The sequence below is a fragment of the Rhinolophus sinicus genome, linkage group LG06, assembly GCF_036562045.2.
Source record: "Rhinolophus sinicus isolate RSC01 linkage group LG06, ASM3656204v1, whole genome shotgun sequence".
NCBI classification, from domain to species: Eukaryota; Metazoa; Chordata; class Mammalia; order Chiroptera; family Rhinolophidae; genus Rhinolophus; species Rhinolophus sinicus.
The window spans coordinates 136,634,587-136,706,675 of NC_133756.1; positions in this window are offsets into that span (position 1 = coordinate 136,634,587).

The window sequence follows — 72,089 nt, forward strand, 5'->3', positions numbered from 1 at the left end:
GAGGAAATTTTTCTTAGTGCATTTGATTGCATTTCCATGTATTTTAATTTGCTTGTTTATCATTCTCCTTTCATGTGTCTAGGTATTAAGCCTGACATATTTCTTGACTTTATCTTTATTTCTTTCTTTCAATTCCTCTGAGAATGTTCTGTAACAATTTTTTTCAGAGAATGAAAGTATCTTTTTGATAAAACTAAACATATTTTTAAAAACCCCACAAAACTTTTAAATGTAAAAGAGCTGGGATTTGTTTTGAATTATCTTTTATTTCATCATCATGTTGATTTCATTAAATCTATTTTGTTTGTGTAATTATGCAAAAATTTCAAGAAGTACTCCTAGCACCATTTCCCAGCCCCACTGTTTAGAGAAAAATCAGGACTGCTTAAACTCCCATTCAAAAGTCTCTATAATCTACAAACTACGTGCATTTTGTTTTTTGCTTCTATTATGCTTTTTATTTCTTGAGGTTTCAGTCAAGCGTATGTACAACCTATTGCCAGATTATATGTTTGCTGTGTTTTAAGCCACAAGAATGCAATTCCAGAAAATCACTGTTGAAAAAATACAGTACCAGATTCCCCACGACAATGCCCTATGACCTGAGTCAGTACTTTCCATTTTCAGAAAATTCTGGCCATTAGAAAATCCTTTTATTAAGTTAATATAAATTTTTTTTAAAGAATTCACTTCCTAATCACCTCATTACTACTAAAGGCCCAACAAAGGGAGGTAAAGTCATTTTCCAAAGTTTGCATGTATTATCTTTGGTCTTTCTGAGTTTTGTGTCAATATGTATATAAATTCCCCATTCTTTCAATCATGTAAAATTATTTTGAATCCCTCTTCATTATTGATCCTTCTTTTACGAAATCCTGTTAACGGTGATAGCTGAGAACAAGCCTACAAACTCTTCTCAGAAAGTTACAGAAATGACCAAAACCAGCAAATTTTAAATCAATACAGTATATTGCTTTCCTAGGGAGTTAATCATAAACACGCTAGCTTAAAACAACAGGCATTTATTCTCTGACGACTTTGGTTGCCAGAAGTCTAAACTCAGTGTGTCAGTAATCATGTTCCCACCAAAGGCAAGAGGGGAACATCCTTCCTCGCCTCTTCCAGCTTCTGATGCCTCCTTGCCTGGGACTCCAATCCGTGCTTCAGTCTTCGTATGGATTTTCACGTGGCATTCTCCCCTGTTTCTCTGCTTGTCGTTTTCTGTCTCTTATAAGAATAAGCTCATTGGATTTAGGGCTCATGCTAATCCAGTATGATCTCCTACAGATCCTTACTTTATTGTATCAGAATGTGACCTATTTCTGAACAACGTCATATTCTTAAGTTCCAGGTGGATATTAATTTGGGGGGAGACCCTATTCAACCCACTACAGGTATAGTACCAATCATCTCTTACAGGCTTTAAGAGATGCCTAATAAATACAGCACACTTGGAAAATACCAGAAGCTGACACACATATTTCCTTCCACTTAGGATAATTTAGAGTAAGTGGGGAAGCACTTTGAAAACACTACTATTCTATTTTTGGGACAAAGGCTAGAGATCTTGGTACTCCATGAGATCGATGTAGACCGCTATGAGCACTTTTTTCTGCCTCAAATAAACACCATTAAAAGCCTGGACTTCCTGAGTAAGAAAGGAAATTAGTTGATCATTCAATATCATTATTAAATCCATTTCACAGTAGTTACAATATTATCCTACTATAGAAAGAGTCCCCCTAATAGGGAATGGTAAGTATTGGAAGTTAGGGAAGCTGGTAGGTGAGATGGAAGCTCAAGTATTTATCTTATCACAAAATGTCATGAAAAACTTTGACTTGGCTTGACAAATACAAAAAGCTTTGTGTGGGTAATGGGTCTTTAAACTGATTGTTCTTCAATCGGTCTGATTTATTATGGATCAGTTTAAACAGAGTAAACCATAGCCCCAATTCAGTTCTCTCCTTGAATTCAGGAGAGCCAGACGGATCTCAGGTTACTGTTATAAAACAATTACACAAAGAAAACAAGAGAGATACGAAACAAACACTTCAGGAGTAAAGTTGTCTCACTGTAAATGCTAAGAATCCCAACAGTCTTTCTCATATCCCATCAGATTGCTATTGCCAAAAAAATTACAAAGAAAGAAAAGAAAATTATAGATGTTTATATATCAATGATTATCTCAATGTAAATTCTGATGGGAGAATTTTTGCACACATAAATAGGAAATGGTAAAACACCCATATTTTTTCACACCAATAGAAGACTTAGGTAGATGTGCCGCCTACAATAATGTGAAAACACAAAGAACAAACATATAGTTAAGGTGTGGCATGAGTGTCACTGAAGCTATGCACAGCAGTGTGAATGTAAGTCTGCTTTAAACAAACTTCCCCTGCCTAGTAAGTGGCTCATTAATTATAAGTGGCTCATAAAAAAAAAAAAAAAAAAAAAAAACTATTTAGAAAATGATCTTCCATTTCATTAGTGCTAGATGTCTTCTTTTGCCTGCATTTCCCTGAGGTGATAGTGCCTGGTGTTAATCACTCAGTCAAGTTCAGGTTTTACCTGCAACACCAGATGGAAAGTCACTGAGGAGTTCACCCTCATTCCACCTCACCTCTCGACAGTCTCACTCTCTGCTTAATAGTCAATTACTTTCAGAAATGTTTCTGCTCTGAGTTTTTTGTTCTCACTTGACTTAATTTGAACATGGCCTTGTTTTCCCTTTTATCTACTCAGCCAAATCATGGTAAATGAAGCATCCCTCATTGGTGTGTTGTAGGACTTCTGATGGCCATATTTAAAGACAGTACCTAGGGTGGGAAAACACCACATTTGGAACCTCAAAGACAGAATTCAGTTTTTCTTTCCCCTATCTCTGTGTGTATACTCTGTAGATATTTACATAAATTATATCTAGACGTTAGCAGTAAGAAGTAGCAATTTTTCTATATGTGCAGAAGCTAATGAAGTCTTCCATGCCCCTTTACAATATGTTGTCCTTCATATCAATAGTAGCTCTATGAGGTAGGTAGTAGCATTCTAATTTTTCAAAATACAATAAACAAACAAACAACAAAAAAAACAAAAACAGGGATCTGTGATCTGAAGTAACTTTTTCAAGGTCTCAGAGCTAGTGAACAGCAAACTTGGCTTTGAAACCTAGTCTTTTTGCCTCTAAAACCTATTTTATTTCTTATTACACCTTTTTTTTTTTTTTTGTCTTAAATCCAACAAGGTTGAAAACCAAATGCCAGCTCTTCTTTCAAATTTTTGCTCATAGCAGATTGCACTGAGAAAATCTTTCATAAATGCTGATTTTTACCATCACAAGAGGTGAATGCTACCTGCCAGGCAGAATGTGAATGGTTTGAGTCAGCTGTTGTGTGTTTTTTCTTTTGTTTTTCGACTTTTGTTTGTTTGTTTTTAAATTTTGTTATCGTGGACTCCAAAGCTCTGAAGTTAGAACACTTACGCCCTAATAATCCTGATTCTACATGGATGGATTTGATGACAGTAACACTACTTGCTTCTCTTTCCACCCCTTGCTTTTTCCTATGTTGGAAGCAGTGGCTTATCTGATTGATGAATTTTCAAGCAAATACTCTTCCTCTTTTCCCTTCTTCCTACTGAGATCTACCTGTCTGAAGGTAATAAGCATTTTAGGCAGTTCTCTGCTATGTGGTAAAAAAAACCCTTACCAGTTGAGCTACAAACTGGTTAGTACTAATTTGGCGTTAACAAGATTTAGATGCTTCCACCTATCTACCATTTATTGATACAAAAGTTCTGACTTTCTCCCAACCCCCCGCCTTATCTGTATGACTCCTATGTCTAACTCTTATTTCATTTTTTCAGTTTTGTTTTTTGCTTTTTTGTTTTTTATAATCAGCTGGGGAAATTATTGATTGAATCCTTTCACGATTCATGCCAACTCCCTGACCTCATTTCTTACCCTTCTTACCTTGGCACTGATCCTGCCATACTTGTTTCCTGTTTTTCCTGGAAGAAGCCAATCTTCCTCAGAATTTAACACTTGATACTCCCTCTGTCTCCTCCCTTTGCATGATTATCTAATTTCATTTAGGTCTCTCCTCAAATGTCGCTGCTGCATGGTATACCCATATACACCATGTCTGAAAATTTTTACATGTATATAAGAACAGAAAACCTTCAGTAATTATTGCTATACTTTATTGTCTTTCATGTTTGACACAATTGGAATTGCATTATATATTTATTTGTTTACCTGTTCATCTCTCTCTCCGACTAGAATAAAAGCTTAATGAAGGCAGAAACGTAGGCTTTCTTCTTTCTTTCCAGACCCTCTAATGGTTTTATAGGTATATGTAGTTGGCACTCCATAACTATTTGTTGAATAAATTAACATATGAAACTTATCCAAAGGTGGCACTTGCCACATAAAAGATGCTCAATAAGTTGCAAATCAACTTGTTTGAGGGAAGTAATGGGGGAGTTGGAGTCAGACAAACTAGGGTTGTGGCATTCAATGCAAACCTCTATTCACAACACTCCGCAGTACTTTCCCTGCTTTTTTATTTCCATAAATAGATGACAACCTCTAAACACTTACTAGTAGTCTTGATTTAGGCATGTACTTTGGGATATGCTGGCACAGAGTGAGGGTTGGAGGAGAGGAGTATAGGACCCAGACGCCAATGATGCTACCAGCTTTAGAAAACCAGAGCAATTCAGCATAAGAAGAGACTTACAGATCAGTAGATGAGACAGATCATTTGTGTTCTAGTTGCAGTTCTACTAGTTGTGTGACTTTATGTTAAGTTCACATTGATAAGTTTAAGGTTTTCCTTTACCTCCAAAATGGAAGAATTTGGGTATATTCTATCCATCTTTTATGTATTCTGAGTATACAGTATGTAATCTCTCAATGTCTAATACAGGCACAAAATTGTATAAAATATTATTTTTCATTCCTTTACTATAATTTAGTATATAACTAAAGGTCAAAGTCAGACTCTATCAGCCATTAAAGACATCAGAGTGGTTGTTTCTTCCTCTCTTTAAATTAAATACTGAATTCCTTAAGATACTGTAGGATTAATATAGTAATCTGTGAAAACATAGGGGGAAAAAGGACCTTCTACGTGCTAAATAACATGCTATAAACTCTATATACATTATCTCCTTTACTATTTGCAAGTATCAAATGATATAAGAAATGTCATGAGAAAATTTAGGATCAGACTGATTAAATATCTTTCCTGAATTTAAAAAAAAATTTTTTCTAGAATTCAAACTGAGAATTAAATAATGATCTCAATCACAAAAGTAGTAAATAAATATCACCACCTATCATTTATTGAATACTTAATATGTTCCAGGTAGTAGTTTACAACATTTTATAAGCATTATACTTTTAGTATGAAAATATCACAAGTAAGCATCAGTATTCCCATACTAGTTAGAATTGCTTTTGGCTGCCAATTATGGGGGGGGGGGGGAATATATATGGACATTAATTGGCTGAAATAAATAAGGGTTTATAATTTGGTGGACTGTTGCAGTGGCCCCACAATGTTATCATGAATGGTAGTATTTTCTACCTTTCTACTCCAGTGTTTTATCTTCATGCTTGCCCCCTCACTATCTGTAGGTTTAGCAGGCAAGAAGAATAAAGACCAAAGGAAGGCTTTGTCTTTTCAGTATGGAAGGGAAGTTTTTCCCAGTAAATATGATTAATCAGAACTTGGTTACATCTCCACCTTTAGAAAATCAGTAGCCTTGAGCAATGAGATAACCATCATAGGCCAATCGTGGAGCTAACCTACACATCAGGGTTTTGTGAGAAGGTGAAGATGGGGAGTGGAAGTTCATTAGGCAGTTGGGTCTGTCACAATTCCCGAATGTGGAAACTTAAAGAGATTACTAAATACTTTGCGTAAGGTTGTAGGTTTAGTGAGTGCCACAGATATATATATAAATATATGTACATATATATATATATATATATATATATATATATATATATATATATATGCCAGATATACATATATATATTTGTACATATATAAATATGTATATATATTTAATTAAAGTTTATTGGGGTGACAATTGCTAGTAAAGCTACATAGATTTCAGGTGTACAATTCTGTAATATATCGTCTATATATCACATTCTGTGTTTACCACCCAGAGTCAGTTCTCTTTCCATCACCATATATTAGATCCCCTTTACCCTCATCTACCAGCCCCCTCCCCCTTATCCTCTGGTAACCACTAAACTATTGTCTGTGTCTATGAATTTTTGTTTCTTTGTTTGCTTGTCTTGCTCTTTTGTTGTTTCCAGTTTTATATATCACATATCAGTGAAATCATACGGTTCTTGACTTTTTCTGTCTAACTTATTTCACTTAGCATTATAATCTCAAGATTCATCCATGTTGTCACAAATGGTATTATTTCATCTTTCCTTACGGCGGAATAGAATTCCATTGTGTATATATACCACAACTTCTTTACCCATTCATCTGTCAAAGGGCACTTTGGTAGTTTCCATGTCTTGGCCACCGTAAATAAAGCTGCAATGAACATTGGAGCACATATGTCTTTATGAATAAATGTTTCCAGATTTTTTGGGTAGATGCCCGGGAAAGGGATTGCTGGGTCACATGGTAATGTATTCTTAATTTTTTTAGGAACCTCCACGCTGCCTTCCATAGCAGCTGCACCAATCTGCATTCCCACCAACAGTGTTTGAGGGTTCCTTTTTCTCCACAGCCTCTCCAACACTTGTTACTATTTGTCTTGTTGATGATAGCCATTCTAACTGGGGTGAAGTGATATCTCATTGTGGTTATTATTTGCATTTCTCTGATGATTAGTGATGTTGAGCATTTTTTCATATTTATATTGGCCATTTGTATTTCCTATTTGGAGAAATATCTCTTCAGGTCCTCTGCCCATATTTTAATTGGCTTGCTTGTTTTGTTGTTGTTGAGTTGTTGAGTCCCTTACATACTTTGGATATTAGCCCCTTCTCAGTGGCATTGTTTGCAAATATCTTCTCCCCTTAAGTAAGTTGCCTCTTTGTTTTTTCCATAGTTTCTTTTGCTGTGGAGAAGATTTTTAGTTTGATATAGTCCCATTCATTTATTTTGGCTTTTACTTCCCTTGCCTTTGGAGTCAAATTTATAAATGCTCTCTGAATCCAAGGTCCATAAGTTTAGTTCCTATTTTTCTTCTATGCAGTTTATTGTTTCAAGTCTTATATTTAGTTCTTTGATCCATCTTGAGTTAATTTCCGTGCATAGTGACAGATGTACGGCAGTCTACTTTCATACTTTTGCACATGGCTTTCCAATTCTGCCAGCACCATTTATTGAAGAGGCTGTCTTTTCTCCATTGTATGTTCTTGGCTTCTTTGCCAAAAATTATCTGTCCATGTATATGTGGGTTTATTTCTGGGTTCAATTCTATTCCATTGGTCTGTGTGTCTGTTTTTCTGCCAATATCATTCTATTTTGATTATTGTTGCCCTGTAGTACAAGTTAAAATCAGGAAGTGTGATACCTCCAGCATTGATCTTTTTTCTTAAGATTGTTTTGGCTATTCGGGGTCTTTTGTGGTTCCAAACAAATCTGATGATTTTTTTGGTTCTATTTCTTTAAAAAATGCCATTGGGATTTTGATGGGGATTGCATTAAATCTGTATATTGCTTTGGGTAATATGGCCATTTTAACTATGTTGATTCTTCCAATCCATGAGCACGGGATGTCTTTCCATTTCTTTGTGTCTTCTTCAATTTCTTTTAAAAAATGTTCTATAGTTTTCAGTATATAGGTCTTTCATATCCTTAGTTAAGTTTATTCCTAGGTATTTTATTCATTTGTTGCAATTATTAAATGAATTGTTTGTTTTTATTTCTTTTTCTGAGATTTCATTGTTAGTATATAGGACTGCAATGGCACAGCTTAAATTAAACTCAAGTTTTCTTACTCTAAAGCCCATGCTCTAATCACTTTTTTGCCTTCAAGGTCCTAACATTGCCAAAATATCATGCTACCTTTCTTGCATTTTTATGCTGTATATTTCTTTACATAAAAACAATAATATATTTATGTTAAATACAGATGACACAAATTGGAAAGCAATATTAATTTTTATATTAATTTTTATGTTGCACACAAATTTCCCAGTTTCATGGTGGCCAACAGCTTCATATTAGCAATGCCTGCTTTAATGGATGAAATGTAACACCCTGACCGCAGCAAAACTATTTTAGAAATTTAAAACATTGCTTGCATCTTAGACAAATGATCTTAATCAATTTTTTCTTTTGTCATTAACCGAAATTCTGTTTTCCGTATAATTTCAGTAAATAGGGTTTTTATGTCATTTCTATTTTTTCCCTAGTCCTAGTTTTTTTTTTTTTTTTTTTTCTTTTTCTTTTTTATTTCTTTAAAGGATCATTTTTAATAGGAATGGAATAAGTTGGTTTTAGTGCTGGGTTTAGGTGTATAGATGAATTGTATTTATAACTCTAAGAATGTATGAAAATGTAATGTATTTTATTTTCCATACTTTTTTATAAATTAAGTATTATATAGATGGGGCAATTTCTTTCTCATTCAAATAGCTGCATTTACTTATGTGTTGAATAATACATGCATCAGTGATCTTTGTTTTTTCTGTTGAGGGAAAGGCAAATGTGAGACACTCTGTTACTTTATATGACCATACTATTATTTATCTAAATAGTTCCCTAATAGTGACTATTTGGGATATATCTGTCTGTATGTATATATTTTGCAGTCACAAATATGCTACAATAAATATATTCTGTGTGAATATATGTTTGTCCATATCTCTGATTATTTTCTTGGAAGAATTACTGAGTAAAGGACTCAAATATCTGACAGTTCTTTAACTGCCAACTTCATTGTGTAACAATTTACATATCTTTTGTCGGGAATATGCTTTTATTTCCTCATTTTATAATTTTACATTACAGTTTATTTAGTCTGTTAACTCCAGAGATGAAAAATGATATTTCAATATGATTATATTGTTATCATTGATGAGGTGAAATTGTGTGTATGTGTTTGTCACTTTCATTTGTTCCCTGGAAAATTGCCTGTCTGTGTCACATTTAGAAACAGTCGACATACCAGATAGGAAAATGCCTAAGTATATGTGATTATAGCTAGGAGCTCTTCCATTTATTAAAATATTTACTTCAATTGCTTTGTGCCTCATGAATTGTTACTACTTTCAAAAGACATTTTCACAGTTAGATTTGTATAAATATTTTCAGATATATACCTCCATGGACAAAAATTCTTCCCACCAATCATTTTCATCCTGATGAAACCTCATTCATTGATATGCTTGGGAATATGAGATCAAAGGCTACAAATTTTCTTATTCTTGTTGCAACATACTCTTGACTGCATTTTCTTAATTTGTTAGAGTACTTAAGATTAATGTGTCCTCCTTATAATGTCTGTATCAGTGGTCCTCATAAATTTACATGCTTAAAAAGAAAAACAAAATAATAATTTAAAAAACAACTATTTTATTCTTAATGGTTAAGACTAGTTCTATTTATTAATACTTGCTTATGAAAGTAATCTAAGGTGGATGTGGGTTACATTCTTGGAAATTTAGGATATGTTCCTATCTTGTTATTTTATAATTGTGTTGCTTTGGTTTTTTGCACTCAACTTTAAGTTAGGCTTATGGCTACTCCAGCCTTGATCTTCTGATTCCAGCTCTGATACCCAGGTTCCTTTAACTACTTTCTTGCCAGGGGCACATCTTACCAAACTTGCTATTGTACCTGGTTTCCTAGAACCTGTAATGTTTTCCAGTCCTGACAATACTATGCTTCTTATACCTACCCCTGGAATTTTATTCCTTCCCCTTATCCCCAGATCATTCTCTTCCTGTTTACTGCCTGCTGAGAATCACCTATGATTCCACTCTTTATGTTCCTTTTTCAAGATTGAGGGTGATTGGATCTGCCTGATGTCTAGTCCTCTCTCTGTCATGCTATCAAGGGTCGCTTTCAATACTCCACTTCATGTGTTCCTCTAGGGCACACTGCACCCATGACTGGGATTCCAGTACAAATTGTGGCCTTCAAATTCAGCCCTATCCTACTTCAGTTAAGCAGCATTTTTGAGAAGTAAAAGCAGCATGCTGAATCTGCCAGGGCTAAGTTAAATCTTTATCAGAGATGTATTTATTTCTATTTTAAGCAACTTTTGTTATATGTGTTGTATTTTTTAAGTCATCTCATCTCCTGTTGGTAAATCCAATATTATCAAAAACTGTTCATCCTTTTACTAATTAAGAAAAAAAGTTGATGCCAGAATTGCATGGTCACTGAAATGAAATACATGCCAGCCCTGCAGAGCCATCAGCCCACTGAGTAATGATAATTATATGTCTATAGAACGTAGATGGATCCAAAATCATTTAGCATAGTTTTTTCTCCTGTGTTTTGTGGTTTCTAAGCTTTTATTATAATGTCAGTCACAAATAACCTGGAAATTCAGCCAAGCTTAGCTGCCATTAAGTAAAAACTAGCTTGATTTAGAGGGAACTGAGTTATGCATGGGGCTTGAAGGATCTGGACATGATCCACTGGTCTATTAAAACACAGGAGTGTCAATTAATTCTACTTAGAGCAACCAATGAAAGTTTCTAGAAAATCACTAGGTTTAAGAGAACGTTTTAAATTTTATGTTATATTCTATATAAATATTATACATTTATTTTATTTATTACATTGTATTAAAAATGCATAGTGCAAACACAGATTCTATTTCTATCTTTTAATAATTCTGCTGCCCATTGATGACCACTGAATTTGAGAATTTGAAGTGGCTTATGACATTTCAACTTGAGGACTAACATTTGTCAATAATACCAGAGATGTTTTAAAATGTGTGAGGGCTGAGATTGGGGTTGAGGAAAAGAAAGTTAATGAGAAGGATCAGAACTCCTCCTTGTGGAATAAATCTTGAAGTGATTTCTCTCTTGTAAATAATGGAGCTAGGCTTCCAAAATGAATTTATAGATAGATAGACAGACAGACAGACAGACATAGATATAGAGATTTAGAGATATAGAGATACAGAGATATAGATAGATAGATAGATAGATAGATAGATAGATAGATAGATAGATAGATATAGATCTACCATACTCAGAATTCAGAGTTGCTTTTTTTCCAAGTAAATCAATCTTTTTTTGAATTTTATGTCCTTTAAGTAATTTTTTTCTATTTGAGGTAAATTAATCACAGTCATTTTTCACAGACCCCTAGAAATCTCTTTAATCAAAGGAATTATAAGTTTATTTCCAGTGCTTAAAATGTAATAATTTTACAAATTAATAACTATAACTATTAGACATCATCTGTGAATAAAATGCAGTAGTATTTTGTTCTGTTGTTTAAAAATATCATTTTCTTTTAGATTAATTTTTGCAGGAGCCATTTTTTCCATAGAGTGTTCTGGATAATTGTTGAGAATTATACATGCATCCTCTTTATTTGCAGAGAATTTGTTAGCAGCATAACTATGCTAAAGGAAATTTTGTAGTATTTATTTTAGGAAAAAAATCATGGAAAAAGGAATAAGAAAACAGAAAAGCCAAATATGTAGAATAAAGTAAAAAATACATGCTGACTGAATTAATAATGTATGGTGGGGAGTAGAAATAGAATGAAAATATATGATAATCAATTTGGAAGCAGCACAATAATTTACTTGGATAAATCCATTCACTGAGAACAACTAGACAAGCTGGAAAAAATTAAGACTAAAATTATATTTGAGAGCATAAGAGAACAACAAAGACATAAGGTTATAATTCCAAGACAGAAAGGAAGCTAAGCGAAATGAGCCAGATATTTGGAAACACTTTTCTATTTGAATTAGTTTTCCAATTTTTTTTTTTTTGGGGGGGGGGTTATTCTTAGGCTGAGAATCTAAGCAGAAATCTGAAGCTGAGCACCTGAGCGTCCAAACTGTACTTTTATCAGAGCATAAGACTGATAGAATAAAAACTAGAGTTGAGTTCTTGTCATGTTCGAGAGCCTCTGGAAAAACCCAATTTTCTACTAAAATCCAAAAGTTTATATGCAAGAAGTAAAACTAAACTGGAGATAAATCAGTTGTCACTAAAGATAAATGTGAAGCACCTAATTTCTGAGAGGATTGGGGTAGTCTGATCCTAACCTAGCTGCTTGCTAGAAGAAAATTAAATACTATCTGTAAGATATCTACACAGATACCAATCAGCTATATAATTGTTATATACAATTCAATCAAAAAACTCAACAGGACCATTTCCAGGTATGATGCAGTAGTTTATGGCAGAGTGATGCTCCTGTTACAAAAACTAGTAAAGCCATATAAATTACAAAGTCATATTTTTAAAGCCATCAAGGACTTTGGAGGTAACAAAGCCTATATGAGGTAAAATTCACAGAAGAGATAACTCTTTTGAGATGATTTGAAGATGGCCATGTGATTTGTGTTCCCTTTGATATTTGCTGGTTCTGTATGTGGGCTGAGAATTAAGTTTGTTCCAGACAGATGCCTTCCAAGACAGAAAGACAATTCAGCAATGCATTTTGCAGAAGCTCAGGGTTAGAGTGAAATGTGAATCTTTCAGTGGCCTCAAGTTCAAAACTAATTCTGACTCTGGGGTTGCATACAGAGTAGGGAAACTAAGCCAAAAGCATAAAAATAAGCAAGTTCACTACCCTGCAGTCTCCACATGTTTAGGAGAAAAAAATATATACACATGGGGAGAGGTCCTGCTTCAATAACAAATACAATCTCCCCTAGAGATATTTATAACATTTAAAATTGCATGGGCTGGGAAGCTGGAGAGCTAACTCGAGAACCTAAGAATGGCTGAGACATATTATTATAAGAACACCCTAGGCCTGAAAGAACCATGCAGAGAAAATAGGAATAAAATTAATATAGATTGAATCTTTCTAAAAATTAATAGATATAGAAAGAAATAAAATATGACTAGAGAAAAATAGACAATAAGAGCAGACCTACAAATAAACTAGGTATTGAAATTCAGAGGTAAATACTCAACTTAGAACATAAAGACAAAATGAATAAATGTATAATAGTGTACAAGACATGTAGAACAGAGTCAAATTTGTTAATATACATGCAATTCAAGTTTTGTAGGGAGAAGAGTAAGAGAGTGGAGAAAAAATAATATTTGAAAATACAATGGTTGACGGTTTTGTAAAACAGATGAAACACACAAATACACAGATTCAAAAAGCTCAGCAAACTCAAAACAGTATAAACACACATACACTCACACACGTACATAGCACTTCTACATATAATAGCAAACTGCTGAAAATCAACACAGGGAAATTCTTGAAAGTATACAGGGAAGAAAAAAAATACTAAAATAGGAAATATTTGCTGATGCTGACTTCTCAATAGAAACAGTGGAAACCAGAAGGCAATGTTATGACATATTTAATGTGCTAAACACAAATAACAGCCAACCTAGTAATCTATACTCATAAAAATGTCTTCAAAAATAAAGATAATGAAATAAACATAGAATAGAGAAGATCTACAAGACACTTTTTTTTCAGAATTGTATTTGTTTCAAAAATGGGCATTTTTTGGTAAAATAGGATTATTTTGGAATAATTTCAAATATATTTTAATCAAATTAGTTTGATACAGAGAAAGATCCTTACCCTGAATTCTATCAATTCCACTCGAAGAAGTGACTGTTAATAAACATTCCTTGTGTTTTCTTGCAGATAAATGTATACATAGTTAAAATAATATATTATATTATATTATTATATTATAGTATATTATATTCAAGAATGGGATTACTTTATATTATTCCACAACTTGCTTTCATGCATTGTATATAACATACTTCCCTCATCAATATGAACAATCTATCTATATATCTATAAATATAGATATACATAAATATATTGATATATACATTTATTAGGTTAGTGCAAAAGTAATTGCGCTTTTTGCAGTTTTTTTTTTGTTTCGTTTTGTTTTTGCTTCTGTTTTTTTGTTGTTTTTCTTTTTTAATTCAAGTTTATGGGGGTGACAATTGTTAGTAAAGTTACATAGATTTCAGGTGTACAATTCGGTTTTACATCATCTATATATTAAATTGTGTGTTCACCATCCAGAGTCAGTTCTCCTTCCATCACCATATATTTGATCCCCTTTACCCTCATCTACCACCTCCCTCCCCCTTTACCCTCTGGTAACCACTAAACTATTGTCTGTGTCTATGAGTTTTTGTTTCTCATTTGTTTGTCTTGTTCTTTTGTTGTTTTTGGTTTATATACCACATATCAGTGAAATCATACGGTTCTCTGCTTTTTCTGTCTGACTTATTTCGCTTAGCATTATAATCCCAAGATCCATCTATGTTGTCACAAATGGTACTACTTCATCTTTTCTTACCAATGAATAGTATTCCATTGTGTATATATACCACAACTTCTTTATCCATTCATCTGTCGAAGGACATTTTGGTTGTTTCCATGTCTTGGCCACCGTAAATAAAGCTGTAATGAACATTGGAGCACACTTGTCTTTATGTATAAATGTTTTCCGATTTTTTGGGTAGGTACCCAGGAGAGGGATTGCTGGGTCATATGGTAATTCTATTCATGATTTTTTTAGTTACCTCCACACTGTCTTCCATAGTGGCTGCACCAGTCTGCATTCCCACCAACAGTGTATGAGGGTTCATTTTTCTCCACAGCCTCTACAACACTTGTTACTATTTGTTTTGTTGATGATACTCATTCTAACTGGGGTGAGGTGATATCTCATTGTGGTTTTTATTTTCATTTCTCTGATGATTAGTGATGATGAGCATTTTTTCATATGTCTATTTGCCATTTGTGTTTCTTCTTTGGAGAAATGTCTCTTCCAGTCCTCTGCCCATTTTCAAATTGGGTTGTTTGTTCTTTGCATGAGTTGCATGAGTTCCTTGTATATTTTGGATATTAGCCCCTTATCGGAGGCACTGTTTGCAAAAATCTTCTCACATTCAGTTGGTTGCCTCTTTATTTTGTCAATGGTTTCTTTTGCTGTGCAGAAGCTTTAAATTTGATATAGTCCCATTCATTTATTTTAGCTTTTACTTCCCTTGCCTTTGGAGTCAAATTCATGAAATGCTCTTTGAAACCAAGGTCCATAAGTATAGTAACTATGTTTTCTTCTATGCGGTTTATTGTTTCAGGTCTTATGCTTAAGTCTTTGATCCATTTTGAATTAATTTTGGTACATGGTGACAGATACCGGTCCAGTTTCATTCTTTTGCACATGGCTTTCCAGTTCTGCCAGCAGCATTTATTGAAGATGCTGTCTTTTCTCCATTGTATGTTTTTTGCTTCTTTGTCAAAAGTTATCTGCCCATTCTGCCCATATTTGTGTGGTTTTATTTCTGGGTTCTCAATTGTATTTCATTGGTCTATGTGTCTGTTGTTCTGCCAATACCATGCTGTTTTGATTATTGTAGCCCTGTAGTACAAGGTAAAGTCTGGGAGTGTGATACCTCCAGCATTGATACTTTTCTTAAGATTGCTTTGGCTATTCGGGGTCTTTTGTGGTTCCAAACCAATCTGATGATTTTTTGTTGTTGTTCTATTTCTTTTAAAAATGCCATTGGGATTTTGATGGGGATTACATTAAATCTGTATATTGCTTTGGGTAATATGGCCATTTTAACTATGTTGATTCTTCCAATCCATGAGCACAGAATGTCTTTCCATTTCTTTGTGTCTTCTTCAATTTTTTTTAAAAAATGTCCTATAGTTCTCAGTATATACGTCTTTCACATCCTTGGTTAAGTTTATTCCTAGGTATTTTATTCTTTTTGCTGCTATTAGAAAAGGAATTGCTTTTATTATTTCTTTTTCTGAGATTTCACTGTTAGTACATAGGAATGCAATGGACTTTTGTACATTGATTTTGTAGCTGAAAGCATTATTGTATTTATTGATAGTTTCTAATAGCTTTTTGGTGGAGTCTTTATGGTTTTCTATGTATAGCATCATGACATCTGCAAAAAGTGACAATTAAACTTCTTCATTCCCAATTTGCATGCCTTTTATTTCTTTGTCTTGCCTGATTACTCTGGTGAGGACTTCCAACACTATGTTTAAAAGCAGAGGTGATAGGGGACAGCCATGTCGTGTTTCTGAATGTAGAGCAAAGGGCTTCAGTTTTTCACCATTAATTATGAGATTAACTGAGGATTTGTCATACATGGCTCTTATTCAGTTGAGGTATATTCTTTCTATACCTATTTTATTAAGTGTTTTAATCATAAATGGATATTGTATCTTGTCAAATGCTTTTTCTGCATCGATTGATATAATCATATGATTTTTGTCCTTTATTTTGTTTATGTGATGTATCACATTGATGGAGTTGCATATGTTAAACCATCCTTGTGCCCCTGGGATAAACCCCACTTGGTCGTGATGAATAATCTTTTTAAAGTATCGTTGCATTCAATTTGCTAGAATTTTGTTTAGGATTTTTGCATCTGTATTTATCAGAGATATTGGTCTGTAGTTTCTTTTTTTGTGTTGTCCTTACCAGGTTTTGGTATCAATGTAATGGCCTCATAAAATTAGTTAGGGAGTACTGTCTCTTCTTCAATTTTTGGAAGAGTTTAGCAGGATTGGTATTAGATCCTTTTGATGGGTTGGCAGAATTCACTAGTGAAGCCATCTGTCCTGGACTTTTGCTTTGGGGAAGGTTTTGGATGACTGATTCAATTTCGTTACTGGTGATCGGTCTGTTTAGATTTCCAATTCTTCATGGTTCAGCCTAGAAAGGCTATATGTTTCTAAGAACTTGTCCATTTCTTCTAGGTTATTGAATTTGGTGGCATATAGTCCTTCATAGTATTCTTGGATGATCCTTTGTATTTCTGTGGCATCCATTATATCTTCCCCCTTTTCATTTCTGATTTTGTTTATTAGTGTCTTCTCTCTTTTTATCTTAGTGACTAGTCAAGGGTTTGTCAATTTTGTTCATCTTTTCAAAGAACCAGCTCTTTGTCACATTAATTTTTTCTATTGTCTTTTTGTTCTCTGTTTCATTTAGTTCTGCTCTGAATTTATTATTTCCTTTCTTCTGCTGACCTTGGGTTTCATTTTTTCTTCTTTTCTAGTTCTTTAAGGTGTAACATGAGGTTATTTATTTGGGAGTTTTCTTGTTTCTTGAGATAGGCCTGTAATGATATAAATTTCCCTCTTAAAACTGCTTTCGCTGCATCTCAAAAATTTTGGTAGGATATATTTTCATTCTCATTTGTTTCTATGTATCTTTTGATCTCTCCTCTAATTTCTTCTTTGACCTAGTCGTTCTTTAAAAGATGTTGTTTAATCTGCATGTGTTTGTGGTTTTTCCTGCTTTCCTTTTGCAGTTGATATCCAATTTCAAAGCCTTGTGATCAGAGAATATGCTTGGTATGATATCAATCTTCTTAAATTTGCTGAGGCTAGTTTTATTTCCCAATGTATGGTCTATCCTCGAGAATGTTCCATGTACACTAGAAAAAAATATATGGTCTGATGTTTTAGGATGACGTGCTCTCAATTATGTCCATTTCATCTAATGTATCATTTAGGGCTGCTGTTTCATTATTTATTTTCTGTTTGGATGATCTATCCTTAGTAGTCAATGATGTATTTAGGTCCCCTAGTATAATTGTGTTTTGGACAATTTCTTCCTTTAGTTCTGTTAGCAGTTGCTTGGTATATTTAGGTGCTTCTTGACTGGGGGCATAAATATTGATGACTGTTATGTCTTGTTGTATAGTCCCCTTTACCATTATGAAATGTCCATCTTTGTCCCTTGTTACCTTTTTCACACTGAAGTCTGTTTCATCTGATATCAGTATGGATACACCTGATTTTCTCTGGATACCATTTGCTTGGAGTGTCAATTTCTATACTTTTACTTTGAGTCTATGTTTGTTCTTGTAGCTGAGATGTGTCTTTTGGAGACAGCATATGGTTGGGTTTAGTTTTTTTATCCAATCTGCTGGTTGGGTTTAGTTTTTTTATCCAATCTGCTGGTTGGGTTTAGTTCTTTTATCCAATCTGCTATTCTGTGCCTTTTTATTGGTGAGTTCAGGCCATTTACATTTAGGGTGATTATTGATATGTGAAGATTGCTATCATTCTATCTTTAGTGTTCAGGTAAGTCTATGTCTCCTTTGCTTCTTTGTCTTTCTGTTGTAACTATTATTTCTGTGTGGTGGTATTCTATGATGTTTCCCTCTGTTTCTTCTTTTATTACAGTATATATTTCAGTTCTGGATTTTTTTTTTTTTGAGTGGTTACCATTAAGTTTATGTAAAAGAAAGTTTGATATTTAGAATATTCCATTTCCTTCAGCATGCTTACTTTCTCCATTCCCATATTCTGGTTCAGGTCTTTAATCTCCCCCCTTTTATGTTTTGGTTGCCACAAATTATCACAATTGATGATGGTTGAGTAGCCTCCTTCAGTATTTCCTGTAGTGCTGGTCATGTACTAGAAAATTCCCTCAGCTTCAGTGTGTCTGGAAAGGTCTTTATTCCTCCTTCATATCTAAAGGATATCTTTGCTGGGTGTATTATTCTTGGCTCATAATTTCTGTCTTTCAATAGTTTGAATATTTGGTTCCACTCCCTCCTGGCTTGTAAAGTTTCTGCTGAAAAATCTGATGACTATCTAATGGGCTTTCCTTTGTTGGTTACCATCTTCTTTTCCCGGGCTGCCTTGAGGATTCTTTCTTTGTCGTTGTTTTTTGATAGCTTCAATACAATGTGCTTTGGAGAAGGCCTGTTGGGGTTGAGGTAATTAGATGTTCTATTTACTTCTTGGATTCGAGGATCCAGTTCTTTCCACAAGTTTGGGAAGTTCTCATCGACTATTTGTTTGAATGTACTCCTGTTCCCTTCTCTCTTTCTTCTCCTTCTGGTATGCCCATTATTCTTATATTGCCCTTTCTGATGGAGTCAGAAAGTTCTTGTAGAGTTTTTGAATTTCTTTTAAGTCTTAAGTCTCTTTCTTCTTCCATCCGTGTCATTTTCCGGTTTCTGTCTTTGATGTCATTGGTTCTTTCCTCCATCTGGTCAACTCTACTACCTAAGCTGGCTATTTCATTCTTCATTTCTTCTATTGAGTTCTTATCTCCAGAAATTCTATTTGGTTCTTTTTCAAAATTTCAATCTCTTTTGTAAAATGCTCATGTTGTTCTTTGATTGTGTTTCTGAGTTCATTAAACTGCCTTTCTGTGTTTTCTTGCATCTCATTGAGTTTTTTCAGAACTGCAATCTTGATTTCTCTTCCATTTAAGTCACATATTTACATGTCTTTAAGTTCATTTTCTGGAGACTTTTCACTTTCTTTCTGAGCTGTCTTGTTGTCTTGGTTATTCATTGCAATTAATGATTTATTATTTCTCTTCCTAGACATCTACAGGAGTGGGTTCTGCAACAGTTCGATAGGAAAAGGTCTTTCTTTTGTTTTCCAATACGTGTTGGTAGAATGTTTATTTTCTCTCCGACTACCACCATTTTTTCTGTCTCACACTGTAGTGTTTTGTTTTCTCTGCACTATTCCAGCTTCTCACACAATGGGGGGATTCCCTGGAAGGTGGGCTTCTCCTCTGTGAACAGTTCACCTGGGTCATAGGGTGCCGTGTCTGTGTGGGGATGTGGAGAGCTTTTGAAGTTCCAAAGCTCTTCCAGCACCAAATTCAGAGCCAGTGTGTTTCGGCAGTTCTGTTTACTCCTGCAGGGATCTGCCCAGATAGGTGGGGACAGGGGCAGAGTGGGTTGTGAGAAGTGGCCCAGAGCTATGGCAGTGACCACCACCACAGCCAGGCCTGCTTCCACAGCTCTCTCCCCTTTGCAAGAACTAACTGGGCTGTAAATCTGTGTCTGTGGACCACAGTTCTCAGAACTGCAAATATTCTGTTCTTTTGATATTACACTGTTATTGTTCCTCTTCTAGCACTAGGCAGGTGAGGGCAGGACGAACTCTGCAAAGGTAGGGAGGGGGCGGCTAGTCTCAGTGCTGAAGGCTTCCATTCTCTGCTTGGCAGTGAGGGCTGAAACCACCAGTTTCAGCCTTCTTCCCTCAGTCTTTCTCTGAGGTCTCTGCTATGAGCGTTGGGTTCAGCCATGATATATGCTGTCCCCTCAGCCCTGTGTGCCATAAATGGAGCCCTAGCAGTCTGAGTTCTTCCCTCTCCCGCAGCTGCAGTAGTTTTGGGATGCAGGGAGCTTGGAGCACTGAGTTAGGTTTGCATCCTATGCACATGTGGCCCAGTCTCCACACTTCTCCCTTCCCTCCTCCCCTGCTCACCTAATTTGCGCACCTTTAGGTGAATTCAGTAGTGAGCCTCTTCATCTTGCCTGCCTGCTGTGCAGGGAGTCTTTTGTGGAGTTATAATTTTTCAATTTATTGTAAATTCCAGGGGAGATTTCAAGAGGCTCACCTCCTGCCACCATTTTGATGACCCTATGAAGTTTTTAACTCAGTTATTTTTAACCTATTAAACCGCAATTACTTTTGCACCAACCTAATAAATGATATGTCAATTTGAAACATCCTTAGTTAATCCATAAGAGCACAAAATATACTTATCATAAAGATACAGATCAATAAATGATGACACAATGACCAAACCTTTAGAATTAACTCCAATTTAAAAAACCTAAAACAGAAAGCATGAAAAGCACTTGTGAAATTACAAAATGATAATTAGAAATGAGAAAGAAGGGGATTTGTTTTTCTTGTAAAGACAAGAGGAAGGATAAGTTTTCAGGGAAAAATAATATAATTTCCCAGTCTGTTTTACATACTTTCATCATTTTTACCTTCTTCATTTTTTAGGAATACAGTATGGTCTTGTCTCTCTTCACAATACTCGATAGACATTCTGACAGAGATAATTCCAACCCAGCACTACATGTCTGAATGGTTATTGATCCTGTGTGTATTAGAATTCAAATTCCTGTGTAGTATGAAGTTTAAATCTTGTCACCTTAGAGATCTGAATTGCTTATAAACTCAAGAGCACTGAAAGCAGCTTGTGGCACTTGGTGAATGTCATTATTTTCTGGGTGAGCTTTGAGTGATTAAAATTCTATTCTCTCATCTTTTGGTGCAAGGGGAGCAGTCTGGGAAGGAGCATCATGATTCACTGAGTAAAAGTCACCACAGTTTGATTCAGCTAGAGTGTTGGACTCATTCTTTTTGGCAGAGCCAGGATAGTCTTGTGATCACAAAGAACCTTAGGTTTCTCAACTAGAACTTGGCTTTGGGGACTTACAGCAGTTCATCTCAGTTGGGAGATCCAGCCCTCTCATCCTTCCAAAGGAAATTTTCAGTAGTCCTTTTTACTTTTCCTCACTTCTGTTGCCACGGTGATTATTCAAAGTCCCTACTGTTTAGTTCACCACTGAAAAGCCAAAATTGCAACATTTTCTGGCACAAACTGGCAAGATGTGTAGCTGCTGAAGGTAGTATCTCAATAGGAGACCTGGTAAACTACTAGGAAAAGTGTGGTAGTGTAATTTAAAAACACTAGTAGGTAATTGATCATTTCACGTGTAAGAAAATACCGTTGGGAGATGGGCTATAGCAGTTTCAGTGTTTGGAATGCACTGCAGCTTAGCAGCAACACTCAACTCAATGAGCACTTTGTGTGTGCATACAGCCATTACTGTGTGCAAATCATATGCAAATGAATTGACATGAGCTCGAGAAACTTGTACCCTAATGCTGAAGATAAGATATATTCAATCACTGTTAAACCAAGTGTTAGTGTGAAAGCACAGAGAAGGGACAATGAGTTCTCTCAGTGAACAATTCTAGAAAGGCTTCAAATATGAGGTAAAATTTTAGTTGGCCTCTCTTACACATCTCACAGTAAGGTACGGAGGAGAGCAGTGGAAATAGAGAAAACTACAGGAAAACCTCCATACTATTGGAGTTCTTCATTTCCATTAGACATTTCATCACAAAAAGATCTTGACATTTGCTATATGCTATGAGCCAAGATATTTGAAGTGGATTTTCAATAGATCATAGAAGGAATCAATACATAAAATCCTTAAAACTCTGAAAACTACAGTTTTCATGTGGAACCTTTATTTTATTTTTCTTGATTCCTTCCTAGAAATTCTCTTATGCTCAAGGCCGAGGAAGACTGAAACTTAGAAGTCTCATGGAATATATTGTTTCTCAAAAATCATCAGAACGTAATACGGAACTTCAAATCTTAAAAGTCTAAGTGGCAGTTTTGCTTTTACTTTCAATAAAAAATTACATTGAACAGAATAAAAGAAAAATGGGAATATTTGTTCATAAATGCTATTTAAATCTCTGTTTTGTGCCAAACATTATGCCAGGTGGCAGAGAGTCTGTGGAGATGAGCACAGATGTGGCTTCTACCCACTCAGCACTTATAGAAAAGACAAAATACCGTTACCTGCTTCAAACTCTTGGTTGGCTCTCATTGTGTTTTTGCTTTTTACTCTTCCTGTTTGACCTGATGTACACTATGTTCATTGTACTTTAGATAGAAGCTACATTGCTACAGAGCCCAATATCAGTTTTGTTGTTGATTCTGGAGTGTTTATCCCCAACTGTTCAGTCTTCATTGAGCTAGAGATGCAATAGAATTATCTGTGCAACTTTTAAATGCATTTTCAATACTTTTAAAAAAAATAAGCTAGAATATAATATGAATTTAGAATCAAATATTGGCAACCTTAAATACATTTTAATTTCTAAACTGTTTTTATTTAATTTTGAAAATATTTTTTTATCTCAGTTTTCTCATTTCTAACTAATATTCCTTACTACCATCAGAACCATATGCAAGTTCTTCATAAAGATGATTCTGGACTCAATCCCTTTTCTCAAACACAGTTGTTTTCTATGTGATTTAGCACTAAAACAACAGCAGACCTACACTGACTTCATGTACATATTGTGGTAATTAGGTAGTTGCCTTTATTTGTAGTATCAGGTTTCACCCTATATACGATTTTCAGGAGCCAGGGACTTAACTTTTTCCCTGTTCTCATGGACCTGTCCAAATAGACTCCAAGTAACAAGCTTTTTGAAAGTAAGTTTTATTATAAAGCAAGCTCCATGATGGCAGAAATGTGGTCTTATTACAATAGATAGTGACATCAATGTATATTTAATGTATGTAAATATTGAAACATTTGTTAAATGGATAATCACATCCCTTCTAATATAGGACCTACCATTCTTTTCCTAGTCTTCCCAGTTTTGGAATTGTTGTAGCAACAAATTGACACACCTTCTTGGTGTCATCTGTTCTGAAAGGGCAAGACTATGAATTGAATCAATTTTATAAACACTTACCAAATTAAAGAAATGATTCTAATATTGGCAAGGACATCCCTGGGAAAAATCCTCCCATGAGTAAAAACACTGTTATGTAAACCTCTTAATTTAAGTCTATATTTTTACATATCACCTGTTCTCTGATTAGAAATCTTTCCATTCATGACAATTATACTGATCTTCTGAGAAATTATTTCAGTGAAGTGGGGAATTTTATTTTCCAAGTTCCAGTTGCACTTTCTAATGCTAATAAAGTCCTTTGCGTCCCAAGCTTCTGTTTTCAGCTTCCTAAATCACCTGGGTAGAGCTATACACATTGCTTATCAATACCCGTTGGCAACTTGTGGTCAGGAGTATCAGGTTACTGGTAGACACACCAGGGAGAGGCTCCCTGTGTTTCTGTCTTCGGAACATGGATCAGAAGCCATGCACTAATGGCTTTGAGACATTTCCCCTAATTTGTACTCCATAAAACAGAGTCTCTTCTTGACATCTTTTGAGCCTTGACCACCCAACTCCCATAGTAATTCCACAACATCAAGAATATTGTTCTATGGGGCGGCTGGTTAGCTCAGTTGGTTAGAGTGAAGAGCTCTTAACAGCAAGGTTCGATCCCCTCATGGGCCACTGTGAGCTGCACCCTCCACAACTAGATTGAAACAACTACGTGACTTAGAGCTGATGGGTGCTTGAAAAACGCAAATAAATAAAAGTAAAAAAAAAAAAAAAAAAAAGCTGAAAAAACACCAACACTGTAAAAAAAAAGTATTGTTTATATATACTTTTTGTATTATATATTGTATATATATAAAAGTATATATATAAAAGTATATATATGTATATATATAAAAGTATATATGTGTATATATATAAAAGTATATTATATGTAATATATATATATATATATATATATATATATATATATATTGCTCTTATTATATGCCAGAGTCTATTCTGGGCACTGGGGATGTACTAATGAATCAGATAGTTCAACCCTGGCCCACATGGAGTTTGCATTATAGGGAGAAGAGAGGCAATAAATAATTACACACACACACAAAATGTTTTAGAAAAATAATCACTATGAAGAAAGAAAAACAAGGCATGATAATAGATAAGAGACATAAAGGTTCTCGTTATATAATGTGGTCAGAAAAAGCTTTTCTGAAGAGATGACATAAAAATATATTTTATAATGCTTTGTTTCTTGAGCTCCTTGCATAGCATCTTTCACCTTGTAAGCATAATAACTAAGGTAATAATGGAATGCATGTAACTTCAAGGCAGGATTAACTAAGCAATTCTAGAATTATAATGAGCAACATACATTTGTTTCTTCAGGGCCCCCATGGGAGTTGCCAAACACTGCTTTGGGAATAAATCAAAGACCTTTACTTGACATTTCCCAAAGGGAAAATGTAAAAGTGTTTTACTGCAGAATTTAAAAAAAAAAAAAAATACTGGTCAAAGGTAGCTAAATCTAGTTATACTAAAACTGGAAAGAAAGTACCTTCTTGTGGATGCAGACCAGGTGTTTGTTTGTTTGTTTGTTTGTTTGTTTGTAATAGCATTTCATGGTTCATGAGCTGCTAGTTAATATTTCAGTGTCAACTGGCAGCATTTTACACTAACTCCATCAGACAAAAATGTTACGCCATGGGGATAAGAAATGTTAGGCATCTGAAAAGCCTACTAAATAGTCATAAAATGCTTGGGGTTTTTTTGTTTTTGTCGTTGTTTTATCCTGAGTAGCCCAATAACTTGGAATATCTGCATTGTTCTATTATTTTACGGGTATAAGAGTTTGAAGCCAGGTTTGTTTGTTTAATTGTTTGTTCCCCATGTCTAGGATTTTCTGTACAACAACCCAATCTGGATTTATTCCTTACCACCCTGTATTTGTTTTCTATGCTGTGTAACAAACTACCCCAAATTTAGCAGCCTAAAACAGCATACTTTTATTATCTCACCATTTCTGTGAGTCAAAAGTCTGGGCATAGATTAGCTGAGTTTTTTTGTTAGAGTCTGATGAGGCTGAAATCTAAATGTTCACCACGATGTTTATTTTTGGAGCTTAGAGTTTTCTTCCAGTCTCATGTGGTATTGTTAGAATTCAGATTCTTGTTATTGTAGCACTGAGGTCTCCATTTTCTTAGTGACTGTCACCCAGGGGCCACTTTCATCTCCTACAAACTCCCACAATTCCTTGTGTGTGGCCCTCTCACAGGCCCCCTCAGAACATTGTAGCTTACTTCTTCAAAGTAACAGGAGCTCAGCTTTTTGTGGTTCGCTTCAGGAAGTACCCAGACCCTCTTTTAAGGGCTTTCACCTAATTAATCAAGACTACCCAGGATAATCTCTTTTTGATAAGTGTGAAAATCACAGATTTGAGACATTAATTATGTTTTAAATCTCTACACTTTTGTCTTATAACATAAGCTAATCAGGGAGTAATATCCTATTATATTCACGGGTGCAGCCCATACTCAAGGGTAGAGGATTGTAGAGAATATGTCCATCAAAGGGGCAAGAATATTGGAGGCCATCTTAGAATTCTGTCTATCACAAACCCGAGAACAAGAGTTACTCAGTTTCAGCCTGTTAGCCAGTGACTGACTGGAGATATATATATATTTCATTATTTCATATGTATACGAATCACCAGAACTAGGTAAAACATATATTCTTGGTGTCATTCATTTATTCATTCTACAGATTTCTAGATCATGCATTTTTCTACCATGAAGGTTATTTTTTGAAGATTATAAGATTTTACATTAGACGTTTATTCTTTTGCCATTTAAAAGTACCTTCTGTCTTTCATCATTTCTTTTGATCAGTCACTTATCAATCTTATATTACTCTTTGAAGGTGATGTCTCTGTTTTTAACTGCCTTGAAAAATTGTTCTTTGGGTTTTTGTTTTTAAAATATTTATTATAATGCATCTGAATATTGATGTGTTTGAATTTGCATTGCTTGAATTTGCTGTAGCTTTATGAATACTTAGCTTGAGACATTTCATATGTTTGGAAAATTATTGTTCTACATCTCTTCAAATATTGCTTCTACCTCTTTCTTTCCCTCCCCTTGTGGTGCTATAATTATATTTTGTCAGACCTTTTGCCCATAAAATCATAGGCCTTTTATGATTTTTTTCCTCATATTTGTTGCTCTCTCTGTATATTAACCGATATTCTTCTGACCTACATTTTAGCTCACCGATCCTCTCCTCTATTGTGTCAAGTTTATTTTTAAACCACTAGTTTTAAATCTTTAATTTCAACTATTAAGTGTGTTGTTTTTTGCAAATTTTTTGCTTCAAATATTTTTTAAAAATAACTTTTATTCTTTGGGGAATTTCTCAACTGTGACATTTATTTTCTTGAAACATTTAACCATAGGTATTTTAATGTTTATTTCTGAAATTTGAGATAACTGACTCATGTGCATGTGCATTGCCTTTTTTTCTCTTTCTCTTAGTTCAATTCGTTGTTATTGTTATGTTTGGAAACTCATAATTGAAAAGTGGAAATTCTATAAAAATTTTAGAGGTCTGTATGATAATATAGTCCTTAAATGTGGATTTATCCAATTTTCTGGTAGGCAGCATGAGTGAGGGAAATTCATTTAATCCAATTAAAAAAAAAAAAAAAAAGCTGTAGTCGGCCAGTTATTGTGTTTGCCCTCTTTAACTGAGAACTTGTTTTATTTACTGGGGACTCTCATTTTTGGTGTGCCGGTCATCTCACTTTTTACCCCTTCAATATTAAAATCCACTGCTAAGATCTCCATATATTAATAGCTTTTTGTATAATGTCTTTGCCTCTTGCCTTGTGTAGTTTAAGACTTCAGCAGATGCCTCAAATGAAAGAAAAAACAGTGTTTGACTCACTTATTTGCACTTTTGGGAATTTTGTCCCTTAGCCTCTGGCTATCTTGGTAGCTCCTACCTTTAATTTTTCTTTCTCCAGTCCTGCGAGACAGCCAAAAGCTATGCGACCTTCGTAGCTGAAATCCTCCCATTGACGTTTTCTCATCATCTCCCTTTCCTAAAACTGGGCAAAGTCCTGAACTTTCAAAATGTCATTTCCCTGTTACTTTTCTCTGTGATCTTCTATCATCACGTTCTGATTGTCTCCAAAGCCTTCTGTTGCCTTAAAGTATCATATTTTTGTTTTGTTTTATATTCACCTTTTCTTTTTCTTCTCAGAAATGTTGGTTTTCTGCAAGGAAAGCTATTGTAATTAGAAATGGAACACTCAAGGATTTAATTTATATGAAAAATACTGGTTCGGGAATGAGCGGAGGTTTTATTGTTTCTGGGTCTACATTTGGACCTGGATTAGAATGGGTTGAACAAAACGGCATCTGTGTTAAATATTTTCTTTCCTTTCAGGCTGTAAGAGATCCTGACATAACCATGTACAGATAGGGATGGAAGCGAGAAGTTGAATGAGATATTTTCAATCAGATTTTGACACTTGACAATGTTTAGGAGTTAGAAATAAGGGGAAATTTTATGGTTTCCTAATGGAAAAACTATGTGGTTCTGACACTGTAAGGTCTCAATAGAGGACAACTTCACTTTTGATACTTTTTCTTTTTTTCTTTTAGCTTGTAGTACTGGGACCCAGCATATTTTCCAATAGCATCAGGGTTGTACTACAGAATACCAGTTTCCATGGTAGCAACATAACTCAGAATTCAAGTAGCTTTTGTATGGAAGGGATCCAAGAGTAGCTCTGAGAACAAATGTACGATAAGCGTGTTGATGAGTACTGGTGATATACCACCTGGGATGCCAGCAGCCTAGTGGGAAACCAAGTAACATGGAAGATAGCATTTCATGCGATTTGGTGAGATGAAGAGAGACTCTGTTTACATATTGTTACATATTTTTAATTTCATTTTTTTGAATTCTGTCTCAATGTATATTTTATTCAATCACTATATCACAAAATCATGATAATCTCTGACTGCACCCTCACCCTTTTTTTTCTCTTCTTTGAATGTATTAAAATTTGTTTTTTTGTTCTTTTAGGTGTAATGTCTGTTTATATGATGAGTCCATAGGTCCTTGAGGCGGGATACAGCATGTATTATTATCGTATTGTTGCTGTAGCAAATTGTCACTTTTTTAGTGGTTTAAACAAATGAAAATGTACCTTATAGTTTTGTAGATCAGAAGTATCTCTGGGCTACAATTATAGTGTGAGCAGTGCTGTGTTCCTTCTGAAGGCCCTAAATGGAAATGTATTACCTTGTCTTTTCCAGCTTCTAGAGGACAACTTCATTCCTTGGCTCCTGACCCTGTATCACTCTGACCTCTACTTACGTTGTCATATATCTTTCTCGGATTCTGACTTTTTTTGACTTCTTCTCATAAGGACCCTTATGATTACATTAGCCTCACTTAGAAAATTAAGAATATATTTCCCATTTCAAGATCCTTGAAAGCAAAGTGCCTTTTTTCCATTTATAGTATCACATCTGCAAAGTTCCTTTTTTCCATTTATAGTAACACAGTCTCATATTTGGGGGATTAGGACATGCATATATTTGGGAGGACATTCTATCTAGCACACTGTGTATAGATATTTTTTAATATTTCTGCTAAATCAAGTAACAAACTATTCTGAGATAAATGAGTTCAGAAAATGTCTGTTAGCTCATTGGAATAATTAAAGTCTAGTGGATACTTGGATTCTATTTGGAAAACGATCACTGAAATAGACTGATGGTTGGCAAATCCTAAGCACCAAATCCCTGAATAAAATGTGAGTAGTCACTAATGATCCATCTAATATAGGAATATTATTTGAATCATATTTAACACACTGAGAAATGATATTTCTAAAAGGATCTGTAAAAATGATCATATAAAATGTGTTCAAAGATTGAAGATTTCCAATTGAGCATAATAAGATTATATTACTTGCCCAAATAGATCTACTATGTTTCCCTGAAAATAAGACCTAGGGCCGTACTCATTATATTTCCTGGTTGATCCCTTCTGATGGATTATTCACTTAGCAGTAGTGTAAAAGCTCAGAGGACTATGCAGTCATATGAATATGTTGGGGCTGCACACATTGGAACCAGTCTTATTTTTAAAATTCAATTTCTTATCCCACTCATCATCTGGTTCCTTAAAAGAGATCATTTACAAAAAGTTAGTACTAGTGTTGAAAAAGAACGTATTTTACCCATCTAGTTACCTCCTAAAATGGGACCATTAATTTAACAGTATGTTCACATGGATTATTTTTTGTTTAATAAATTAGACTATTTAACTTTGGAACAACGAACCTTGCAAACAGCAGATGGTGAAATAGAAACTTCTAATTTCCCTTAACAATTATAGGATTTAACATTCTGTTTCCCAGTGCCAAACTATAAGGAAAACTGACATTTTGTATTAAAACATAAACGTATTCTTTAGAATGAAAACACCTATTATGTAAATGTGAAAAGTATGTTTATCACATCAGATTTTTATATTCACGGTCAAAACAGATTTTAATGTTATTGAAGCAAGTCAAAAGTTTTTTTCAGAACAGCAACTCAACTGTCAGTGATTAACTAGCAAGAAGATAATAGCTATGTTATTTTAATGTCTAAACACCTGGTTGAATTTTTTGTTTTTCATTTTGTTTTAAAATATCTATAGAGTCAACATTTCAGAGTGGTAAGTCAGCATTGTATGTAGCAAATAAAGTTGTACCATGGAGTAAAAACAGTGACAGTACTAAAAATGACAACTATTGTGTTGAGAGGAAAATCATGATCCAGGGAGTTGTGTTCTATCTGCATTATTTCATTAAAACCTTACCATTAATCTAATGAATCAGACATTAAAAATCTCCATTTCAGAGATGAGAGTGCTGAGGTAAAAAGAGGTTAAGTAATTTGCCAAGATAATCCTGTTTTTTTAATTCTAATAATCAGATTTACAGATTAAACAAACGCTGACAAAGAAGGCCTTAACATTCCCTTTAGTTTGACTAAACTTTGGGCAGGCTTTTTCCTGACTTCCCTTTTCTTAGAGCATTTACTTTAAAACACTTTTCATTGTAAACTTTTTCTCTGCCTCTCTGATGTGTAAATACATTTTTTAAAGCCTCTTGCAATTTTACTACCATACCCTATCTTTCTCAAGAACCTGTGAGCCATCCCTTTGAAATATAATCATAAAGGAAGATAGTACCCCTGTCTCCCAATCTCTGTGGTACAGTAGGAGCCTAACTTTGGTGGGTGTATTGACCCATGTTGTAAAACTACCACCTCTCATGAAGGTACAAGAAAGTTTTTTGTTTGTTTGTTTGATTGGTTGGTTGGTTGGTTGGATAAGGCCACTTAGCAGACACAAATGCCTACAATCTCCCCTACTCCAATTCTTAGAAATCTACCTGCCCTCTTTGTTTCAGTGGAGATGAATTCAGAGTGTGTCTGGTCTCTCTTTCCCATTGCAATACCCTTAAGTAAAATCTTCCTTACTTAAGATTTCCACTTTGTCTAACGCAATATTTGCTTTGACCTTGTTAAGGTCTCAGTTTCTAAATCATTAAGCCCATGTTTCCTTTTCAGTGTGATCATATTGTAGGAAAAATGATAATGCCTCTAGGGGAAATAAATAAATAAATAAATATATAAATATATATATATATATATATATATATATATATATATATATATATATATCGCTATTTTGGAGGTAAACATGAAAAATATTTTAGACTGAGTCATGGAGTTATATTTTTCTCTTTTTTCACAGTCATGTATCTGCATATACAATATTTACAGGAGGACTAACATTCTGTATGATCTAAGACATAACCCAGTAACAGGTATTAGAAACTCCAGAAAGATATACATTTTTACAATCAGAGTTTTGATGAAATAGGTTACCTCAAAAGGTGATTCAGTAATTGGCACTTCAAGGTAGCCAAGCCTCACTTCACAACTTGAAGATATTTTTATGAGACAAAATATTCAGGGAGAAAGTCCAATGAGATAAACTGTATGGTCCCCTTTTAACTTTTGCTTCTGTGACTCTGTTAAATGAATTTGTTGAATGATGCGACAATTTGCAACATGTAAGGTGAAAACTCTTAGCCAATGAAGAGAATATGGAAAATAATACTGTTATCACTTTGAAGACAGGGTTAATTAATAACTGCATTTCAGTCTGTTTATAGTATCATACATATGTCTTGGATTCTAGTAGGGTGAGATCACTGTAATCTTTGTGGGTATATAGCTTCTAATTCTTGTCCCTTGAAAGGAAAAGCATCAAATATTTGAGAGGTAGTTACATAAATTTTTAAGATAAAAAAATCAAAGGAAACACTGATGTTGGTAAAGCAGATACAATGGTGATGAGACAAAGGGGGTGTTTGTTTCACTGAGACAAAGTCAATCCAGAAATCCTCCGAGCTAGACTTTAACCTGATGAATTTACCAGGGCTAAAGTGATCGTCATTTTTGTATTGGAATAAAATGGCTAGGATCCTGTCCTCCCACACACCTTACACATACACTTTTATTCTATTGAAGCTCTTGGAAAGCTGAAATAGCAAGACAATGCATTTGTGCTAAGTATTAGAAAAAATTGGGGGCTGAGGATAATCTAAACTCAATTTTCTAAGTTGGTCACTTCCTTCTTGTGATACCATGTTTCTTTCAGTTTGATAATCGAGATAGAGGCTCTAGCTAGCTTAGCAAACGTTCTGTCTCATCCCATTGTCTGCAGACTTCATTAGTTTGAATCTCAGAGGTCAACTCTGTTTTCTTTATCTCTAGTATCCTGTGGAACATGTCATTATTGCTTATGTACTCTTCACAAAGAACAACATAAAGTGTAAAGTTCGATATCAGGAACCCATTTGAAAGACTGTGGTAAACCAAATGATTACTTCTATCACTTTTCTCCTGACAGAAATATCTCAATCTCTCCAATAAATATTTATTATGTAGTGAATGAAGAAAATGAAACATTTTTGTAACTCTCAATTCTCTAATACATTTTGAATCATGCTACAGTAAAAATCTAAAGTGGATCATAAACCCTCAGGAATTAATACTAAGTTAACTAAGGTGACTAAATTGCAGTCTTGGCTTAATATATTTTTTTTAAAAATGGCAAACCTTTTCACTTTTGACCAGAAATTGCTTCAGTATATGAAATCGTGCCCTTACTTTCCTAAGTCCCTGCGTTTCTGCTGTGTGAAATATAAGACCATTTCTCATCCTTAGTGTTTCACCAAGGATTTAATTTTCTGAATTTGCTTCAAAATCTATTATGATTTATATTAGATGATTTATTCAACTACACAAAATCATGCAGAGTTAATTTATAGGTCAAATTACCTTTTTAATATTACCCTTTTCATTTAACATTCACTGACGACTTATGGATAACCTACAATATGGTAGACACATAAGGTTACACAGAAGAGCTCACTAGTTATCATAGGAGCAGAAATGTTTAAATATAAGCACTTGTATGGCCATTATATTAGTATTATAGAAACACAGAGAGAAGAAAGTAACCATATCAAGGTGAGTAGAGGCATAACAAGGAAACTTCCAGAAAAAGGAAGCATTCTTTTGAACTGAGATCTGAACTGAAGGAACAGAATCAGAAGAAAGGGACCCTTGGCAGAGAGATTAGCAAATATGAACGCCCTGTGAAAGTGAATAGCATGCCTAGAAAATAATTTGAATGGAAAATTTTCTTAAATATGGTATATTGTACTTTAAAATCAAATCCAGTCTAATGCTATAGATTGCTCACTTATAATAGGATATAAAATACACATTTCTGATGAGACAAGGGAAAATAAAACAGAGCAAGAGACCATACGGCAGAAAAAGATTTGGTGGTAGTTTCACACTCTTTTCCGCAAGACCAGAATTGAGTTCAATGTCAAAGATCACAGGGAAGAGCAAGCACTTCTAGCCCAGGGTATTTATTAGGTTGGTGCAAAAGTAGCCGTGGTTTTTGCAATTATTTTTAATCTTTTAAACTGCAATTACTTTTGCACCAACCTAATATTTGTCAGTGATTCTTTATCTTTCTGCTGCAGTATAACTGAATCAGGATCCCTTCCCCAGGAGCAAAACCCCAGCTGTCCCAAATAACTTGTGTGATATGTCAGTTAAATATTTATGCCAAGTTGGTTTAATTATGTTACTTTGTGGATCAATGATTAGGTTTTCACACTTTGTTTATATTAATTATTCTCTACTTGTGCTTAGATCTCAGCTTTGCCAGTTATGGAATATTATGCAAGTGACTTAGCAATACTAGGCATTAGCTTTTTCATCAATAAAATAGGAACAAAATATTTTATCTATTCCGAAACACCTTTATGGAACATCTCTTCTGAAATTCCATTCTTTGATGTACCTCTAAGAAAAAAAATCTCCCACTAAACTTTATTTTCACTAAATTTTATCTTATACTTATTGGACAAGCTCTTTCAATCCTTATTAGATATTTTATTAATGTAACACCCCATGTAAAATGAAAATATAAGCAACATATTAAAATTTTCTAAATATATTCACATTCAGAGTCTAATGCTTCTAACTTAATATTCAACTCAGAGTGATAAATTTCCTTGTTTTTACATACAGTGCCATCCTTTGTGCCATAAATAGCATTGGCTATAGAAAATCTCAAGACAATTTATAAAATATTTAAAAACAAAATGGTACTGAGCTCTTAAACTCGCTTTGAAATTAGGTAAGCCCAGCCTACTTTTTACTTAAAAGTTTAGGAATGTTTATAAACATGTTTGAGTCACCACTTCCCTTTTCCACAACTCTTGGGTCACTATGGGTTAAATGTGTTTCACTATTGCCTCACTCATTTTCATTCAAGCTTTTGACACCCAACCTGCAAATTTTGATATTGTTAACATTTAAGCATCAACAACCACACCCTGGCCAACATTGATTATAAGATATCATTACTTATGAGATAAGCTCTGATTTTAGAGAGTTTCAGATATGAAAGACAGGATCCTTAATATCTGTGAAACAGTATTGATGGTACGTATCTCCCAATATGAATGATAATTGAGGTAATTTAATAAACAAGAATTTACTGAGCACTTAGCAAACAGTTTCGTATACAGGAAATCCTTGTTATTGCCCAGTTTGAAAGCTGATCAACACTTTACCTAGAAACACTGCCTTCTTTAGAAATCACGATATCTCATTACTTCAAAGAATAGAGAATAATGAAACTATTATTTTCTCATTTAATACTGAATCTGAGTCAGCCTATACATATTAGATTTAACAGAAATATTATTATTACAATAATAAAATCTAGAATGTTTCTGATCAAATATAGTTCATTGCTCATATTGTTTCTATAATTTCCTGCAAGACACAGGACTAACATTGCAGAACATTTCAGTTATCAAGCTATCACCTCTTTTATTTGCTCTTACATACTTTTTATTTCTCTAGCATGTGGAACAAATATAATAGTATGGGACACGTGGAAACTAAGGGAAAGAGAAACAGTGTATTTTAGACACACCACTTTATAATAATAGATAAAGAGAAAATGAAAGCAAACATAAAAATACTTTTGCCTCATAACTGAGATATTTTATTAGAAAACATTTACCATACATTTATTTCTCTGTGTGAATTTTTTAAAAGTTAGAACTTCAAATATATTTAAATTTTTTTTTTTTTTAAACTGACGACCTGATTGAAGAAACACCCATAGGAAAAATGCCTTTTAGTTTTCATATTTTCTAAAATCAAATATATGTCAAAATATCTTTCTGAAATTATGGAGGGGAGAGCCTGAGATTGCTCTAACATGCAAGGTGTAACATATAGATATATTTTACTCCTTTGATATGTGTAAAATATCATTAGTGTTTAAGTTATTCTTAAAACGCTTTTCTATACTTTCAATTTTAATAAATGTACTAATAAATCAATAAGGGGTCTTCATAATTTTGCCAATGACCAGTTTATTAGCTCTTCTATCTGCAGGTATTAATCTATATTTGGGAAAGTAGTAATAGAAAGGAAATAGATATTATCAGTCATGAAATCTAGTATCTCCCTTTACCATAAAAAAGAAGAAGAAAGAATGGTCCCTTTTAAACATGCTAATGAGAGATCTATCGTCAAGCATTCAAATGGTGTTTACTGGCTAGTGAGTTTTTACCAAAGGAATGCTGTCATGAGAATGAACCTAGTCTAAGGCGCTTAATAAACCAGGAATTTATGGATATATGAATCCTCTGAAAATGTTACATAAGCAATGGGATTGATGGAGTATGTAACAGATATGACATAAATGAAATGGCAAGGTAAGGAATGCCTCAGATGAACCCTTAGTAATGCTCTATCTGAACCAGAAATCAAGAAAAGAAGGATGTGAGGAGCCACCTTGGTATCAGAATGGTGTCAGAATCTTTTTCAGAATGGTCTGTGTTTTTCCTGTGTCTTGACATTTTTTCTGGTCTTTGGACTAATACAGTTGGTTCTAGGTAAGAGCTGTAGTTACTATAAGTCTGATGTGACAATTTAAGCCTTTCTGGTATCTCAAATAGTAAACAATATAAAGTCTATGTTGCTTTCAGATCATTATTTTTAAACACTATTTTTAGAATTTGGCATAATAAGCCTTATGATTGAGAAAGAAATTCAAATGGAACCTCCAAATCAATTTTTCAGTAGGAGGGGATGTTTCAGTGAGTTACATTTATATCTGAATTTTGTTCTTTTTCCACTCTTCCAGAAACTCAGTTTACCATTTGGGTAGCTGCTAGAGAGTGGCTGTGTGTCTGAAGAATGTTCAAATGCATTTCCTTTTTTCTGTTTTATTTTATTCTTACATATTTTTTAAATTCAACTACAACAGGTTTTCCATTGTAATATAATAGATGTTCTGTTTATAACATAGAATCAAAATGAGAGAATAAATTTGGATTGACACTATCATATAAAAATATTAATTCAAAGATGTAAAATGTATTTTGCTCATATTTCTCATGTATATGAGCATCATATATGAGCAGTTCTTGGATAAGGAAGTAATCAAGAAGTCAGGTTGAGGAAAGGGGTGTCATTTGTACTCAGGACAAGATAATACCTGTATCATTTTACTTTCTATAAAATAAAAGAATCCATTAAAATAAAATGGGTAGAGGAGGGATAGAAATATGTATTTTTTTCTGTTTCAAGACTTTATAATTGGAAAAGGACATAAGACACAGTTCATTTCAATTCTGCTTGACCATTAATATGAGAGCTTAGGAACTTCCTAGTAGTGGTTTTAAATCAGTAAAATTGAGTATATCAAAATTTTATGGGAAGAGCCAGAAACATTGAACAAGTTTTTATGAATTAGTGGATTTTCAGTTTCGGGATCTACCTTTCCTGGAGCTGTAATCCTTTAGAACAGTGAGGCAATTTAACAAAAGTATGGCTTGTAGACCATTATAGAATTTGTTAATTTATGTTGTCAGACTAAGTACTATTGGAGTATGACAATAGACACATTATAGTTCAGATAAAACTTCCTAAATAAACATTTTTAATAAAAATCTCATAAAAAATTGTAAACCAATTTGCCCTTTTTAATTTCTACCTCTTAATTAACATTCTAACATTCAGGAACTATTCAGGAAGAGTCACATTTCCAACTTGATCTATGTATCAGTACTTTTGCTTCTTAAGGTCTCTACTTGTTTTTCATGTGATGTCTTAGCAACTATGACATTCAACCCAATATTTTAGAGTTTGAATTCTTTCATCACACCCAAAATTGATAGATGATAAATACTTAGAATTATGAAACTTTGCCAAGCCATCTGGGAAAATAAAAATGTTTAACAAGTAAGGAAATGTACCATGTTTCCCTGAAAATAAGACCAGGTCTCTTATATTAAATTTTGCTCCAAAATATGCATTAGGACTTATTTTCAGGGGATGTCTTATTTTTCATGTACAACAATCTACATTTATTCATTTATTCATGTAGAAAAATCTGCATTTATTCAAATACACTCATGTCATCTTCTTCTGGAACATCGTCGTAACTCTCCAAACCTTGAATTCCGGCTTGAATTTCTTGAGGCTCCATTTCCTGTAGAACCATTGGCCCCAATCTCTCATGTCCAGCAATAGAGCTCTCCTCAAATGAGCACTTCTTGTCCATGTAGCTTGCTTGTAGTGCACTGGCAACACAGCTGTCAGTTATTTTATCACATGAATTCTTCACCCAAGTAATGACCTCTGGCAGGTCAGGCTTCACAAAGTTTCCGCTCTGATTTCTCTCCATTCTATTTTCAATGTAGTCTTTGATTTCTATGCACAAATGGTCCTTGAATGGCTTGTTCATTGCAATATCAAGAGCCTGGAGATAGGTAGTCATTCCTGCGGGAATCATTATTTGATGTATTATTCTCTCTGCAAGGAAATTCTTCATGTCTTTAGCACAGCGAGTGCTGGCTGAATCCCAGACTAGCAGACCTCTTTGGCCACCTCACAAAACAAGTGGCAGCATTAAATCGACCCACTTCCTTATCACTGCTTGTATGCACCAGGCTTTTTTGGTTTCCAGAACATAAATGCCTGAAACACATTCAACCTTATCTTTCTTGCCCTTAGACGTGATTAGAGGTGGGGCTTTCTTTCCATCCAGATGATTTGCCAAAATGCAGGTAACACGTGCACTTTCGAAACCAGTGGAGAGAATGTAGTAGATTGACGAGGCACCTCTCTGATCAATTGTCATTTTAGATCCTTGGCCCATAAACACTGCAGTTTCATCCATAGCAATCATGTTGGAGAGTTGATATTTAGAAAAGTTGATTCCATCAACAAAGGACTTGAATGCAAGTGTACGTTTAATAACTTCAGTATCTTCCAGCTTGAACAGTGTTGTTGATCATAGAGACAGGTCATGTTGCTGAAGGAAGCCATCCAGCCATTGTTGTGATGCTTTGAATTCTTCTGGGGATATTTCTAACAGTGGTGCCATTGCAAGGACAAATGCTTGAATATGAGGGAGTTTGTAGTCAGTAAACAAATAACCATATTGAAACAACCTCTCTACTCACCTGATCTGATCCCCAATGACTTATTTGTTTACCCAAAGATAAAGGAAATATTGGAAGGAAGACATTTTGATGACATTCAGGACATCAAGTGTAATACGAAGAACGGCTCTGATGGCCATTCCAGAAAAAGAGTTCCAAAATTGCTTTGAGGGTGGACTTGGCACTGGCATCGGTGCATAGCTTCCCAAGGGGAATACTTGAAAGGTGATCATAGGGATATTCAGCAGTGAGGTATGTAGCACTTTTTCTAGGATGAGTTCATGAACTTAGTTGTCTGACCTCATATTCAAATCTTCCTGAACATTCTTGGGTGAGAAATCTTGATGATTCATCAATGCTGAATGAGTCATTGTATAGGACTTATATTCTCCCCTTTCATTTTCTTTCTCTTTCTAGTCTCCATTCCTCACCATTAGTATAAATATAGGTAGGAAGATGAGATAAAAAATAGCTTATGAGAATGATAAATATCTCTGACATTTTTCACTTCTTAGTTAAAAAACTATGAACCATATTTTTCCCTAAGGGTGAAAAACTTAAGGAATATAATTATTAAATTCAAACAGAACTCATCATATATCAGGGCATTTGAGACAAAAATGAAGTAATTACCTGTGTTGTGATAATTAACATTGTGGTTATGTATCTTATTAGCATCATAATGAGGTGAAGTCAATGACATATTTATTAGGGAATCAAGTTTTATACACACATATAGAATGGGAAATTCAAACAAACATAACAACTAACTTGGAATTTAAAGCAGAGAGAATCCCATTTATAAATTCTACTGAAGAGTCTTTGACAAGCCTGGACATGTTGCCATCTTTGTGTGGGAGGAGGTCTTAATAGGTAGATCTGGATTTTGAGTCTTAACAGAAGGGATCCCTAAGTTAACCTGAAGAAGCATAGTTAGGATAACAGAAAATAGTTCTTGAAAAGAAACAAGGATTAGAGTTTTATAAAGCATGTCAAATAAAAAGAGTATTTATTATTAAACAAAAAACTACTGATGTAAAAAACATCGGCCACCAATGAGACTGATACAAGTAACACATCAATGAGACTATCGTTAAGTAAGGATGTCAATAGTGACTGTGTTCTGAATCTTTCTTCTTACCATCCTGTGCCCAGGTTTAAGAGGTAGGGAAATATATTCTTGTGCTTTAGTCACAGGAACACAGCAAAGGGTATGATCAGGAAAGTTGAACAATTGAGTCCATTATTGCAAACTAGACCATGTTTATATTGTGTACCATGAAGTTATCTGTTTTGTATAGTTCTTGGTATATTCAGTAACTCAAATGAAAGCAGCATTTTTAAATCAATGTTAATATTTGTTGAACTAATAAATGAACAATGAGGAAACAATGGAAATTATGAGCATTCGGGGGAGGGTATGTGCTGAATATTCCTCAGAAACAAAGGGATCAACAACCACAGCTATCCCTAAAGCACCACATTCTGGTTCTATATTATTTAAGCCAAATAATAACTAGTGTGATTCAATAGAAAGAGAAACAGATTTGGACCCCTAAAACACGGAATTAAATTATGGTACTACCAGTTACTTACCACCTACAAGCCCTTGGATAAGTGACTTAATACCTTTAAGCTTCAAATTACTTTTATGATAATATTACCAACCAGAGAGATTTGTTACAGAGATTTAAGAGATCATAAGTATGAAAACACCTAAATCAGTGTTTAACTAACTGTACTGTAGACTTGTTGAATCCCATGGGTTGACCTTTCTTCTCATTATAAAGATGTCTTACATAATGTCTGATTTTTTTTTAAAAAAAGAATGTATTTAAAAAAGTACAAAAGTCAAAGAAAGGACATAGGGAACTGAGAATAGAAATTAATAGGAGAAAAATTACCTTAGCTAATTAAAGCATGAAAGTTACTGGGAAAAAATTAGAATATGGTTAAAGGAAAGCATTTAGGGATAGTGGAAGAAATAGTTATCTGGAGTCAGAAAAGCTTCATCAGAAACCTAGTTCTTCCATAGTGATGGTTGTCAACATTGGCAAATCATGTGGGTTTTCTGGACCCATTCATTCTTATCTCTTTCAGGGAGTATTTAAATTAGACAACTATAAGAGTATGCACTGAAACATTGCTAAGTGCCGAGAACAATTCATTGTCACTTCCATGGTTCTTAGACTATAGAGCAAAAGACCTGCTACAATGGTCACAGATTTGAAATTTTGTCTTAAAATAGTGTGCATTTTACATTTTATTTCGTTGCACATATATCCATTTGAATTCAAAAATAATGTTTGATTCTTTCACAAATAATGGATAAAATATTCCAAGAAGATGAAGGTATCTTCCTTGCAGATGTGCCTGTTCTCAGTGAATTTCTCTTTCTACAGAGTTTGAAAAGCAAAGGACTAGATGTTATTTTGTTTATTTTTCTTTTTTTTTTTCCCTAAAATTCTGTGATACTACAAAATGGTAATTCTAGTTTCCAGTGATCAGGTTGAGAAAAATATAAATTGAATATTTATCAAGGTATCAGTGATATGATGTATTCTATTTCATAATATTTCTAGTAATTTTCCTTTCAAAAATACAAAAGAAGAATAATAATAACTCACTAGAAATAGTGATCTTTCCAAATGCTTTCTTGTTCACACTACCTCCTCTGATTCTTCCAGTAATGATCTCTACCTCATATAACATGAGATACCACTTTCACAGGCTTTAGCATGTTTAATTTGTAAAAATGCATGCACATATTTATATATATACATATGTGCACATATGTACATATATAGGTATATACAAATTCTGACAATTAAGTTCATGAACTCATCCTAGAAAAAGTGCTGCGTACCTCATTGCGGAATATCATTATAGTCGCCTTCGAAGTACTCCCCTTGGGAAGCTATGCACCGATGCCAGTGCCTAGTTCACCCTTCAAAGCAATTTTGGAACTCTTTTTCTGGAATGGCCATCAGCACTGTCGTCATGTTACCCTTATATGTCCCGAATGTCATCAAAATGTCTCTTTTTTTTTTAAGTCATCGGGGGCCAGATCAGGTGAATAGGGAGGGTGTTCCAATACAGCTACTTGTTTACTGGCTACAAACTCCCTCTCAGTGTCATGTGAGCTGGTGCATTGTCGTGATGCAAGAGCCATGAATTTTTGGCGAAAAGTTCAGGTCGTCTAACTTTTTCATGCAGCCTTTTCAGCACTTCCAAATAGTAAACTTGATGAACTATTTGTCCAGTTGGTACAAATTCATAATGAATAATCCCTCTCATATCAAAAGAAGGTTACAATATCATTGTAACAAGGTCGCAAACTTCATTTTCAGACTTTATATACATATATGTGTACGTATGTATGTATGCATGTATAAATTCATGATTTATGCCTTCAGACAGTATAGGTTTTATATCCTCTAATTCACCTCAGTGTGGACCTGGTACATAACAGATGCTTAATACAGTGCTTGGTACATATATATGCTTAATAAACATTTATGATGAATAAAAATAAATTATAGTTGACAAACAAGATTGGAATCTTTATCCATTTCCCTTTTATTTCTGTTTTATTTTTTTAATACTTTTATATTTAATCATACATTTTCTGAAGTGACTTCACACACCTCTAAAAATTATCCAATTTTATATATGCATTCACAATGTTGATATTGTCACCAAATACACTTTTTAATGCAAAGCTAAAAGTAAAAACACATTTATTTTATAGATGTTTGTATTTTGTCCCTTTTCTGTTACTGTATGCTTTGACATATTCAAATCTGCTTATTAGAAATATTGATTAATTGTAAGGGTATGGATATTACATCTTTCAAAATATTTCATAAGAACAAGAAGCAGGAAAGATCCCATGTCCAAACCTCTTGCATTTATAACATTGTACAATGAATAATAAAAACTATTAGTACCCTCTTGAAAACATGCTTTATAATCACTGTGGTCATCTACCACCATCTATTGAATTCTCAGGATGAACTTTCTTTAATGGAAATACCAGCTCTGATATGCAATGGAACTTTTTTGTGCCAAGGTTCTGAAAAGTTGATTACCTGAGATTTGCAATTTCATAATCATTTTCTTCTTCCAAGATGAGTTCTTGAGCTCTCCTAGGAAATCATTGCTTTACATAATTAATTAAAATATACCATACTCTGAGGAAATTGTTATCTTTTCTTCTTCCAAAGTCCCAAATAACTTTTTCAAAACAATTATTTTAACATTTGTTTATTTTTGCTTCATATCCTCAGGATCTTCCAAACTGATCATGAGCTCTTCATTGTGAAAATCAAATCTAACTTATAAAGATATCTGTTGAAAAAATAAAAAAAAGTATTTCATGGATGGATACTGATTTTAATTGTATGGATAATGAGTCAAAAATTCAGTATTTTTAAACATAACAATATGAGGTTCTAACGGAAATTTTAAGACTCCAATATCAGTTAATATAATTTTTCCACTAACACCTAGTTAATTACAATGAGTTAGATTTCATTAATGGTCATTCATTAGTGTGTTTACTAACTCATTTAAGAAGTACTAAATATTTCTGTGTTAAACACATTGTGCTACCACTAGGTGCACAAAAACCAAAATGATCAATATCCTTGCTGTCAATGTAAGAGATAGAAAAAGGAAAAAATAATAATTACCCCCACCAAAAAATAATCAGAGAAAGATAAGTATAAAATTATTTCATTCAAAAATTACTGTTAATTTACTGGTAGTTCCTGTTATGTGCTGAGATGCAATACAAAAGAAGTAGCCTCTTCCAGGCAGAAGAGGGTGGAGTGAGGTGGGGAGTCTCACAGCGGACCTCGGGTGGAGTGAGCAGTGTGTATTATATATATTCCATCTTATGCAGCTTGTATTTTTCCAGGTACTCAAGCAATATTTCAAATAACTAGAGGGGAGCACAAGAAGCATTAAGCAAAGATCTACTATCAGTGAAGCACAGTGATTGCAGGCAAATGCTTGTTATCCATTGGCAATTGGTCCTGGAACTTTGCATAGCAATCAGCCATAACCTGTGCACAGAGATTTCACCAAAAGCAAAACAAACTCAATGTAAAAATAAGTTGCCTATATTTTTACTTTCCTCCTTCCGCAATGATAAAATGTGAATCAAAATTAACAAACAAAAAGTCTGCAGGTTTGCATAAGTTCCCCTTTTATGTCAGTTCTCTCTTTTTTTGGTTCAAAAAAGGCAATCAAAGCACAGTGGAAAATTCTTATGGAAATTGGAACACAGATGTTCACTGAAGGACACATATATTTACAGAAACGAATTCCAAGCCAGAGTGATGTTGTTATGTTAAAAAAAAAATTAATACCAAAATAAACATAAACCTAAACTATTAGAAGATAAGATTTCTTATAATCTGACAAATAAATATGGAAGGAATGATATCGCAAAGGTAGAAGTGAAAAGTAATAATAGTTAACAGAACAATATTAACAGAAATATCAAATAAATTATATGTAATTGCAAATTGTATGAAGAAAGAATAAGATGAAGCAGCAATAATATTAGAAATAGCAAAGATATAAAATAATAAATATAGAGATAATGGATGACATGAGAATAATATGTACATCTTGGTACAAGTACACAAGAAAATCTCAAATAATAGACACTTTTCTGGGGAAAAAAAAATCACCAAGTAAAAAAATAACATGTTTTGTAAGAAAGGTATTATGGGATTGTTTGAAAACTTTGCCAAAACATTCAATCCAATAATGACCAATTATAAACCCAGAAGATATTAATTCTGGTTTTTGCAAACATTTTAAATTGAATATAATTCCCATGCTATATATAAACTATTTAACAGCTATGCAAAAATTACAACAATATACTATAGTAGTGAAGTTGTATTCCTAAGACACCTAATTTTATTTTTAAAATATACCATTAAAGGCAATTGTTTCTATGAGAAAATAGGAGGCTCTGGGCTTGAAAATTCAGATTTTTCCTAGAGGAGCAATGTTTCCTACAGGAATTTTAGTAGTAAGTTGGATTTTGGTAATAGTTTTCAGTGCATAGCAATAAAGTTAAAGTATCATTCAGTGAATCTACATTTGCTTTATTCACATTTTAACAAAAATAAAGGACTTTCTTTTCTTATCACATGTATTATCTTCAGTTTAGCCTTTCTTTGTTCGAATTTTGAATTTTTATCAACTTTCTATTTGCATAGCTAATTTCTATGGTAAACAAAGCTTAAAGCCCATCAAACAAAGCAATAGAATGGAATTAGCACAACACTAATCCACTTATGAGCATTCATGGGTATCTTCCTGTTTCATCATGGTAAACCAGAATCGTGTACTTAATGGATAGAGATTATTGTGTTTCCTAAAATTTCGGTTAGATTTTGGCCTACTCAAGTTATGAAAAATGATGGTGTAAATTTATTAGGATACACAAGTAATGACATAAAACTTGACAAAGAACTCACAAAACAAAAATCATGTCTTTAAGCATTTGGATCCAAGTAATCCAAAATCAGTTAATTGTCAAACCTTTCAATGTATTATATTTATTGTGAATACCTAGTAAGATAAACATGAAAATCCTACTAAGTTCTGTTTATATCTAAAACAAGTTTTGGTGTGAAATATTAAAAATTAGCTGCAAATAATTAAAGTATCTATGAATTGCACTAATACTTTATATGCAATAATTTATAAAGAAAACTGCAATGTAAAAAAATAGAATCATTAACAATATAAATAAGAAAACTCTAAAACTATAAATTGTAGGATTGAATATTTAATGACAAAAGATTCATTAAAGTTTAAGTCCATCAAACACACATGCACACACACGCAAAAAAACACATACAAAGGAAATATTTTGCCCACATAAGTATTAAGAAACTGTATGTCACAAAGTCATAAATGGAGTTAAAAGATCAAAAATAGGAAAAGTATTTTAAACAAAATAGCAAATACAAGTTTGTTTTTAAAAGTTTAGGTAAATGGTTGAAAATACAGTAAGATCAAAACACATAAATGTACACAGGATATAACATATAAAAATAACATATGAAAAATAATTTGCATTTTAGTCCCTATGTTTAAAGATGAAATTCAAATAAAATATCAATAAAATATTTTTCTACCAAATACCTAAAATTTCTTAACAGAGTGGCTGATCCAATTGGTTTTTGTTTTTCAAAATATGAGTCTGGCTGCTCAGAGGAGAATGGACTGAGATCAGAAAAAACAGTGGGTTGCAGTTGTCTTGTAGAGTAGGGAGAGCAGAGAAGGAAACTGGTTGACAGATTCCAGACACGTTAAAGACCTATGCACTAGAACTGTAATAGGTAAAGGAGATGAGGAATGGGGCAGGTGGGGGCGGGGCAGGAATGACTTCTAGGTCTTTAGTTTCTGACTGGTGTTGCCATTTCCTGACATTGGGAAACATTGAAAAAGGACCAGATTATGTCAATTGAATTTTGCCCCCTTGGTCTTCTACAGTGAGCATAAATGATTTTAATCATAAAGAAAAACAAAAATAAAATAAAAATAATTATCTAAAAAGCTTGCCTGCCTACGTTATCTGTTTATACAGAACATAATTTCCAGAAATACTAGTCACTCATTTTCAGTTATGCATGCTTGAAAAATAAGTTCTAAAGAAAGAATTTTCATGTAGGGAAAAGAGAATGACTTTTAAGGTCAAATAGAGCACTACCATTACTTATACAGGCAACCTAAGTGATTAATTTCTCAATATTCTCATATATAAAACAGGATAATACATAACTCATAGAGTTACTTAAATCCCATATCATATAATACCTTGTAGATTGTTACTTATATATACCGTGTTTCTCCAGAAATAAGACCTAGTGGACAATGAGCTCTAATGCATCTTTTGGAGCAAAAATTAATATAAGACCCGGTGTTATATTATGTTATATTATACCCAGTATTATATTATATTATATTATATTATATTATATTATATTATATTATATTATATTATATTATATTATATTATATTATAAACCTGGTCTTATAGTAAAATGAGACCGAGTATTATATTAATTTTTGCTCCAAAAAACGCATTAGAGCTGATTGTCCGGCTAGGTCTTATTTTTGGGAAAACTTGGTAGCAGATGCTTAAAAATCTTAGCCCTTTTCCCCTCCCAGAAACCTAGAACAGATCAAAATTCTACCAGTATAGGTTTATTTATTTTGATTAAACATTGCCCTTTTAAACATCCAGTCACACGTTAGGGGTGTAATTTAGGAAGTTGCTAAACTCTTGTAAGTTAATAAAGAAAAATGCATTACGTTCATGGTATATCATATAGGATAAATTTAAGGACAGTGCTAGAGAACAGCATAGCTGGGAAACTAGACAGAATGATAACATGCTCTTTGAAACATGGGACATAGATGTCAAATTAAACCTCCCAGCTTGGCGATCTAATTTCTCCTATCTTTTCTATTGTTATAGATTCACTAAAATAATTACCTATTTATTTGCTATATTGTATGTCAACTGCTTCGTTTCAGTTTTATTTTGGCTAAATTGTTTTAAGATAGCCATTAAATCATCCATTACACATTGATCTATAACGTTCAGAATTCATTTTTTAGAGCTAATAATAAAATAATTGAACTGATTCACCAAAAATTTATAATAAATAAAAGGTCTACTACAATTGATACTTTATTTCATGCATGTCACATTTTTATGAACCATATATATTTACAGGTATGATAAGAACTATAAATGACACTTTTTGATGAAATATTAATAACTGCAATGAAGCATGATTATTTGTTCACAGAAAGGTTTAAAATGTAAATTTGCCTTAACACTAATTTTTGTTTTATTTGAGTTTATATCTGTCCCATGCCTCTCTGATCATCCACTGTTAAAGGTTTTTTCTAGGTTCCTATTTCTTGTTGCTGAATTCATATTTCATTTTTTAAGATAGTATGAGTTTTATGATTAGGCGTCACAGAAATTTCAAAGGACTTTGTACTGGAGACCAGAGTTCTAATCTTTTCTCTGTTACAAATTAGACATGAAACTTTATATTAACTCTTTTTTTCTGACCCTCCATTTTCACATTTGAACAATACGTGTCCATGTAGTTCTGCTCTTCTTTGCAGGAGTATCTCTAATACAGTGTTACAAAGAGTTGTCATAGTTACAGAAGATGCATACTATTTTTTTTTCTTTCCCCCTCCAATTCAGGACCAGATCTAGGTAGGAAAAAAAAGTATCTGAATAAATGTGTGATAACTGAGTTTCTAGGCCTTAAGTACATTCCCTTTGGATTCATAGAAACTTCACATCCATTTTTAGTTACGTGCCTTTAGTTTAAGGCTTTAAATCTGTTTATATGCACAAAACTAAATCAGTTATTGAAACCTAGGGAAGAAAATTCCAAGAGCAGCTTATGATGGAGAGAGGTGATAGAAGAGGTAAGGGGCATCAATAATAGGAAAAATAAATAGGATATTTGTATAAGAAAAGGTCCCTTCAGTTATTCTATGTATGTGATTTGTATGCATTTTGGAGTATTAGTTCTGATACGGTACTCATAACAGCTAAACCCTGTAGGACTAATGGAAATTTGTGGAACTGTGGTCATATCTAATTTCAACTACCAGAGGGAAAAATCTGTTAAAACCAGAATCATAAGAAAAGTCAGTAAGTAGATAAGGGAGAGGCCTCAGCTAGCCTCCCAATTAGACTAAACTTGTAGACTCCAAAGTGAGTTTAAATCATGATATTATGCCAACTATTTATATTCGTTTTTATTTTTAGAAATACTTAAAAGGGCAGATTAACACTAAGGATTTCATTTCTCCCATATGTCAGATTCCCATGTCACTTACATAGTCAAGGTATTCAAAGGAGGCTAGTCATTCCTTCCACAAATGTCTGTTAAGCACCACTACGTGTAGTCTTTTCCTAGGAGCTAATGATGCAGTCGTGGATGAAGCAGAGGAAATCTTCCTCTCAGAGGCTAACATTCCAGGTCACCTTTGCCCCTGCTAATGTTCAGATTGAAATTAAATCTGGAGAAATATCACAAGAAGCTCGGACTGAAGCCTGGCCTAGTGACAACATGGGTTTCAATACCAAACAGATGTTAACCATGGCAACATATTTGGTGACATTGAGAATAACCACCAATGGAAACTTCCCACTTTACTGTGGAGGTGGTCATCATGGAATCTAATCAGGCTAGCTATGCATCTGTGCTGGATTGTCATCTTTCTCATATTGCTTTCAAGCTTTCAGAGCTGAGGTAGAAAGTTAATCATTAGTCTGGCCAAAAAAAAAAAAAAAAAACAAAGAAAGAAAAAGAAAAGAAAAGCAATCTGGTGATGCTTCATTGTTTATATGGTTCTTAAAAAATTCGTACTTTTAAGAAGTGGCAGTCTCACTCACATTTTACTTCCTTGGATTATTTTGCTGTTTGTAATGTAAAGCACACTTTTCTGTGAGTGAAATTAAGACAGTTGATAAAAATGTTACTGAAGCTCTTAAGATCACAAAAGGTATCCAGGAAGCTTCAAAGTCCAAATCGATATTCTCTACAATAGTTTCTTTATAACACCAGTTACCTAAGTCTCCATCAGTGGCTGGAGAGTGATGCTAGAAATAATGTATAAAGTGACACACTCTAGTTTTCTTTTTGTCTTGATTTTATCCACAGGTGCCTTGCGCATAATAGCTACCGGGGATTTGCACATTCTGATCCTCTGCCAGGCGTGCTCTCTTTTCTCCTCCCCAACTGTTAGTAATCAATGCTTTACATGCCAGCCCAAATATCACTGTCAATGTAAGAAACATCCAAAACTGTAGAGATTTTTGTGAGATTATTAGCCAAACTGACAACATCTCAAATGCTCCACAGAATAACAGTTTTGCAGCTTCTTTCATGCATTTGAAATTAAGGAGGAAACTTAAGGAAGCTGATAGGGAAATGAGAGAAAAGCAAGATGGGGATTACATTACAGAAAGTTAACAGGATTAAATGCTCTCTTGAGGGTGTTTATGGTTTATTTCAAAAGTATGTTAACTTAGATGCATAGAAACAATGGACAGGGCTTGCTTAAGGCAAAGATAAACTTTTTACTGAAGAAGTTACATAACTGGGGATTGACTACACACCATGACCAGCCCAGTTAGAAATTTATGATTAGGTCACCCCACAAGGTTACTTTCCATTGAACCCTTTTTCCTTTTTAAAAAAATGTTATTAAAGTTTATTGGGGTGGCAAGTGTTAGCAGTTACATAGGTTTCAGGTGTACAATTCTGTAATACATCATCTATACATCACATTGTGTGTTCACCACCGAGTCAGTTCTCCTTCCATCACCATATATTTGATCCCCCTTACCCTCATCTCCCACCCTCCACCCCCCTTACCTTCTAGTAACCACTAAACTATTGTCTGTGTCCATGAGTTTGTGTTTCTTCATTTGTCTTGTTACTTCATTGTTTTCAGTTTTATATACCACATATCTGTGAAATCATATGTTTCTCTGCTTTTATTGTCTGACTTATTTCACTTAGCATTATAATCTCTAGATGGATCCATGTTGTCACAAATGGTACTATTTCATCTTTTCTTATGGCAGAACAGAATTCCATTGTGTATATATACCACAACTTCTTTATCCAGTCATCTACATAAGGACATTTGGGTGTTTCTATGTCTTGGTCACTGTGAATAAAGCTGCAATGAACATCGGAGCACATATATCTTTACGGATAAATGTTTACAAAATTTTTGGATACCCAAGAGAGGGATTGCTGGGTCATATGGTAATTCTAATGCTAATTTTTTGAGGAATCTCCACACTGCCTTCCATAGCGGCTGCACCAATCTGCATTCCCACCAACAGTGCATGAGGGTACCTTTTTCTCCACAGCCTCTCCAACACTTGTTACTATTGTCTTGTTGATGATAGCCATTCTGACTGGGGTGAGGTGATAACTCATTGTGGTTTTTATTTGCATTTCTCTGATAATTAGTGATGGAGAGCATTTTTTTTTAATGTGTCTATTGGCCAATTGTATGTCTTTGTTGGAAAAATGTCTCTTCAGGTCCTCTGCCCATTTTTTAAATGGATTATTTGTTTTTTTGTTGTTGTTGAGTTGTATGAATTCCTTCTATATTTGGATATTAGCCTCTTATTGGAGGTGTTGTTTGCAAAAATATTCTCCCATTCATTTGGTTGCCTCTTTATTTTGCTGTGCAGAAGCTTTTAGATTGATATAGTCCCATTTATTTATTGTAGCTTTTACTTCCCTTTCCTTAGGAGTCAAATTCATAAACTGCTCTTTGAACCCAAGGTCCATAAGCTTAGCACCTATGTTTTCTTCTACACAGTTTATTGTTTCAGGTTTTATGTTTAGGTCTTTGATCCATTTTGAATTAATTTTGGCACATGGTGACAGATAGCAGTCTAGTTTCATTCTTTTGCATGTCTCTTTCTAATTCTCTCAGCACCATTTAGTGAAGAGGTTGTCTTTTCTCCATTGTATGTTTTTGGCTTCTTTGTCAAAAATTATCTGGCCGTATTTGTGTGGTTTTATTTCTGGGTTCTCAATTCTATTCCATTGGTCTGTGTGTCTGTTTTTCTGCCAATACCATGCTGTTTTGATTATTGTTGCCCTGTAGTATAAGCGAAACTCAGGGAGTGTGATACCTCCAGCATTGTTCTTTTTTCCTTAGGATTGCTTTGGCTATTTGAGGTCTTTTGTAGTTCCATACAAATCTTATGATTTTTTGTTCTATTTCTTTTTTAAAATGCCATTGCGATTTTGATGGAGATTGCATTAAATCTGTCTATTGTTTTGGGTAATATGACAATTTTAACAATGTTGAGTTTTCCAATCCATGAACATGGAATGTCTTTCCATTTCTTTGTGTTTTCTTCAATTTCTTTTAAAAATATCTTCTAGTTTTCAGTGTATAGGTCTTTCACATCCTTGGTTAAGTTTCTTCAAAGGTATTTTATTTTTTTTATTGCAATTGCAAAAGGAATTTTTTTTTTCTTTTTCTGAGATTTCATTGTTAGTATATATGAATGCAATGGACTTTTGTGCATTGATTTTGAACCAGGCAACTTTACTGTATTTGTTTATTGTTTCTAATAGTTTTGTGGTAGCGTCTTTAGGGTTTTCTATATATAGCATCATGTCATCTGCCAAAACTGACAATTTAACTTCTTCATTCCCAATTTGGATGCCTTTTATTCCTTTCTCTTGTCTGATTGCTCTGGCTGGAACTTCCAACACTATGTTGAAAAGCAGAGGTGATAGGGGACAGCCCTGTCATGTTCCTGAACATAGAGCAAAGGCTTCCATTTTTCACTGTTAATTATATTAGCTGAGGGTTTTTCATATATGGCCCTTATTATGTTGAGGTATTTTCCTTCTATGACCATTTTATTAAGTGTTTTAATCATAAATGGATATTGTATCTTGTCAAATGCTTTTTCTGCATCAATTGATATAATCATATGATTTTTGTCCTTTATTTTGTTTATGTGATGTATCACATTGATCTATTTGCATATGTTGAACCATCCTTGTGCCCCTGGAATGAACCCCAATTGGTCACGATGTATACTCTTTTTAATGCACTGTTTCTATAATTTTATTTAGGACTTTTGCATCTGTATTCATCAGAGATATTGGTCTATAATTGTGTGTGTGTGTGTGTGTGTGTGTGTGTGTGTGTGTGTGTGTGTTATCCTTACCAGGTTTTGGTATCAGGCTAATGTTGGCTTCATAAAATGAGTTAGGGAGCACTGTGTCTTCTTCAAATTTTTGGAAGAGTTTGAGTAGCACAGGTGTTAGATCCTCTTTGAATGTTTGGTAGAATTCACTAGTGAAGCCATCTGGTCCCAGACTTTTGCATTTGGGAAGCTTTTGATAACTGATTCAATTTTCTTTCTGTTGATCAGTCTATTTCAATTTTCCAATTCTTTGTGATTCAGCGTAAGAAGGCTATATGTTTCTAAGAACATGTCCATTTCTTCTAGGTTATTGAATTTGGTGGCATATAGCCCTTCATAGTATTCTTGGATGATCCTTTGTATTTGTATGTCATCCATGGTAACTGCCCCTCTTTCATTTCTGATTTTGTTTATTTGTGTCTTTTCTCTTTTTATCTTAATGAGTAACCAAGGGATTGTCAATTTTATTAATCTTTTCAAAGAACCAGATCTTTGTCACATTGATTTTTTTCTATTGTCTTTTTGTTCTCTATTTCATTTAGTTCTGCTCTGATTTTTATTATTTCCTTCCTTCTGCTGACTTTGGGTTTTATTTGTTCTTCTTTTTCAAATTCTTTAAGATGTAACGTGAGGTTATTTATCTGAGATTTTTCTTCTTTCTTGAGATAGGCCTGTAATGATATAAATTTCCCTGTTAAAACTGCTTTTCTGCATCCCCAAAATTTTGGTAGGGTGTATTTTTATTCTCATTTGTTTCTATGTATCATTTGATCTCGCCTCTTATTTTCTTTGACCCAGTCATTCTGTAAAAGTATGTTGTTTTATCTCCACATATTTTTGGTTTTTCCTGCTTTGTTTTCGCGGTTGATATCCAATTTCAAATACTTATCATCAGGGAATATGCTTGGTATGATTTTAATCTTCTTAAATTTGCTGAGGCTAGTTTTATGTCCCAATATGTGGTCTATACTTCATAATGTTCCGTGTACACTAGAAAATAATGTATAGTCTGTTTTTATAGGATCGGACTCTGTAAGAAGAGCTCTATAAATGTCAATTATGTCCATTTCATCTAATGTATCATTTAGGGCTGCTGTTTTGTTATTTATTTTCTGTTTGGATGATTTATCCTTAGCTGTCAATGATGTATTTAGGTCCCCTAGTATAATTGTGTTTTGGTCAATTTCTCCCTTTAGTTCTGTTAGTAGTTGCTTGGTATATTTTGGTGCTCCCCGATTGGAGGCATAAATGTTGATGACTGATATGTCTTCTTGTTGTATAGTCCCTTTTATCATTATGAAATATCCATCTTTGTCTCTTGTTACCTTTTTTATCCTGAAATCTGTTTCATCTGATATCAGTATGACTACACCTGATTGTCTCCGAATCCCATTTGCTTGGAGTATCAATTTCCACCCTTACATTTTGAGTCTGTATTTGTCCTTATAGTTGAGGTAGATCTCTTGGAGGCAGCATATGGTTGGGTTTAGCTTTTTGATCCAATCTGCTGCTTTATGCCTTTTTATTAGCGAGTTCAGTCCATTTACATTTAGGGTGATTATTGATATATGAGGATTTCCTGTCATTCTTTATTTGGTTTTTCTGGTAGGACTGTGTCTCCGTTGTTTCTTTGCCTTTTTGTTGCTGTCTGTTATTTCAGTGTTGTTGTATTCTATGATTTTTCCCTCTGTTTCGTCTTTTTTTATGTTATATATTTCAGTTCTTAATTTTTTTGAGTGGTTATCCTTAAGTCTATGTAAAATAAATTTTGATATTTAGAGTATTCCATTTTTTTCAGTATGCTTACTTTCTCCATTCCCTTGTGCTGGTTCAGACCTTTACTGTCTCCCATTTTATGGCTTTGTTTTTACAAATTGTCCCTATTTGTGCTGTGAGTTGATTTCTGCACTGCAGTAGCAAGTTGTCTTTTTCCTCTCTTTTTTTAAAGTGTTTTTTCTTCTTTACCCTGTATGTTATGTTTAAGTGTACAGTGTGTTATTTGGTGTAGGGGTTGCCTTTTCCTGCTTCTGCCTCTATCTTCATAATATTACTCATTGTTTATATTCGTTTGCTTTTTTGTTTCAGGTCAAATAGCCTCCTTCAGTAATTCCTGTAATGCAGGCTGTGTGTTAGAAAATTCCCTCAGCTTCTGTATGTCTGGAAAGGTCTCTGTTCCTCCTTCATAAAGGATATCTTTGCTGGATATATTATTCTCAGCTCATAATTTCTTTCAATAGTTTGAATGTGTGAGTTGAATCCCTTTTTCCACATTCCTTTCATTATCCTTCTCTATCTCCATGAAGAAATCGAATTTCCCTCCTATAACCTAGAGCACTATGAATCCTACCTTTGTGGAACAGTCACAGTTCTGATTTTCTAATTCAAGTGTGGCTATTTGTTTAAAGTTTAGCTCTCTCTTTGGAATATAAAGTCCACATGTAGAAACGAATGACTGTTTTATTCTTACTATCATGGTACATGACTAAAATATAGTCACCAAACTGTTTTTTGTTTTGTTTTCTTTTCAAATATATGAATGAATCATTTGTGTGTGCCAAATGTAGCAAACTCAGAAATTCATATAAAGTCATCCCCATTTCTATTCTAGGAATAACATTTCTTCCTAGATCTTCACATACTTGTATATTCTATCCCATGTAGTTTTCATTGTCTAATTATCAATTTTTTTCAATAAAAAGTAAGATAGAACCTCTAAATAAATACACTGGAAGCCCACATGTAAGTTTGTTATAGCCATTTCCATTGTAATATGTGGATCTCATCTACCTGAAATCTATTACACCCTCAGAATTTTGCAAAATGATGTTTATTAAAAATGTCTAAACACATGTGTCTCCCTAGACTCCAAGGACCCCTTATGCTTTTATTACAAAGCACAGGGGAAAAAAACAAAAACAAAACAAAACAAAAAAACAACTCAAACATACCAAGTAATAAAGTTAACTCATCTTTGTTTTCATCCCTCTAAATTTTATTTGAACCAAGGGATATTTTTGCTCAAAATAAATGCACAAAAGACATGAGCAGGAACTGAACACTATGTAACAGGTGAGTTAGGACCCAGGTTGCAGCTAGTCTGCAAGGGAAGCAGGAGCACTGTGAGTAATGTAATGCCCCTGATCTGCAGTCCAGCCTGTGGTCAGGATGAGATCACATTAACACTCAGCTCTCACCTGCTCAGGCTGGTCCTCAGCCTTCCCACCCCACCTAAATGCCTAGCCTTCCTTGGTTAAGTCAGAGAGACCCATGGAGTTAGAATCACAGGAGCCAAGAACAAGTCAGCTCACATTCCCTGCTGTGGTCCACTCATCAGCCAGACTAGCGGCTGTGCCTCTGGAAATGTTGCTCTTTCAGTTAAAGCCATCTTGAAATGGTAGCATAACTTGTAGTGAGTCTCAAAAAAATGTTTCATTAGTTCAGCACCTTTAACCTCCAGGACCATCGTTTTTTAATGTGTCTCCAAACCAGTCCCTCAGGCTAAATAAGGAAAAATGTTACTTTATCATTTGCCTTCCTCTTTCTTGTCTTCTTGTTTTGATGAAAAAGTTACCAACCTCTCCTTTCACCCTCCAAATTCCAAATCTATCATGATATCATTTTTTTTCAAAAGGAATTATAGTAGGTACAGCTATGCAACCAGAATTTGAATATTATATGAGCTCTACTCAGACACTGGAAAAATTCATAGTCAGTAGCCAAGAAAGAATCCATGAGCTAACACAGAAATAAACAGATGGGAACCATAGTTTTGGGTACATAGAAAGTTGATGTGGTCAGGCACTGGGTTTCAATTAATTACCTAATTTTAGAGGCAGGGAAACAAAGAGACAAGAGCCTCATTAAAGGTGTGCCCAATTACTGGGTAACGTAGACTAGGAAAGTGATAATATGCTTAGGCATCATCAGTATCATAGTTTGATTTTGTGAGATCTGGTACCCAAAATTCCTCATTTGGAACTTCTTATTTGTTCATTAAATATATTTTTGATTCTCTATGTTTTGAGATACTGGAGACTAATAGCCATGATTATGTTTATGCATTTAATTCAAACAAAGTTTATTGAATTTAATTCGATATAACAGCAAAAAACTATGGTACCAGATACTAAATGTTAGGCTCAAAATGTGATACTGAAAACACAGAAGTTAAAGGCATATATATATATATATATATATATATATATATATATATATATATATATATATATCCAAAAATGTATACACATTTATTTTCTTAATTTGTGAAATTATGTGTATGACCGCTTTCACAGAGTTAGGGACTTAGAATCCCTCTTAGGTTTTTTTGTTTGTTTGTTTGTTTTTTTAAGGAAAGCGCAGTTCACAGTGGCCCATGATGGGATAGAACCAGCAACCTTGGTGTTATTAGCACCACGCTCCAACCAACTGAGCTAACCGGCCACCTCATATACACATTTTAAGAAAGGAAAAAACTGTATTAATATATAATGATTACAAAAGATGAATACAGTCATGTTTGACTTCTGCAATTACAGAGGTGCTCAAAGTTGTTACCATCAGCATCCAGACACTTCTGATTACAGCAAACTACTGCTTGTGTAACATTGAACACTTGTATACATTTTTTGGCGCCCCCAGTGTGTGTGTGTGTGTGTGTGTGTGTGTGTGTGTGTAGATATAGATATAGATATAGATATTTGATTTGGACATCTACTGTGAGTAAACTCAGTAACTAGCATAGTATATCATATCTAATCCGTGAATAACTAGAAATGAATACTTAGTATATTCGTGAATGAGTATCAGCCTATTAGTTTTGCTTTGACAGATTCATATCAAAGCTATATTAATGTTTACCTGTGACTTCCATCTTACTTTATATTACTTTTGCTAAGACACAATCATTTACAGCTGAGTTGAAAGGGGATATAAGTTCAAAAGTAAATTAAGATATATTAGTCAAAGAACAAATTAGCATTCTGTCTGTGATATGAGTAAAACAATGTGCTTTTAAGTATAAAATAGCTGTACTCATACTTTCTCTGAATTGTTCTATATTCTGTGACTTGAAGATAAGAAATGTAAACATCTTTAGATAAAGGGGAATTTTGTGCCAAATCCTGTATTTCTTATTTCACTGAGTACTAATAAGCTGGTAATCATAAAGTAAAATCATTATTAAAAACACAGTTTTAAAAAGTTTTCAACCCTTAAATGTGTTCTATGAATTAATTAATGTAATTCTTATAGATATTGTTCTCCCCATGTAAAATGATAATGAGTGATGTTAAGACTGTCAACTTTACTGCAAATCTTATCTCTGAGGTGAAATGAAGCTGAACCTAGATTTTGAGCACCGTCCAAAACGACAGGGTATTTTGGCAGGTGAGCACCATGGTGGGGTTTACAGAACACCCCTCACTCTGACCTAACTGCTTGGGTTATTGGAGTTTGAATTATATTGAACAAAAAGTACAAGTAAATCTCTGCTTTTAAGTTACCACTTTGATAGCATGGAGCAGGATTTTTCTTTTAAAATTATGTATTTATTGTAAAATAACACATTTCCAATGTAAACAGTTGCAATCATACAAAAGTGTGCTGTTTCAATTCTGTAGCTCACTTCCCTGACTTAACCACTGTTAACCTTGTAATAAAGGTTCTACCAGACATTTTTCTATACACAAACACGTACATGAACACACAGACTAGACACTCTTACATATGGTGTTTCTATTTTTCAGGAGCCTATATATATATATATATATATATATATATATATATATATATATATATATATCTGCAAAAGGCATTTCAATTTGATATGATGGAGGCAAGCTTCCATGTTACAACATGTAAATTTATTTATTTATTTATTTATTTTTGGGGAGGGGAATATTGGGGAACACGGTGTTTCTCCAGGGCCCATCAGCTCCAAGTCATTGTCCTTCAATCTAGTTGTGGAGGGCACAGCTAAGCTCCAAGTCCAGTCGCCATTTTTCATCTTTAGTTGTAGGGGGCGCAGCCCACCATCCCATGCAGGAATTGAACCGGCAACCTTGTTGTTGAGAGCTCATGCTCTAGCCCACTGAGCCATCTTGCTGGCCATCCGGGAACTCAGCGGCAGCTTGTTGTCTTCAATCTAGTTGTGGAGGGCGCAGCTCACAGGCCCATGTGGGGATCGAACCAGCAACCCTGTTGTTCAGAATTCGCATTGTAACGAACTAAGCCATCCGGCCGCCCCTCATTGTATTTATTTTGATTGGAGCTTGGTTGTTTTGAGAAAAATCCATCTGTGTTCTTATTTCTATGACTTACTGGGTGAGAAGAAGATGTAAAAGGGAGAGATTCAGGATCCATACTACTGTCTTAATGAGAAAAGCCCTACTTATAGCTGTTTTATATATTGAGGATTCTCATATAATTTTATTTAAATAAAAAGTTTTATTTCTTAAAGCCAATATAAATCTATGATTACTACAACAATATTACTTTAAGAACATTGATAAGAGGAGAAATGTAAGAATTTTAGATTTGTTGGGATATATATAATTAAGTCTTTCTCCCATGATTTTTATAGTTTTTTTCAAGTCTTAATTAAATTGCACTTCACAGAAAGTTAGAGGAAACGTTCTCTGGAGACCCAATTCATTTATTTTTCCTTTGTGAAGATTTTGATGCTAAAATTAATTCTCTGCAGTAATTTTGATGTTTTCTGCTGTGTCTTCTGAGAACGATGTATGAAAATGCATACATATAGTTGAAATTCTTAATAAGAGTAAGCTTTGTTCATTTCAGCTTCCTTTATACAATATTTTTTTTTAATAATCAATTCCCTTTTAACTAATTTTGATTTACTTTTAATATAAAGTAGTTTCTTTGTTTCAGCATAATAAATCACTTAATAATGGTAGTGTGATTAGCTGCAATTTGTGGGTATTGTTGAGAGATTTTTAACGAATATTCTGTTGAATCCTGTTTTTGTTGTTGTTTTGTTTTTGTTTTTGTTTTTTAGATTTTTTGGGGGGATTTTTGGGCAAAGTTTGGTTTTTGAAAACTTTGCCCACATTTCTAAAGTGACTCTTCTCTTTAGAAACTTTTTCTAACCCTTGTTTCCTCGGGTTTCATCATGCTCAATTTTATTTAGTAATAATTACCAGAATTTTTTAAGTCCCACTCAACATGGTTTCTGTGAATGCTGTTAGTCACATAGATAGGTGTATGAACACTGTAAACAGGCCACCTGAATGTGAAATCTAGCTGTCACTCCCTCCAGTTTTAGCTACTCAACTCTCCTGTACCTTAGTTTTGTCACTGGTGAAATAGCAATGACAACAGCAACTACTACAGAGGTGTTGAATGAATTAATGAATTAGTAAACATAGTGAATTGTGTATGATACCTAAGCTCCAGAAAACACTCATTATGTATTAGGCATAATTATTATTCTGAGATTTTATGCTTTCCCCACCCATATGAAGTTGCTTCCTTCCCCCCACCATTATAGCCATTATTTCTAATCACATCATCAATAAGTATCATCTCTAACATTTATCAAGTATTTGCTATGTCATGTACATTCTGCTAAACACTTTAAGTATATTAACTAATTTAAACAGCTATAGTTCAGATTTATATTATTATTATTATTATTAGTTTCAGTTGTACAAAGCAATGTAATAGTTAGATATTTATGCCCATCACAAAGTGATAACCCCCCCGATCTACTACCCCTATGACATTGTATGCAGCTGTTACAATACCATTGACTATATTCCTTATGCTGTACTCCACACCCCATGGTATGATTAAGTATATACATATTTAATTATAGTTGACATTCAATATTATTCAGCTTCAGCTTCAGGTGTATAGCACAGTGGTCAGGTATCTGCACTCTATGAAGTGATCTCCCTAATAAATGCAGTGCCCATCTGGCACCCTACATAACCTTTACAACATTATTGATTATATTCCCCAAACTGTATTTCATATCTCTGTGACTATATTGTGACTACTAATTTGTACTTTCTTATCCCTTTACTTTCTCTCCCATCCCTACCTACCTCCCATCTAGCAACCATTTGTTTTTTTTCTCTATATCTTTGAGTCTATTTCTGTTTTGTTGTCCGTTTGTTCTGTTCTTTAGATTGCACATATAAGTGACATAATATGGTATTTATCTTTCTCAGTATGACTTATTTCACTTAGCATAATGTTTCCTAGGTCCACCATGTAATTGCAAATGGCAAGGTTTTATTCCTTTTTATGGCAGAGTAATACTCCATTGTATAAATGTACCATAGTTTCTTTATCCAATCGTCTATCAATGGGCATTTTGTTTGTTTCCATGTCTTGCCCGTTGTGAATAGCACTGCAATAAGCATAGGGTGCATATATTTTTTTCTAATTAGTGTTTTGGATTTCTTTGGATAGATGCCCAGGAGTGGAATTGCTGGGTCATAAGGTAGTTCCATTTTCAATTTTTTTGAGATACCGCCATCCTTTTTCCATAGTGGCTGCACCAATCTGCCGTCCTGCCAATGGTGCATGAGGGTTCCCTTTTCTCCACATCCTCTCCAGCACTTGTTGTTTGCTAATTTTTTGATGATAGCCATTCTGACGGGAGTGAGGTTGTATCTCATTGTGGTTTTTATTTGCATTTCTCTAATGATTAGTGACATTGAGCATTTTTTCCTATTTCTGTTCACCATCTGTACGTCCTCTTTACAGAAATGTCTCTTCATGTCCTCTGCCCATTTTTTAAATGGGTTGTTTGTTTTGATGGTGTTGAGTTGTGTGAGTTTTTGCAAATTGTGGATATTAAGCTCTTATCAGATGTATCACTGATAAATATCTTCTCCCATTCAGTAGGATGGCTTTTTGTTTTATTGATGGTTTCCTTTGCTGTGAAAAAAATTTTAGTTTGATGTAATCCCACATATTTATTTTTTCTTTTGCTTCCCTTGCCTGAGGGGATATATTGGTAAAAATATCACTAAGGGTAATGTCTACGAATTTGCTTCCTATATCTTCTTCTAGGAGTTTTATGGTTTTGGGTCATCCATTTTCATCTTTAATCCATTTTGAATTTATTCTTGTATATGGTGTAAGAAGGTAGTCCCATTTCATTCTTTTGCATTTATCTGTCCAGCTTTCCCACACCATTTATTAAATAGACTTTCTTTATCCCAGTGTAAAGTCTTGCTTCCAGTGTCATAGATTAAATGACCATAAAAAATTTCTGGGCTCTCTATTCTGTTCCATTGACCTATGTGTCTGTTTTTATGCCAGTACCAAGCTGTATTGATTACTATAGCCTTGTAGTATGATTTGATGTCAGGTAGCATGATTCCTCCCACTTTGTTCTTGGTTTTCAAAATTGTTGTGTCTATTTGGGGACTTTTATGGTTCCGTATAAATTTTAGTATTATTTGTTCTAGTTCTGTGAAAAATGTCATTGGTAATTTGATAGGGATTGTGTTGAATCTATTTATTGCCATAGGTAATATGGACATTTTAATTATATTAGTGCTGCCTATCCATGAGCATTGTATGTGTTTCCATTTATTTGTATCTTCTTCAATTTCTCTCTCAATGTCTTATAATTTTCTGAATATAAGTATTTTACTTTCTTGATTAAATTTATTCCAAAGTATTTTAGTGTTTTAGAAGCAATTGTAAATGGGATTGTTTTCTTAATTTCTCCTTCTGATAGTTTGTTGTTGGTATATACAAATGCAACTGATTCTGAATATTAATTTTCTGTCTTACTATTTTACTAAATCCATTTATCAGTTCTGATTATTTGTTTGTTTTTTTTGGTGGAATCTTTGGGGTTCTCTATATGTATAGTATCATGTCATCTGCATATAATGAAAGTTTTACTTCCTCCGAGTTCGGATGACTTTTATTTCTTTTTCTTGTCTGATTGTTGTGGCTAGAACTTCCAGTACTGTGTTGAATAAAAGTGTGAAAGTGGGCATCCCTGATCTTAAGCAGAATAGCTGTTCCTCATTGAGTGTGTTGTTAGCTGTGGGTTTATTGGTTTATCATATATTGCCTTTGTTATGTTGAGATACGATCCCTCTATTCCTACTTTGCTAAGAGTTATTTTTATAATAAATGGATGCAGGGTTTTGTCAAATGCTTTTTCTGCATCTATTGATATGATCATGTAATTCGTATTTTTCATTTTGTTAATGTGGTGTATCACGTTAATTGATTTGTGGATTGAACCAACCTTGCACACCAGGAATAAATCCCACTTGATCATGGTGTATGATCTTTTTAATATATTGCTGAATTTGATTAGCCAATATTTTTTGAGGATTTTTGCATCTATCTTCATTACAAATATTGGCCTATAGTTTTCTTTTTTTTGTCACGTCTTTGTCTGGTTTTGGATCAGGGTAATAGTGGCCTCGTAAAATGAACTTGGGAGCCTTCCCTCCTTCTGGATTTTTTGGAATAGTTTGAGGAGAATAAGTGATAATTATTTTTTGAATGTTTGGTAAAATTCATCTGTGAAGCCATGTGGTATAGGACTTTTGTTTGTTTGTAGTTTGTTGATTACTGATTCAATTTCATTGATAGTAATGTGTCTGTTCAAATTTTCTGTTTCTTCTTGATTCGGCCTTGAAAATTTTATGCTTCTAGGAATTTATCCACTTCTTCCAGATTGTCTAATTTGTTGGTGTATAGTTGCTCGTAGTATTTTCTTAAAAGTTTTTATATCTCTGTGGTGTGTGTTATCACTTCTCCTCTTTCATTTCTGATTTTATTAATTTGGGTCCTTACTCTCTTTTTCTTGATGAATCTAGCTAAAGTTTATTCAATTTTGTTTATCTTTTCAAAAACTAGCTCTTGGTTTCATTGATCTTTTACTTATTTATTTATTTTGGGGTGGTCTCTATTTCATTTATTTCTGCTCTAATTGGTATTATTTCCTTCCTTGTCCTTCCTTTGTGCTTATTTTCCTATTATTTTTCCAGCTCCCTTAGATGTAAAGTAGTACTCTACTTTTCTAATCATCTTTAATACTATTGTCTTACAACAGACTAATAAAAGTGAGAGAAATGCTTGAGTAGGGTCCTACTAAATTATAACACTTAAAAAGCCTGTGTTGTACTGCTCTATGAATTGCTGAGGATAAGTTTGAATTTGCTCTTAGACTGAGACTACAAGCTTATTGCCAAGTGAATGCCATAGAAAACACAAAGGTAAATACAGCATTAAGTTCACTATCATACTTTTCAAGGTGATTATACTTAAAGACCATAATTAATTTCCCAGTGAGAACTTGCCCGAAATGCCAGGAGAAAAGCTACATTTAGGCATAATTTTTATATCGTTGTCATGGCCTGGGAAATATTTCAATTAGAGTATTGTCTTAGTTTTCAATTGCTGTTGTAACAAATGATCACAAACTTAGGGGCTTAAAACAACACAAATTTGTTTTCTTACAGTTCGGTAGGTCAGAAATCTGACATAATATTTACTGGATAAAATCAAGATGTCAACAGGGCTGAGTTATTTTTGAATGCTCAAAGAAAGAATCAATGTATTTGCCTTTTCCATATTCTAGAGGATGACAACATTCCTACGTTAGTGATCTTCTGTCACCTGAAAGCCAGCAATATTGCATCCTCTGACAATGACCAAGTGAGGATTATCACAGGAATACCAGGTGTGTTTGACATCTGCAAATCAATTAACATAATACACAATATAAATAGAATGTAGGATACAAACCACATGATAATATCAGCCAACACAGAAAAATAAATTAAAAATCCAATACTTCCCACACAGACTTTAAGCCACTCTCTTATGCATGGTATGCTCTAGTTCATGAACTTTTATTGCGAGTTAAAGTGGCTTTCACTTTTTAAATTAGCCCAAAGTGTCAAAGAAGATGTATCTTTATCAAAAGAAAAACTAGGAAAAAATAAAAGCAAACCTTTAACCCTTATAATAGTCATCCCAAGAAAAGGTTTCTAAAACCCAAACATACTATAATTTAGAATCACATTACTATTTTTGATAGTCAATTGCTATATAGAGGTTTCATGTACCTGAGAATAAAAGGTACTTAAAAAATCATAACAGAAATAAAATTTCTTAGGCCAGCCTAGCTAAGATATCAGACAATAAATGGCTTTTTAGAGTTTCAACTTTTTGGAATTTCAACTTCTGAAATTAACCAAATTGAAAGCAAATTTTCAACAAGAGACCAATTGTTATACCATATGTTTACAGAGTTTGTTTAACAGAAAAAAATTGTAAGACATGCTGTTATGATCCTTAAATGGAGTTCTGTCTGTTGGGGCCACCTCTTTAAATCTTCCTGATATGTCTTAACAAAAGGTTATAAAGTCATATCTTTGTCACATACCATATTTAAGCCATTTTCCTTACCAGTGTCCTGGATTTTATTTCTATGAAGTCATCTCTCAATTTAAACATTAAGAATAAGATAATCAAAATGAAAATCTATTTTATTTAGATCCATGCAGATCCTGGTTCCTTTATATTTATCAGTTATCTCACTAGCTTATCTCTCTTCTCTCATATTTTATTAGACAACCAGAAGACAATCGGCACCTTCAACAGTTTGCCTAGAAATCTTATCTAGACCATTTAGGTTAAATAAGTACTTCTGTATTTTCCACGTCAGCATGTAACAGTGTTTCTAAATTTTCTGTCACTACTGGACAAGGGTCAATTTCCCATAGATCCTAAATCTTTCTCCTTATTTTAAGCTCCCATTGACTGTCTCCTCAAGGGCTTTTGCTAAGTTCCTTTAAGGCTATTTAAATTTTTTCCTGCTCTCTGCCCCAAAAGCCACTTACACATGTTTTAGCATTACACCTCTGTCATACACCAAGACATTTTCCAATTATTAATGTTATGTAAGATGCCAGCACAAACCTTAGTGAATCAAAACAACCGTATATTTAATTATCATCTATCATGATTTTGGGGATTGGCTGGGTTAGCTAGGTGGTTCTTGCTTTGATTCTATCTGGAAGTTGCAGTCAGACAGTGGCTGGGGCTGGAAAGTTCTGAAATCTCTCCCAATTATACATCAATTTCCAGAGCTAGGAAACTCAAAACAGTTGAGGACAAGAATAATTGGGACAGCTTTAGTACTTCTCTCTGTCATTATGTGGTCTTTCATTATGGTCTCTCCACAGTCATATAGAAACCACATCAATTTTTTAAAACTTAATATCAGAAAACATTAAGTTTAACTTTCATCAATTCTATTTGTTGAAGCAGGCACAACGCCTGCCCAAATTAAAGACAGAAAAAATAGGCATCATCTCTTGATAAGGGAGTAGCAAAATCCGAGAAGAGCATAAGGGACTAGAAACATTTCAGGCCATTTTTTGAAATACAATATGTCACACATCCATTCTGCTTCCAAATTATATATTAGTGTCAAGGTTTCTCATAAAACCTTTCTTCTTGGGTAATTTCTCTTCCTTCTAAAGACCATCCTTTGAAGTATCTTTAGTAATGAATGGTCTATTAGCAAAAGGCTCTCAGATTTTCTTTGCCCACAATGGTTATGTATTTCTTATACTTTAAAGAAACTGTGGTAGACATAAAATTCCAAAATGGTGGTTATTTTTCCTCAGGGCTTTGATGATATTATTCTACCGTATACTGGTTTCCATTGTTGACCTTGAATACTCTCTTACCAGTAACTTTGGTTGCTCTTAATTCTCTACTTAAACATTCCTCTTTTCATTTTTGCTGTTCTGTAATTTTGTTGTCAAGTGTTCAAATGTCAGTATACTTTTTTAAAAACTTCTACTTAGAATTTATTGGGCTTCTTAAATGTATGAATTTGTACCCTTCACTAATTCTGGGAAATCTTCAGCCATTTTTTCTTTTTTTTTCATGTATTCTTTCCCACATTTTCTTTAATATCTTCTTTTAATGCTCTTGCTAGATTCATGTTGAATTTTCTCACTCTGTACTCCATATTGTCAATTCTTTATTTTATATATATTTTCTTATTTTTGTATCTGTGTAATGCACATGTATTCTGGGTTATTTCTTATAACATATCTTAGGCATTTCTTTTGATAGCCCATATATCTGCCTTCAGCTATGGTTAGTCAATGCAATCTCTTTATTGAATTATAATATTAATACAAATTTTAATATATATTTATATACTTATGGATTCCTAATTATTAATATATATTATCAAGTAATCAATTTGTGCTTTTTCCAATATGCTCCCTCAATTTCAATAGCTTCATATTATTTTGTAATGCTTTCTGCTGTTTTATTTCTTAGCCATATTACATGTATTTAATTTTCATATCTGATAGGGGAGAGATCATCCATTTTGATGGTCTGGTTCTATCATTTTTGGTTTTTTTTTAAATATTGCTATCTCATTAAGTCCTCATGGTTTGTTTAAGGACTTAATGATACTTTTCTGTAACATCATTTCCCTGGAATTATTTGAACCCAGTGTCTTAAAGATAAATTATTTTTGTTTCTATCATGTTTCTGCAATTTTAACCACACATGAAAAGTTACTAAATTCTGCAGTTTTTTTGTTTGTTTCTTTGTTTGGTTTTGGAAGGTGACCATAAAGGTGCATGAATTTTAGCCCCAAACCCAGAGAAAGAAAAGCCTAAGTTTAGGAGTCTTCTAGTAGTCTTAATTTTCTTCTTCTCTTCCACCCCTTCCTTCTTCACCTTCTCCAACTTCCCCATTATATCCCTTAAGGGTGTGACTCTGCTCGGTATTTCTGCTTCATATAGTTGTCTCTGTTTGACCGCCATCCTACATGCATCTGATTATGTGGTCTTTTATCCAATTGCACAGGCTCTGTCACCCACACTGTAGGTGCCCTGGATAGAGTGGCCCACCCACAGTAGATGCCCATCACTATGTGCTGAAGTGTCTTTAGCAAAGATTCAGACTCTAAAAGAAAAAATTCAGGTTCTAGGATCAGCAGAGCCTCAAAGTCGAAAGATGGATCCAGTTATCACTTGAACCCTTGGATTGAATCTGTTTTGTAATGTTTGCATTTCATGGAAGACTAGCTCAATCAGGGATTTAAAAAACAATGTTTTCTATTACATACTGCATTTTTAAAGAAACTATATTGCAAAGGATTTATCCAAACATATAAATTGCTACAGGATTGGAAGCAGTATTTTTGCTATTTGAGCCGTGTGTCTCTATCAATCCACTTAAATTCTAAATTCAAGGAGGATTCACTCTAATAACTTTAACCTCACCCCATCATATTGATGTATTTATATAGAGATATAGATATAGATATATAATTTGAATAGAAAACTTTTCAAACACATGTCCCAGCTTTGCATTCACCACATTCCTTGTCTCCATTCTCTGTCTTTATATTTAGATTATGTATTATTATAACGTGGGACTCTTAGTCCTATGTTACGATCATTGTATTATTCTTAGGAACCTTGTAAATTATAAATCCTTCTTTCCTATCCCTATTTTTGCTTTTATAAAATAATTACCTATAGTAGTTTATTATGTTTTAGCTACATTTAGATTTTGGAAGTTTTATGTTTTCAGAGGCCCAATGAAAATTAATATGGTTTTCTTCAGTAACCAATACCATTCTAAGGTCATCAAAAGCTTTGCTTTCTGCCACGTATTTTCCTGTAGCCATGAAATAAGCCCCTAATTTTATGCTTCTCACTATTTTTTTTTCTTACTCTTATCCAGACAGATTTCATTGGTTTGTAACATTTTAGCCTACTTTTTATTCTGGCATTTTTACTTTCCTCCTTTGTATAAACACCGTTAATTGGATCAGAGCAGTATGCCTTAATTTATTTTGCATTTTGTTTTTTTCTTGCTTTAAGGCCAAGCATTTGTTTTACTATGTACTTCTCTATATTTGGATTTATGGATATTCTCTGGAGCAAGAAAAATGAAGTAAATGAGAATTCATCTGTTCAAACAAATTTGTCTTTCCTCCACCTCCTTAAATAGTACAATTCCACTCAGGAAGTATCTCCATTCATTCCTAGTCCTACCAGATACTTTCTTCCATATGGCTCATCTTTCTTGTGTTTCCCTTAGAGATTTAATTTGATGTATACGCTGGGGATGAACATCATGCAATTGCCTTACCTACATACACACCAGCTAAAATAATTATCACCTGGAATCTCATCTGATAAAGTTTGATATATTTTACCTAATCTCTCCTTTCAAATTTGTCAGTTTTATATAACAATAGTATATTGCTGTTCCAGACTTCTCAATTATCCCTATTAACTCCTTAGTTACAGCTTTCAGAGGGAAATTCTCAGTATCTTCCTGGTGCTGAATTTTTCTCTTAAAGGAAAAGTACTCAATTTGATTCTTAAACTCTCACTGATTTTCTACCATTTAATTACTTTGGCTTCCAATAACCCTAGAGACAACTGAATTAGCTTCCATCTTCTTAGCTCCGCCTTGAATAGTACTTGGTTTTTAATATAAATCATTTTTCTTTTTGCCTCTTTTAAACTCAAAAACATTTGCTGTATTTTAAAAATGCATTGGTTTTCCAGATCAATTAACCTACCTTTCTTCTCTCTCTTTTCTTCCTTTCTTCTTTCCTTCCTTTATTTTTTCTTCTTTTTAACATTCATTCTCTATTGCTCTCACTTTTGATTCTTAGATTAAAACATTTTTTGCACTAATCTAGTTACTCTGAATTATCAACAAATCTAATTCCTAGAGAGAGAATTACAGGCACAAATGTTAAATTCCTCCTTTAATATTTTGTGTTTATAATTTCATTCAAGTTTATTTTTCCTCAAAGAAAATTAATTGTAGTCCGTAAAGTAAGAACATTTTTATTCATTGACATAAACTATCACTTTTGTCTTATTAAAATCAAAGTCCTATAATAGAGCTTAAGGCATTTTATTATTTCTTCCTGCATTTGTACCTTAATTGATGAAAATAGAAACTTCCATCCTCTTGGAAGTATTGAGAAGAAAGCTTCTATCTTTACCTCTTGATCTCCAATTATATTTATTTGATTGTCAAAGCTGGGGGGGAATAGTCATCACACATATGTGGTATAGCCTCCTTTTGGGTCCATTTTTTGGTATCTTCCTGTTTTTCAGCCTGAAATTATTCTCCCATGGTCCACCAGTAAATTCACTGGGGCTTTTCTGCAGCAAAAGCTGCCAATTCTTCCTCATCTTCTATGTGTGTATATGTATGTAACGTCAACTCAATGGAAAAGATGTCCAAAGTCTCTTTTGGCCCTGAATCATGTTATGTCCTTCACTTCAATTGCAGCAACAAACGTCTTGATCTTTCTGTCCTTCCTCTGTTTCTCAATTTGACGTCCCTCAGAACACCCACAGAACATTTTAAGGAAAATAAAATCCTTTGTATTATTAAATGTCTACAAATTACTTTTAAAACCTATTGTCTTCATGAATTTTATAATAAATAAGTGCAGAAGGTATTCAAGTTGTTAAACTGCTGTGAAGAGAAGGGAACTGAGACTTGAACAAATGAAATTGCCAACCAAAGTTTTCATCGATAGTAAATTATAGAGCTGAGGCAAGAACTTAGGTCTGACAGTATAAAAATTACACTCCAGGAAAATCTCAAACCCTTAAAATGCATTTAGGTGGGCCGGCCGGTGGCTCAGGCAGTTAGAGCTCCATGCTCCTAACTCCGAAGGCTGCCAGTTAGATTCCCACATGGGCCAGTGGGCTCTCAACCACAAGGTTGCCAGTTCAATTCCTCGAATCCCGCAGGGATGGTGGGCAGTGCAACTAAGAATGAACACGGCACCTTGAGCTGAGTTGCCACTGAGCTCCCGGATGGCTCAGTTGGTTGGAGCACGTCCTCTCAACCACAAGGTTGCCGGTTCGACTCCTGCAAGGGATGGTGGGCTGTGCCCCCTGCAACTAGAAACAGCAACTGGACCTGAAGCTTAGCTGCATCCTCCACAACTAAGATTGAAAGGACAACGACTTGACTTGGAAAAAAGGCCTGGAAGTACACACTGTTTCCCAGTAAAGTCCTGTTCCCCTTCCCCAATAAAATCTTTAAAAAAAATACATTTAGGTAATTGAGCTGAAGAGTATAGTGCATTAGCTCTGAAAATCTGATCATTCAGTCAGTTCCTCAGGTGGTAGCTGTCAAGATATTTGACGCTTTTGCCATTACGGAGTTCTCTTGCCACTAGCAATCCCAAGGCTCTGTCTCTCTCTAGACCAAGATCACTCATGCAAATGACCCACTTAATGTAAAGAAGGACACTTTTGACCATTGTGTTGATAGCAAATGTGAAGAAGTTTAACTAGAGAGGTGTGAGCTACTCACCACTTTAGCTGTCTGAGCTACCGAGAATCTTTCACAGCGCTAATGAGGTTTGAGCACTGTTCTTTCTTTGTTATTTGTCTTGCTTGTTCTACATTAGTAACTCTTTTTTAACACATTAGAGGCGCTTGGAAATTGCCTCATGAAACACCTATCCATTCCAGTAAAAATGCTTTCATGATTAGATTTCTGGTTGTGTAATTTTGCTTTCATGGTACTCCATCCAGCTCAATAATCAGAAAGGTCATGAGAGTAGCTCTTTCTAGGCCAGGCAAGGTTGCAAAGCTGACACATGCTGGAAATGGATTTCATCATGTGTCACTAATACAAAGACTCAGCAGTGCTATTCTGTTTAGTAAAGACTAAACAGAAATGGTATACGTGTATTCCAGAAAAGCATAAGCAATAATTAATGGACCGGAGATGGCTAGAAATGTGCAGAGATGAGAGATTATTATGATCAATTAATTGACCAAAGCTACATTTTTTCCACTTTGCTTAGCAGCTTTTGTTTTTCATGACTTAATGTTTAAAAATGTGTGGAATGTGTAGTTGTCAGGCAGCTGTGCAGACCATCTGCTAAGTGAATACTGCAAAGCTGAACATTTGAAAGTAAATTGAAAGCCCAATTCAGTTACAAGGAATTGGCCCTATGCAGTTGTGGGAGCTGGCTAAACCATCTCTGCAGGGCTTTTGTCTGATACTGGAACTTCACAGGGAAGACAGTCAGGAAATTATTATGGCTGTGATGTGGGGAATATTAAGGTCAGGCTGGAATCTGTAGGCATGATCTGGAACCCAACAAGGACAGACTGAAGACCATGTTGCTTCTTATGGTCTCTGTTCTGGACGACAAGAGTATCCTGCAGAAGTTAGCACTATTTGTCACAGAGCTAAACACACACATCTAGCTTAGAAGTCAGAGAAGTTGAAGGAGGATTTAGAGAAGGGAGGGCAGTTGCAGACTCAGTTACTATTTCACATTGGTGGAGGTATGTAATTAGTTAAACAAAAAAGTATGTGAGTTACAAAATCACTGTTCTTTCTCTTCTGCCCTCCAAATTGCCCACGAACCCGTTTTGTGGCCCTCTCTAAAAAGAAACTCTTAGGAAGAAAAGGAAATTCTGGGAACTGTAGCTCAGCTTAGCCACGTTTACGTATTATAAAGTAATCCTAATATTCTTTATATCAACATGCCTCTTCTCTGTTAGGCCATTAGTGTGGGACATTAGGACAATTTAGTCAGCAGTCAACCTGGGTTTTGATTTTGTTTTACCTTTATAGTTACTTTCTGTCCACCACATTATTTCATATTTTTTTAGTGGTGAACTGCTCTTACCTTGGGCTTAGTGTGTTTAAACACCATTTGTTTAAAAAAAAAAAAAAAAAAAAAATCAAAAACAACTTTTTAATTTCTCCATTGAGT